The sequence below is a fragment of the Artemia franciscana genome, unplaced genomic scaffold, assembly GCF_032884065.1.
Source record: "Artemia franciscana unplaced genomic scaffold, ASM3288406v1 Scaffold_1399, whole genome shotgun sequence".
In the NCBI taxonomy this organism is placed as follows: domain Eukaryota; kingdom Metazoa; phylum Arthropoda; class Branchiopoda; order Anostraca; family Artemiidae; genus Artemia; species Artemia franciscana.
The window spans coordinates 25,696-97,784 of NW_027062812.1; the positions used below are offsets into that span (position 1 = coordinate 25,696).

The 72,089-nt window shown below is 32.8% G+C and overlaps 1 pseudogene; it reads right to left on the reverse strand.

Moving 5' to 3' along the window:
* Window positions 1–23,612: 23,612 nt before the first annotated feature.
* LOC136042512 (isoleucine--tRNA ligase, cytoplasmic-like) lies at window positions 23,613–57,673 on the reverse strand (annotated as a pseudogene).
* Window positions 57,674–72,089: the final 14,416 nt, after the last annotated feature.

A 72,089-nucleotide genomic window follows, 5' to 3' on the forward strand; every position in this document is an offset into this window, starting at 1 on the left:
TAACAGTGATATGAATTTTAATAATATGAAATACTTTAATACCTTCTATATCAAAAACAAAGTTTATATATGAAACTAACAACAAAATTTCCAAATTAGTGCAATAGTGCTTAATTAGGACGAAATCTTCAAAATCATGAGTATTCCTTCACAGTGATATGAATTTTAATAATACCAAATACCTTGATACCTTCTATATCAAATAGAAAGTTTATATATGAAACTAACAACATAATTTCCGAATTAGTGCAACAGTGCTTAATTAGGACGAAACCTTTAAAATCATGAGTATTCCTTCACAGTGATATGAATTTTAATAATACCAAATACCTTAATACCTTCTATATCAAATAGAAAGTTTATATATGAAACTAACAACATAATTTCCAAATTAGTGCAACAGTGCTTAATTAGGACGAAACCTTCAAAATCAAGAGTATTCCTTCACAGTGATATGAATTTTAATAATACCAAATACCTTAATACCTTCTATATCAAATAGAAAGTTTATATAATTTCCAAATTAGTGCAACAGTGCTTATTTAGGACGAAACCTTCAAAATCAAGAGTATTCGTCCACAGTGATATGAATTCTAGTAATACCAAATACCTTAATACCTTCTATATCAAATAAAAAGTTTATATATGAAACTAACAACATAATTTCCAAATTAGTGCAACAGTGCTTAATTAGGACGAAACCTTCAAAATCAAGAGTATTCCTTCACAGTGATATGAATTTTAATAATACCAAATACCTTAATACCTTCTATATCAAATAGAAAGTTTATATATGAAACTAACAACATAATTTCCAAATTAGTGCAACAGTGCTTAATTAGGACGAAACCTTCAAAATCATGAGTATTCCTTCACAGTGATATGAATTTTAATAATACCAAATACCTTAATACCTTCTATATCAAATAGAAAGTTTATATATGAAACTAACAACATAATTTCCAAATTAGTGCAACAGTGCTTAATTAGGACGAAACCTTCAAAATCATGAGTATTCCTTCACAGTGATATGAATTTTAATAATACCAAATACCTTAATACCTTCTATATCAAATAGAAAGTTTTATATGAAACTAACAACATAATTTCCAAATTAGTGCAACAGTGCTTAATTAGGACGAAACCTTCAAAATCAAGAGTATTCCTTCACAGTGATATGAATTTTAATAATACCAAATACCTTAATACCTTCTATATCAAATAGAAAGTTTATATATGAAACTAACAACATAATTTCCAAATTAGTGCAAAGTGCTTAATTAGGACGAAACCTTCAAAATCATGAGTATTCCTTCACAGTGATATGAATTTTAATAATACGAAATACCTTAATACCTTCTATATCAAATAGAAAGTTTATATATGAAACTAACAACATAATTTCCAAATTAGTGCAAAAGTGCTTGATTAGGACGAAACCTTCAAAATCATGAGTATTCCTTCAGAGTGATATGAATTTTAATCATATCAAATACCTTAATACCTTCTATATCAAATAGAAAGTTTATATATGAAACTAACAACATAATTTCCAAATTAGTGCAACAGTGCTTAATTAGGACGAAACCTTCAAAATCATGAGTATTCCTTCACAATGATATGAATTTTAATAATACAAATACCTTAATACCTTCTATATCAAATAGAAAGTTTATATATGAAACTAACAACATAATTTCCAAATTAGTGCAACAGTGCTTAATTAGGACGAAACCTTCAAAATCTGAGTATTCCTTCACAGTGATATGAATTTTAATAATACAAATACCTTAATACCTTCTATATCAAATAGAAAGTTTATATATGAAACTAACAACATAATTTCCAAATTAGTGCAACAGTGCTTAATTAGGACGAAACCTTCAAAATCAGAGTATTCCTTCACAGTGATATGAATTTTAATAATACCAAATACCTTAATACCTTCTATATCAAATAGAAAGTTTATATATGAAACTAACAACATAATTTCCAAATTAGTGCAACAGTGCTTAATTAGGACTAAACAAATAATATCAAATACCTTAATACCTTCTATATCAAATAGAAAGGTTATATATGAAACTAACAACATAATTTCCAAATTAGTGCAACAGTGCTTAATTAGGACGAAACCTTCAAAATCATGAGTATTCCTTCACAGTGATATGAATTTTAATAATACCAAATACCTTAATAACTTCTATATCAAATAGAAAGTTTATATATGAAACTAACAACATAATTTCCAAATTAGTGCCACAGTGCTTAATTAGGACGAAACCTTCAAAATCAAGAGTATTCCTTCACAGTGATATGAATTTTAATAATACCAAATACCTTAATACCTTCTATATCAAATAAAAGTTTATATATGAAACTAACAACATAATTTCCAAATTAGTGCAACAGTGCTTAATTAGGACGAAACCTACAAAATCATGAGTATTCCTTCACAGTGATATGAATTTTAATAATATCAAATACCTTAATACCTTCTATATCAAATAGAAAGTTTATATATGAAACTAACAACATAATTTCCAAATTAGTGCAACAGTGCTTAATTAGGACGAAACCTTCAAAATCAAGAGTATTCCTTCACAGTGATATGAATTTTAATAATACCAAATACCTTAATACCTTCTATATCAAATAGAAAGTTTATATATGAAACTAACAACATAATTTCCAAATTAGTGCAAAGTGCTTATTAGGACGAAACCTTCAAAATCATGAGTATTCCTTCACAGTGATATGAATTTTAATAATACAAATACCTTAATACTTCTATATCAAATAGAAAGTTTATATATGAAACTAACAACATAATTTCCAAATTAGTGCAAAGTGCTTAATTAGGACGAAAGTATTCCTTCTCATGAGTATTCCTTCACAGTGATATGAATTTTAATAATATGAAATACCTTAATACCTTCTATATCAAATAAAAGTTTATATATGAAACTAACAACATAATTTCCAAATTAGTGCAAAGTGCTTAATTAGGACGAAACCTTCAAAATCATGAGTATTCCTTCACAGTGATATGAATTTTAATAATACAAATACCTTAATACCTTCTATATCAAATAGAAAGTTTATATATGAAACTAACAACATAATTTCCAAATTAGTGCAACAGTGCTTAATTAGGACGACCTTCAAAATCAAGAGTATTCCTTCACAGTGATATGAATTTTAATAATACCAAATACCTTAATACCTTCTATATCAAATAGAAAGTTTATATATGAAACTAACAACATAATTTCCAAATTAGTGCAACAGTGCTTATTAGGACGAAACCTTCAAAATCATGAGTATTCCTTCACAGTGATATGAATTTTAATAATACCAAATACCTTAATACCTTCTATATCAAATAGAAAGTTTATATATGAAACTAACAACATAATTTCCAAATTAGTGCAACAGTGCTTAATTAGGACGAAACCTTTAAAATCATGAGTATTCCTTCACAGTGATATGAATTTTAATAATACGAAATACCTTAATACCTTCTATATCAAATAGAAAGTTTATATATGAAACTAACAACATAATTTCCAAATTAGTGCAACAGTGCTTAATTAGGACGAAACCTTCAAAATCATGAGTATTCCTTCACAGTGATATGAATTTTAATAATACCAAATACCTTAATACCTTCTATATCAAATAGAAAGTTATATATGAAACTAACAACATAATTTCCAAATTAGTGCAACAGTGCTTAATTAGGACGAAACCTTCAAAATCAAGAGTATTCCTTCACAGTGATATGAATTTTAATAATACAAATACCTTAATACCTTCTATATCAAATGGAAATTTATATATGAAACTAACAACATAATTTCCAAATTAGTGCAAAGTGCTTAATTAGGACGAAACCTTCAAAATCTAGAGTATTCCTTCACAGTGATATGAATTTTAATAATATCAAATACCTTAATACCTTCTATATCAAATAGAAAGTTTATATATGAAACTAACAACATAATTTCTAAATTAGTGCAACAGTGCTTAATTAGGACGAAACCTTTAAAATCATGAGTATTCCTTCACAGTGATATGAATTTTAATAATACCAAATACTTAATACTTCTATATCAAATAGAAAGTTTATATATGAAACTAACAACATAATTTCCAAATTAGTGCAAATGCTTAAACTAACAAATAAGTATCAAATACCTTAATACCTTCTATATCAAATAGAAAGTTTATATATGAAACTAACAACATAATTTCCAAATTAGTGCAACAGTGCTTAATTAGGACGAAACCTTCTCATGAGGAGTATTCCTTCACAGTGATATGAATTTTAATAATATGAAATACTTAATACCTTCTATATCAAAAGAAAGTTTATATATGAAACTAACAACATAATTTCCAAATTAGTGCAACAGTGCTTAATTAGGACGAAACCTTCAAAATCATGAAGATTCCTTCACAGTGATATGAATTTTAATAATACCAAATACCTTAATACCTTCTATATCAAATAGAAAGTTTATATATGAAACTAACAACATAATTTCCAAATTAGTGCAACAGTGCTTAATTAGGACGAAACCTTCAAAATCATGAGTATTCCTTCACAGTGATATGAATTTTAATAATACCAGAAATACCTTAATACCTTCTATATCAAATAGAAAGTTTATATATGAAACTAACAACATAATTTCCAAATTAGTGCAACAGTGCTTAATTAGGACGAAACCTACAAAATCATGAGTATTCCTTCACAGTGATATGAATTTTAATAATACCAAATACCTTAATACCTTCTATATCAAATAGAAAGTTTATATATGAAACTAACAACATAATTTCCAAATTAGTGCAACAGTGCTTAATTAGGACGAAACCTTTAAAATCATGAGTATTCCTTCACAGTGATATGAATTTTAATAATACGAAATACCTTAATACCTTCTATATCAAATAGAAAGTTTATATATGAAACTAACAACATAATTTCCAAATTAGTGCAACAGTGCTTAATTAGGACGAAACCTTCAAAATCATGAGTATTCCTTCACAGTGATATGAATTTTAATAATACCAAATACCTTAATACCTTCTATATCAAATAGAAAGTTTATATATGAAACTAACAACATAATTTCCAAATTAGTGCAACAGTGCTTAATTAGGACGAAACCTTCAAAATCAAGAGTATTCCTTCACAGTGATATGAATTTTAATAATACCAAATACCTTAATACCTTCTATATCAAATGAAATTTATATATGAAACTAACAACATAATTTCCAAATTAGTGCAAAGTGCTTATTAGGACGAAACCTTCAAAATCATGAGTATTCCTTCAGAGTGATATGAATTTTAATCATATCAAATACCTTAATACCTTCTATATCAAATAGAAAGTTTATATATGAAACTAACAACATAATTTCTAAATTAGTGCAACAGTGCTTAATTAGGACGAAACCTTTAAAATCATGAGTATTCCTTCACAGTGATATGAATTTTAATAATACCAAATACCTTAATATCTTCTATATCAAATAGAAAGTTTATATATGAAACTAACAACATAATAATATCAAATGAAACTAACAAATAATATCAAATACCTTAATACCTTCTATATCAAATAGAAAGGTTATATATGAAACTAACAACATAATTTCCAAATTAGTGCAACAGTGCTTAATTAGGACGAAACCTTCAAAATCAAGAGTATTCCTTCACAGTGATATGAATTTTAATAATACCAAATACCTTAATACCTTCTATATCAAATAGAAAGTTTATATATGAAACTAACAACATAATTTCCAAATTAGTGCAACAGTGCTTAATTAGAACGAAAACTTCAAAATCATAAGTATTCCTTTACAGTGATATGAATTTAATAATACGAAATACCTTAATACCTTCTATATTAAATAGAAAGTTTATATATGAAACTAACAACATAATTTCCAAATTAGTGCAACAATGCTTAATTAGGACGAAACCTTCAAAATCATGAGAGTATTCCTTCACAGTGATATGAATTTTAATAATATGAAATACCTTAATACCTTCTATATCAAATAGAAAGTTTATATATGAAACTAACAACATAATTTCCAAATTAGTGCAACAATGCTTAATTAGGACGAAACCTTCTCATGAAGTATTCCTTCACAGTGATATGAATTTTAATAATACCAAATACCTTAATACTTCTATATCAAATAGAAAGTTTATATATGAAACTAACGACAAAATTTCTGAATTAGTGCAACAGTGCTTAATTAGGACGAAACATTCAAAATCATGAGTATGCCTTCACAGTGATATGAATTTTAATAATAAGAAATACCTTAATACCTTCTATATCAAATAGAAAGTTTATATATGAAACTAACAACATAATTTCCAAATTAGTGCAACAGTGCTTAATTAGGACGAAACCTACAAAATCATGAGTATTCCTTCACAGTGATATGAATTTTAATAATATCAAATACCTTAATACCTTCTTATCAAGTAGAAAGTTTATATATGAAACTAACAACATAATTACCAAATTAGTGCAACAGTGCTTAATTAGGACGAAACCTTCAAAATCAAGAGTATTCCTTCACAGTGATATGAATTTAAATAATACCAAATACCTTAATACCTTCTATATCAAATAGAAAGTTTATATATGAAACTAACAACATAATTTCCAAATTAGTGCAACAGTGCTTAATTAGGACGAAACCTTCAAAATCATAAGTATTCCTTCACAGTGATATGAATTTTAATAATACGAAATACCTTAATACCTTCTATATCAAATAGAAAGTTTATATATGAAACTAACAACATAATTTCCAAATTAGTGCAACAGTGCTTAATTAGGACGAAACCTTCTCACTGTGAAGGAGTATGCCTTCACAGCGATATGAATTTTAATAATAAGAAATACCTTAATACCTTCTATATCAAATAGAAAGTTTATATATGAAACTAACAACATAATTTCCAAATTAGTGCAACAGTGCTTAATTAGGACGAAACCTACAAAATCATGAGTATTCCTTCACAGTGATATGAATTTTAATAATACAAATACCTTAATACCTTCTTATCAAATAGAAAGTTTATATATGAAACTAACAACATAATTTCCAAATTAGTGCAACAGTGCTTAATTAGGACGAAACCTTTAAAATCATGAGTATTCCTTCACAGTGATATGAATTTTAATAATACGAAATACCTTAATACCTTCTATATCAAATAGAAAGTTTATATATGAAACTAACAACATAATTTCCAAATTAGTGCAACAGTGCTTAATTAGGACAGCACCTTCAAAATCAAGATTTTTCCTTCACAGTGATATGAATTTTAATAATACCAAATACCTTAATACCTTCTATATCAAATAGAACGTTTATATATGAAACTAACAACATAATTTCCAAATTAGTGCAACAGTGCTTATTTAGGACGAAACCTTCAAAATCAAGAGTATTCCTTCACAGTGATATGAATTTTAATAATAACCAAATACCTTAATACCTTCTATATCAAATAGAAAGTTTATATATGAAACTAACAACATAATTTCCAAATTAGTGCAACAGTGCTTAATTAGGACGAAACCTTCAAAATCATAGAGTATTCCTTCACAGTGATATGAATTTTAATAATACCAAATACCTTAATACCTTCTATATCAAATAGAAAGTTTATATATGAAACTAACAACATAATTTCCAAATTAGTGCAACAGTGCTTAATTAGGACGAAACCTTCAAAATCATGAGTATTCCTTCACAGTGATATGAATTTTAATAATACGAAATACCTTAATACCTTCTATATCAAATAGAAAGTTTATATATGAAACTAACAACATAATTTCCAAATTAGTGCAACAGTGCTTAATTAGGACGAAACCTTCAAAATCAAGAGTATTCCTTCACAGTGATATGAATTTTAATAATACCAAATACCTTAATACCTTCTATATTAAATAGAAAGTTTATATATGAAACTAACAACATAATTTCCAAATTAGTGCAACAGTGCTTAATTAGGACGAAACCTTCAAAATCAAGAGTATTCCTTCACAGTGATATGAATTTTAATAATACCCCTTCTATATCAAATAGAAGTTTATATATGAAACTAACAACATAATTTCCAAATTAGTGCAACAGTGCTTAATTAGGACGAAACCTTCAAAATCTATAGTATTCCTTCACAGTGATATGAATTTTAATAATATCAAATACCTTAATACCTTCTATATCAAATAGAAAGTTTATATATGAAACTAACAACATAATTTCCAAATTAGTGCAACAGTGCTTAATTAGGACGAAACCTTCAAAATCAAGAGTATTCCTTCACAGTGATATGAATTTTAATAATACGAAATACCTTAATACCTTCTATATCAAATAGAAAGTTTATATATGAAACTAACAATATAATTTCCAAATTAGTGCAACAGTTCCTAATTAGGACAGCACCTTCAAAATCAAGAGTATTCCTTCAGAGTGATATGAATTTTAATAATACCAAATACCTTAATACCTTCTATATCAAATATTTAAGTTTATAGATGAAACTAACAACATAATTTCCAAATTAGTGCAACAGTGCTTATTAGGACGAAACCTTCAAAATCAAGAGTATTCCTTCACAGTGATATGAATTTTAATAATACGAAATACCTTAATACCTTCTATATCAAATAGAAAGTTTATATATGAAACTAACAACATAATTTCCAAATTAGTGCAACAGTGCTTAATTAGGACGAAACCTTCAAAATCATGAGTATTCCTTCACAGTGATATGAATTTTAATAATACCAAATACCTTAATACCTTCTATATCAAATAGTAAGTTTATATATGAAACTAACAACATAATTTCCAAATTAGTGCAACAGTGCTTAATTAGGACGAAACCTTCAAAATCATGAGTATTCCTTCACAGTGATATGAATTTTAATAATATGAAATACCTTAATACCTTCTATATCAAATAGAAAGTTTATATATGAAACTAACAACATAATTTCCAAATTAGTGCAACAGTGCTTAATTAGGACGAAACCTTCAAAATCATGAGTATTCCTTCACAGTGATATGAATTTTAATAATACCAAATACCTTAATACCTTCTATATCAAATAGAAAGTTTATATATGAAACTAACAACATAATTTCCAAATTAGTGCAACAGTGCTTAATTAGGACGAAACCTTCAAAATCAAGAGTATTCCTTCACAGTGATATGAATTTTAATAATACGAAATACCTTAATACCTTCTATATCAAATAGAAAGTTTATATATGAAACTAACAACATAATTTCCAAATTAGTGCAACAGTGCTTAATTAGGACGAAACCTTCAAAATCATGAGTATTCCTTCACAGTGATATGAATTTTAATAATATGAAATACCTTAATACCTTCTATATCAAATAGAAAGTTTATATATGAAACTAACAACATAATTTCCAAATTAGTGCAACAGTGCTTAATTAGGACGAAACCTTCAAAATCAAGAGTATTCCTTCACAGTGATGTGAATTTTAATAATACCAAATACCTTAATACCTTCTATATCAAATAGTAAGTTTATATATGAAACTAACAACATAATTTCCAAATTAGTGCAACAGTGCTTATTAGGACGAAACCTTCAAAATCAGAGTATTCCTTCACAGTGATATGAATTTTAATAATACGAAATACCTTAATACCTTCTATATCAAATAGAAAGTTTATATATGAAACTAACAACATAATTTCCAAATTAGTGCAACAGTGCTTAATTAGGACGAAAACTTTAAAATCATGAGTATTCCTTCACAGTGATATGAATTTTAATAATACGAAATACCTTAATACCTTCTATATCAAATAGAAAGTTTATATATGAAACTAACAACATAATTTCCAAATTAGTGCAACAGTGCTTAATTAGGACGAAACCTTTAAAATCATGAGTATTCCTTCACAGTGATATGAATTTTAATAATACCAAATACCTTAATACCTTCTATATCAAATAGAAAGTTTATATATGAAACTAACAACATAATTTCCAAATTAGTGCAACAGTGCTTAATTAGGACGAAACCTTCAAAATCATGAGTATTCCTTCACAGTGATATGAATTTTAATAATACGAAATACCTTAATACCTTCTATATCAAATAGAAAGTTTATATATGAAACTAACAACATAATTTCCAAATTAGTGCAACAGTTCTAATTAGGACGACCTTCAAAATCAAGAGTATTCCTTCACAGTGATATGAATTTTAATAATACCAAATACCTTAATACCTTCTATATCAAATAGTAAGTTTATATATGAAACTAACAACATAATTTCCAAATTAGTGCAACAGTGCTTATTTAGGACGAAACCTTCAAAATCAAGAGTATTCCTTCACAGTGATATGAATTTTAATAATACCCCTTCTATATCAAATAGTAAGTTTATATATGAAACTAACAACATAATTTCCAAATTAGTGCAACAGTGCTTATTTAGGACGAAACCTTCAAAATCAAGAGTATTCCTTCACAGTGATATGAATTTTAATAATACCAAATACCTTAATACCTTCTATATCAAATAGAAAGTTTATATATGAAACTAACAACATAATTTCCAAATTAGTGCAACAGTGCTTAATTAGGACGAAACCTTCAAAATCATGAGTATTCCTTCACAGTGATATGAATTTTAATAATACGAAATACCTTAATACCTTCTATATCAAATAGAAAGTTTATATATGAAACTAACAACATAATTTCCAAATTAGTGCAACAGTGCTTAATTAGGACGAAACCTTCAAAATCAAGAGTATTCCTTCACAGTGATATGAATTTTAATAATACGAAATACCTTAATACCTTCTATATAAAATAGAAAGTTTATATATGAAACTAACAACATAATTTCCAAATTAGTGCAACAGTGCTTAATTAGGACGAAACCTTTAAAATCATGAGTATTCCTTCACAGTGATATGAATTTTAATAATACCAAATACCTTAATACCTTCTATATCAAATAGAAAGTTTATATATGAAACTAACAACATAATTTCCAAATTAGTGCAACAGTGCTTAATTAGGACGAAACCTTCAAAATCATGAGTATTCCTTCACAGTGATATGAATTTTAATAATACCAAATACCTTAATACCTTCTATATCAAATAGAAAGTTTATATATGAAACTGTATGAAACTAACAACATAATTTCCAAATTAGTGCAACAGTGCTTAATTAGGACGAAACCTTCAAAATCAAGAGTATTCCTTCACAGTGATATGAATTTTAATAATACGAAATACCTTAATACCTTCTATATCAAATAGAAAGTTTATATATGAAACTAACAACATAATTTCCAATAGTGCAACAGTGCTTAATTAGGACGAAACCTTTAAAATCATGAGTATTCCTTACAGTGATATGAATTTTAATAATATGAAATACCTTAATACCTTCTATATCAAATAGAAAGTTTATATATGAAACTAACAACATAATTTCTGAACTAGTGCAACAGTGCTTAATTAGGACGAAACCTTCAAAATCAAGAGTATTCCTTCACAGTGATATGAATTTTAATAATACCAAATACCTTAATACCTTCTATATCAAATAGAAAGTTTATATATGAAACTGTATGAAACTAACAACATAATTTCCAAATTAGTGCAACAGTGCTTAATTAGGACGAAACCTTCAAAATCAAGAGTATTCCTTCACAGTGATATGAATTTTAATAATACGAAATACCTTAATACCTTCTATATCAAAATAGAAAGTTTATATATGAAACTAACAACATAATTTCCAAATTAGTGCAACAGTGCTTAATTAGGACGAAACCTTTAAAATCATGAGTATTCCTTCACAGTGATATGAATTTTAATAATATGAAATACCTTAATACCTTCTATATCAAATAGAAAGTTTATATATGAAACTAACAACATAATTTCCAAATTAGTGCAACAGTGCTTAATTAGGACGAAACCTTCAAAATCATGAGTATTCCTTCACAGTGATATGAATTTTAATAATACGAAATACCTTAATACCTTCTATATCAAATAGAAAGTTTATATATGAAACTAACAACATAATTTCTGAACTAGTGCAACAGTGCTTAATTAGGACGAAACCTTTAAAATCATGAGTATTCCTTCACAGTGATATGAATTTTAATAATACGAAATACTTTAATACCTTCTATATCAAATAGAAAGTTTATATATGAAACTAACAACATGATTTCCAAATTAGTGCAACAGTACTTAATTAGGACGAAACCTTTAAAATCATGAGTATTCCTTCACAGTGATATGAATTTTAATAATACCAAATACCTTAATACCTTCTATATCAAATAGAAAGTTTATATATGAAACTAACAACATGATTTCCAAATTAGTGCAACAGTACTTAATTAGGACGAAACCTTTAAAATCATGAGTATTCCTTCACAGTGATATGAATTTTAATAATACCAAATACCTTAATACCTTCTATATCAAATAGAAAGTTTATATATGAAACTAACAACATAATTTCCAAATTAGTGCAACAGTGCTTATTTAGGACGAAACCTTCAAAATCATGAGTATTCCTTCACAGTGATATGAATTTTAATAATACGAAATACCTTAATACCTTCTATATCAAATAGAAAGTTTATATATGAAACTAACAACATAATTTCTGAACTAGTGCAACAGTGCTTAATTAGGACGAAACCTTTAAAATCATGAGTATTCCTTCACAGTGATATGAATTTTAATAATACGAAATACTTTAATACCTTCTATATCAAATAGAAAGTTTATATATGAAACTAACAACATAATTTCCAAATTAGTGCAACAGTACTTAAGACGAAACCTTCAAAATCAAGAGTATTCCTTCACAGTGATATGAATTTTAATAATACAAAATACCTTAATACCTTCTTTATCAAATAGAAAGTTTATATATGAAACTAACAACATAATTTCTGAACTAGTGCAACAGTGCTTAATTAGGACGAAACCTTTAAAATCATGAGTATTCCTCCACAGTGATATGAATTTTAATAATACGAAATACTTTAATACCTTCTATATCAAATAGAAAGTTTATATATGAAACTAACAACATAATTTCCAAATTAGTGCAACAGTGCTTAATTAGGACGAAACCTTCAAAATCATGCGTATTCCTTCACAGTGATATGAATTTTAATAATACCAAATACCATGATACCTTCTATATCAAATAGAAAGTTTATATATGAAACTAACAACATAATTTCCGAATTAGTGCAACAGTGCTTAATTAGGACGAAACCTTTAAAATCATGAGTATTCCTTCACAGTGATATGAATTTTAATAATACGAAATACCTTAATACATTCTATATCAAATAGAAAGTTTATACATGAAACTAAAAACATAATTTCCAAATTAGTGCAACAGTGCTCAATTAGGACAGCACCTTCAAAATCAAGAGTATTCCTTCACAGTGATATGAATTTTAATAATACCAAATACCTTAATACCTTCTATATCAAATAGAAAGTTTATATATGAAACTGTATGAAACTAACAACATAATTTCCAAATTAGTGCAACGGTGCTTATTTAGGACGAAACCTTCAAAATCAAGAGTATTCCTTCACAGTGATATGAATTTTAATAATACCAAATTCCTTAATACGGAGTATAAGCAGTATTCCTTTACAGTGATTAAATACAAAAAAACAAGTTTTTTCAACTGAAAGTAAGGAGTGACATCAAAACTTAAAACGCACAGAAATTACTTCGTATATGAAAGAGGCTGCTTCCTCATCAACGCCCCGCTCTTTACGCTAAAGTTTTTTACTGTTTTAGAAAGAAGAATTGAGAAAAAGAGTCAAACTTTAGCGTAAAGAGCGGGGCGTTGATGAGGAAGCAGCCTCTTTCATATACGAAGTAATTTCTGTGCGTTTTAAGTTTTGATGTCACTCCTTACTTTCAGTTGAAAAAACTTGTTTTTTTGTATTTAATTTCTGAACGTTTTTGAATCAATGCATGTTTTGATTTTGGCTCTCCGGAGAGGAATAATCAAAACGAAATTTGAATATTTTTTTTTTGGGGGGGGGGGCTAAATGGCTTTCTCATAATTTTGATCGAATGATTTTGAGAAAAAAAGAGCGGGGGCGAAGCCTAGTTGCCCTCCGATTTTTTGGTTAATTAAAAAGGCAACTAGAACTTTTAATTTTTTACGAATCTTTTTATTGGTAAAAGATTTACGTAGCTTATAAATTAGCTTACGTAAAGAACTTTTGTATTCTCATGTTTTTATTACATATATGAGGGGATTCGCCCCATCGTCAGTACCTCGCTCTTTACACTAAAGCTTAAATTTTATCCCAATTCATTAAGAATGACCCCTGAATCACAAAAGCCGTAGAATAAATAGTTGAAATTACTAAAAATACTTTAGCGTAAAGAGCTAGGTATCATAAGGAGGTGAGTCCCTTATATGGGTAATAATTTCTGTTTGTTTTAAGTATTATTGCTGTTCCTTACTTCCAGCTGAAAAAGCTTTTTCACATTTATTTTTATTTTATTTTTTAAATAATGCTAGTAAATCCTGCTCTCCCTTCATGGAAGTTTTCTTTTCCCATGACAAATTCTCGATGGAAAGTTCCCCCAGCATATCCCCCTCTTCTCAACCCCTCCCCCAACCAAAAAAATCCTCCTGAAAACGCCTGTATACTTCCCAATAACCATTACTATATGTAAGCACAGGTCAAAGTTTGTAACTTGTTGCCCCTCCCACGGGGACTGTGGGGGAGTAAGTCGTCCCCAAAGACATAGTTATAAGGTTTTTCGACTACGCTGAATAAAATGGCTATCTCAGAATTTTGATCCGTTGACTTTGGGAAAATAATTAGCGTGGGAGGGGGCCTAGGTGCCCTCCAATTTTTTTGGTCACTTAAAAAGGGCACTAGAACTTTTCAATTCCGTTAGAATGAGCCCTCTTGCAACATTCTAGGACAACTGGGTCGATACGATCACCCCTGGGGAAAAAAAACAAAAAAACAAAAAAACAAAAAACAAATAAACACGCATCCGTGATCTGCCTTCTGGCAAAAAATGCAAAATTCCACATTTTCGTAGATAGGAGCTCGAAACTTCTACAATAGGGTTCTCTGATACGCTGAATCTGATGGTGTGATTTTCGTTAAGATTCTGTGACTTTTAGGGGGTGTTTCCCCTTATTTTCTAAAATAACGCAAATTTTCTCAGGCTCGTAACTTTTGATGGGTAAGACTAAACTTGATGAAACTTATATATTTAAAACCAGCATTAAAATGCGATTCTTTTGATATAGCTATTGGTATCAAAATTCCATTTTTTAGAGTTTTGGTTACTATTGAGCCGGGTCGCTCCTTACTACAGTTCGTTACCACGAACTGTTTGATATGAATTTTAATAATACCAAATACCTTAATAACTTCTATATCAAATAGAAAGTTTATATATGAAACTAACAACATAATTTCCAAATTAGTGCAACAGTGCTTAATTAGGACGAAACCTTCAAAATCATGAGTATTCCTTCACAGTGATATGAATTTTAATAATACCAAATACCTTAATACCTTCTATATCATATAGTAAGTTTATATATGAAACTAACAACATAATTTCCAAATTAGTGCAACAGTGCTTATTTAGGACGAAACCTTCAAAATCAAGAGTATTCCTTCACAGTGATATGAATTTTAATAATACGAAATACCTTAATACCTTCTATATCAAATAGAAAGTTTATATATGAAACTAACAACATAATTTCTGAACTAGTGCAAAGGTGCTTAATTAGGACGAAACCTTTAAAATCATGAGTATTCCTTCACAGTGATATGAATTTTAATAATACGAAATACCTTAATACCTTCTATATCAAATAGAAAGTATGTATGAAACTAACAACATAATTTCCAAATTAGTACAACAGTGCTTAATTAGGACAAAACCAATGAAAAAATCAAGAGTATTCCTTCACAGTGATATGAATTTTAATAATACCAAATACCTTAATACCTTCTATATCAAATAGAAAGTTTATATATGAAACTACCAACATAATTTCCAAATTAGTGCAACAGTGCTTAATTAGGACGAAACCTTAAAAATCATGCCTATATATATATATGAAATATATATATAAAAAAGGTCAGGTATATACCTTTCCTCAGGAACCTTTCCCAGATGGTCGAATCAGGGAAATGACTATTTTTAATTGAATCTGGTCTGGTTCCTGATACGCCTGCATAATTTTATCGTCCTAGCTTATCTGAAAGTGCCTAAACTAGCAAAACCGGGACAGACAGACTAACAGAATTTGCGATCGCTATATGACACTTGGTAAATACCAAGTGCCACAAAAACTCAAATAAAACTCATAAATTACGAAATCCTTATTTTCCGCGTCGGGAGGGAGGGACTATTTCCGGGAGGGTTAACACCGGGGAGGGTAAATACCGGCCACCCCCGGACAAATACATTAAAGTTATTAGTGCTATGCACGAGAATAACCTGTTGCGGTTAAGGTAGGAAACGAGGTTTATTGCTGGTTTCGTATTAAATCGGGAGTTAAACAGGGTTGTGTTCTATCCCTTTTATATGGGTCATTTTGATGGACTTTGACTCAAGGAGCACATGGAAGGTAATGGGAGAACACGAAATCAAATGAGGAAGAAAAACTTTCCTTAACTTAGATTATGCTGATGATTTAAGGATCCTAGTTGAAAATGTGAGAAAATGATTGAACTTTCAAAGGTTTTACAAGTTCAAGGTGCTCGAATAGGTTGGAAAATATATGTTAAGAATACTCGTTATATATATGTTAAGCTATATATGTTAATAATGTCGCTAGGGGTAGGAATAAGTGAAGATGAAATGGTGACGTTTGGTAACGAAAAGGTTCATCAAGCGGACAGCTTCACTTACCTTGTTAGTATTATTAGTAAAGACGGTGGGAGCAGTGAATATGTTAAGAGTAGAATAGCCAAGTCTCAGGGTATTTTTCACAGTTGAAAAAAGTTTGGAAGAATAGAAAGATAAGTCTGCGAACCAAGATAAGATTATTGGAAGCTACTGTGATGACAGTGGTAGAATATGGTTCTGAAGCATGTGCGCTCCAAAAAATGGAGGAAGATTTGCTATATGTTTTCCAGAGAAATTGCCAACGGATTGTTTTTGGTAGCAGTTTGACTGACTGTATTTCAAACAGTAGACTGTACAGAAAGTGGTTTAATCCTTTCTAGGGTTATAATAAGAGAATGGTTGAAATGGCTAGGGCAAATTCTGCGGATGAAGGATGAGAGATTGCCAAATATTGTCCTTTTCGGCCAACCATCTACGCCTAAATAAAAAACAAGTCGTCCAGGGTTGGAGTGGGAAGATTTCGTAAAGAAAGATTTAAGGGAAATGGAAATTTTCTGGGAGAGTGTGAAGAGGAAGGTTTTGAATAGATTAGGATGGAGGAGGAGCGTGCATAGCTGTTATAGCCTCGTATGTTTTAGTAGTAGCAGTAGTATGACCTAGGAGTGATCCAGCAAACTATCGGCCGATATATTTGACGCTAGTATTTAGAAAAATATTTGAATAGGCTGTACTTTCCAGTCTACTTTCCTTTTTAGAAGTCAAGCCCTTTTTTTATGATTTTCAGTTTTGCTTTAAAGCAAAACAATCTATTAAGCACGCTTGTACCATCACCACATAGGTTCACACTTGTGACCCACCAGACTCTACTCTAAAAATTATCTCATTACGGCATAAAATGAAATGCTTGAGCTTGGTTTGATTTTTTTTTGCCTGGAAGGGTTTACATAGATCTTATTTTTTGCTCTTCGTCTCAGGTTGACTTTAGGATCCCACAAGGCTCAGTTCAAGGCCCAGATCTGCTCTTAATTTAGTCAATGATCTTATTTTCATAGGTAGAAACAAAAAACCAACATTTCTTGTCGTCTGTCTCACCCTGATCTTTCCATGGCCACAAATGTAGAACGGAGTCTGAGATCCTTATTCTTTTGAATTTTTTTGTGTAAGAGAATAATTATGTGGTTCGATGCTACTTGCCTGGCATTAAATGTTGCTATGTCGAGCTTCCTGATTTTTTTTTTGCCAGTTTCTCAGGCTCACCTCCAACTTTCAGAAATTTATCTTTCAATGGTTCTTTCAGTGGACCTAGCGATCATTACGTTCGGGCCCTGGGCGATTCTCGTTATAGAATCTATCCTTCAGGCAAAATTCAGGCCAGATCTATGTGTGGTTAATGTCATATAAGGTCTAAGTTGGAATTTTGTGTTGTGTTTATTGGGCAAAGCACTTTGTCCCGGCTTGGTTTTTGGCGAATAGTCAGCTAGAAGCTGATTGATATTTTCCTTTTTAGCGTGTGTGTGTTTGATTTCCCTTTTTCTCCCTGGATTTTCGGTCAAACAGTGTAGCGGGAGGGAGGGGAGGTATTCGATGTCGGAAGTTTTGCCTTCTTTGTTGGATTAATAAATCTTATGAACTTGATTCACTGTTTAAGCAAGAATTCTTCTAAGAGGAATTAGTGGTTGGTTTCTGACACTGAAACTTCTACGGTATGAATCATATTTCGTCTTTGTCAGTCCTGCTAATAAGTTGTACACCCACTTTCTATCTCGATTACGAAGATAAAATATATGAGACTGTGCAAGAGGATCGGGTGCTTTACGAACAATGTACTATAAAAATTAATATCAGAATCAATACAGTAGCATTAAGTAAGACATTGAGTAAAGAATGATGTGTCTCCAACATGTTATTTTTTTCAGCCAGTTTACAAAGAATGGAGTTTTTGCACGCTCCGTTAAGGACCAAAAGTGATTGGCGAGCACCCAGCCCTGTCCCATGCTCTTTTTGCCCCTGACACCCCTCCCTTGGATTCATTTAGAAATTTTAAGATAGCTACTTCACTACGAATGACCTTAAAAAATCCATAAAGCTCAAAGAGTAACCTCCAAAAATTATGCAGTTGGCAAAATCTTTGCATTCTGGATCTACTACTAAATATTCACGAGAAGAATGGGCTAATCACATTATTTGGGCTCCCCACCCTTAGATCTTTGACGGTCATATCCTCTGGAGAAATATTTCATGAACCTTTCAATCAGCTTGAGTGAAATGACTATAATAACATTTAGACTTGATACAATAGGGGGAGATGGTTACGGGGAAAAGGTTACACATAAGTAGGCTTATTTTGCCCTAATCACCTTTGACCCTTGAAAAGGATAATAGAACACACAACTTCCATTCAAATGAGAACACACTCAATTTTCGAGGATCACCTATACGAAGTTACACAAGGCAAAAAGTAATTAAAAAGTTTTTTCATTGAAGATGCATCACTATTTCCTTAGTTAACGCTATTGCGTTGATTCTATCTGGTAAATATAATAGGCTAATTCTCTGAATATGCCTAGATTTTCCTTAAATGTCTGGTCTTGGGTACCTAAGCAATTCCCTCAACCTTTTACTTGATTTCACACATAAACTATGGTGCTGCGCTTAAAGCTACTTTACCCACCAACAATCAAAACTCATTCCCAGCAAAACAGAATCTAACCACTAAGTTTTGAAGTTAGTATATTGTACGGAATAATGCAGAACACAATGTATTTTTAATAAAGATAGAAAAAAAGGTAAGAGGGACATTAAGTGACTCGTAGATGGCACCCTTCAACAGCCAGGCCAATAAATTTCTGCTTTGAATTCAAGCTTTATTCTTTTCAAACAATATCTTTTGATTTCTGATGCTCATCTTCCACTTAACACTCATTCGAAGTGCGTGTAGCTGAAACCTAGTGCATTTGAACCCTTCTGTAACAGAATTTCGTGGAACTGAAACCTCGTGTAACTGAACCCTCGCACTACTGAGCCCCATTTAACTGCATCATCGTGAAACTCAACCCCATTTAACTAAACCCTCGCGCAGCTCAACCCACGTTCAACCGAATCCTCATGCAACTTAGCCCTGACTTAACTAAGCACTGGTACAACTCAATCTCCATCTAACTGAACCCTACTGCAACTCAATGCTCTCTCAACTCACTATCAATACAACTCAAACCCACTCAGCTCAGCCCTCATTCACCCTACTTATTTAAAACTCCCATTTAAATTAACTTCCATACAAGTCAATTCTCGTTTAACGATATCCTCATTGAAATCAGCACCCCGTTTAACCCAAACCTCTCTGACTGAAACCCCATTCAAATCAACCACATTCAGCTCAACCCTCTTCAAATATAAAATATGACAAGAAAATTCTATTTAACCCGCTTTGTCGGAGGTGGCGAGAGCTGATTCAAATAAAATGGTCTTTAATCTTTATTAATTAACTCTTTTGATTAAACCCCATTCAAATCAACCACATTCAGCTCAACCCTCTTCAAATATAAAATATGACAAGAAAATTCTATTTAACCCGCTTTGTCGGAGGTGGCGAAAGCTGATTCAAATAAAATGGTCTTTAATCTTTATTAATTAACTCTTTTGTCTTTTTATTTTATACCGTTCCGATTTAGAACTGTCTCCCCTCCAATATAACAACTATTTATCCTTCTTTTCTGTATATTTTAATATTAGCGAAACTTTTCGTGCTCAGGGCCTCAATACACTTGACGGTCATGTTCACAGCAATAACTATACCCTAGTACAGAGAAAACCAGCACATAGTTCAAGTTTGATAACTATTATCTAAACTCATCTTAAAAGTAAAAGTTTATTGCGGAAACAAAATTTATGGGAATTTTAAACTGAGATGGAAACGCTCCCTTTTTCAGTATCGTTTATCCAGTTTAAATAGGGCACTAATCAAACAGTTCGTGGTAACGAACTGTAGTAAGGAGCGACCCGGCTCAATAGTAACCAAAACTCTAAAAAATGGAATTTTGATACCAATAGCTATATCAAAAGAATCGCATTTTAATGCTGGTTTTAAATATATAAGTTTCATCAAGTTTAGTCTAACCCATCAAAAGTTACGAGCCTGAGAAAATTTGCGTTATTTTAGAAAATAGGGGGAAACACCCCCTAAAAGTCATAGAATCTTAACGAAAATCACACCATCAGATTCAGCGTATCAGAGAACCCTATTGTAGAAGTTTCGAGCTCCTATCTACAAAAATGTGGAATTTTGCATTTTTTGCCAGAAGGCAGATCACGGATGCGTGTTTATTTGTTTTTTTGTTTTTTTGTTTTTTTCCCAGGGGTGATCGTATCGACCCAGTTGTCCTAGAATGTTGCAAGAGGGCTCATTCTAACGGAAATGAAAAGTTCTAGTGCCCTTTTTAAGTGACCAAAAAAATTGGAGGGCACCTAGGCCCCCTCCCACGCTAATTATTTTCCCAAAGTCAACGGATCAAAATTCTGAGATAGCCATTTTATTCAGCGTAGTCGAAAAACCTTATAACTATGTCTTTGGGGACGATTTACTCCCCCACAGTCCCCGTGGGAGGGGCAACAAGTTACAAACTTTGACCTGTGCTTACATATAGTAATGGTTATTGGGAAGTATACAGGCGTTTTCAGGAGGATTTTTTTGGTTGGGGGGAGGGGTTGAGAAGAGGGAGATATGCTGGGGGAACTTTCCATCGAGAATTTTTCATGGGAAAAGAAAACTTCCATGAAGGGAGAGCAGGATTTACTAGCATTATTTAAAAAAAAAAATAAAAAAAAAAATGTGAAAAAGCTTTTTCAGCTTGAAGTAAGGAACAGCAATAAAACTTAAAACAAACAGAAATTATTACCCATATAAGGGGCTCACCTCCTTATGATACCTAGCTCTTTACGCTAAAGTATTTTTAGTTATTTCAACTATTTATTCTACGGCTTTTGTGATTCAGGGGTCATTCTTAATGAATTGGGATAAAATTTAAGCTTTAGTGTAAAGAGCGAGGTACTGACGATGGGGCGAATCCCCTCATATATGTAATAAAAACATGAGAATACAAAAGTTCTTTACGAAAGCTAATTTATAAGCTACGTAAATCTTTTACCAATAAAAAGATTCGTAAAAAATTAAAAGTTCTAGTTGCCTTTTTAATTAACCAAAAAATCGGAGGGCAACTAGGCTTCGCCCCCGCTCTTTTTTTCTCAAAATCATTCGATCAAAATTATGAGAAAGCTATTTAGCCCCCCCCCCCAAAAAAAAAAAAATATTCAAATTTCGTTTTGATTATTCCTCTGCGGAGAGCCAAAATCAAAACATGCATTGATTCAAAAACGTTCAGAAATTAAATACAAAAAAACAAGTTTTTTCAACTGAAAGTAAGGAGTGACATCAAAACTTAAAACGCACAGAAATTACTTCGTATATGAAAGAGGCTGCTTCCTCATCAACGCCCCGCTCTTTACGCTAAAGTTTGACTCTTTCTCTCTATTCTTCTTTCTAAAACAGTAAAAAACTTTAGCGTAAAGAGCGGGGCGTTGATGAGGAAGCAGCCTCTTTCATATACGAAGTAATTTCTGTGCGTTTTAAGTTTTGATGTCACTCCTTACTTTCAGTTGAAAAAACTTGTTTTTTTGTATTTAATATATCCCAGAGACATTTTTAAAGTCATTTAAACGCTAACTTACATTTATGGGCTATATATATTTTGGGTCTGACAATACCATCATAAAATGTCTTATGGCACCTAAACGTAATTTTAATGTCATTTCTGGAGTGGAACGGAAATCTCCCTCTTGAATTCTCCCTTTCGTAGGCACCTTTGCAAGTGAAAAAAATAAAGACTCATGAGAAACTACAGAGTGAAAATAATTTATTCAAATACAAAGCTAATTTTTTAATGGCAGATACTATTTATTTTCATTATTACGCTACAAAAATTATTGCTTCGTAGTTTATGCAACGTCTATCTACAAAACCAGCTAAAATAAGCTTACTCATGGCACTTTCCTCTGTTTTTTGGGAATTCTGAAAAAAAAACTAGCTTTTTATATGAAGACTGGCGTAGCTTAAGTTTTTTAGAGAATTGAAATAGTATAGTAAAAGTTATAAATATCATAGCTGGTGAAAGACAAATAAGCACCCGTCTCAAAATTTGATCCGATGCGAGTAGAAGTGCCAGAGTGAGAGAGGGAGGGGGCTGGTCGCCCACCAATCGCTTTCGGATCTTAAAAATACCCTTCTAAATTTCTATTAAGTGAGTATTTCTGATCGATGGGACATACATTACTCTTTAATATGTCATCTCTTTTGCGATAACACTGGAAACCCGTGGAGCAAATACAAAGAAAAGAAAAAAGGAAGGGAAATAAACTACTTTGCAGAACTAAACTATTCACAATCTAGTTAACAAAAATAATTAATCCGTTCCAAATTTTAGCGGAGAATATTACCAGCAACTAACACTACTACGGTTTGTCATAAATTATTAGCATATTGACTAGTTTAACAATAAAACAATTTTGTTTGTTTTCTGACAAACCAGATTTGAGGATTTTTTTTTTTTTTTTTTTACTAGAACATTCAAATCAATAATATCTATAGTACAAGAAATTTATTTTCTAAAGTGCTTCAGTTAAACAGATAACATAAACCCAGCAAAACCAACTTAGTTACCAGTCTTTCTGAAATGCTGCACAAGTGTCTTCAATTCTCTTGCAACTCCTTCATCCTTCACTTTTATCCGGAGAAATGTCCAGAAGCACAAGCAAATCTCCTTCCGAATTCGCTTCAAACCGGTTCGACATCTCTTTGGACGTATCGCCACTAAACGAATAAAATATACGAATTTCCTCTGTGGTTATTTTCTCACCCGCAAGAACCATCTCTTTGTCTCTTACAAACTTTTGCAACTGTTCATCCGTAAGCTCTTTAATCTTCTTTGAAACTGACTCACAGCTACCTTTCAGCCTAGCACCAAAAACTTTATGATCCGGCTCGGCCGTTAAACATACACCATACTTGGATTTGTCGGTGGTTAGAGTAAGAGACTTCACATTCAACTCGTCACAAACATATCTCTCCAGCCTTCGTATCTTTTCCAAAACAGATTGTTCTCTGTGAATCACAACAACCTCCCGAAGTGGAGTTTTCAATGGCAGGATTTTACGCTCACGAATAACACGTCCAAGCTCCAGAACACTTTGAAGCCGAGAGACCGATTCTTCTATATTTTTGTCAATGAATGAGATCCTAATAAAAAAACAAATAAAGATAAATAATTAGCATTTGATTACATTCATAATTATGACAAATACAAGCGTAAATACCAGATACAAATAAATGGTATGGTCTTCGTCTTAACAATAGCTTATTAAAAAGTATTATATTTGATTTGTTTTTTACAATTGTGGTACCTTGAGTTTATACTACTTTCTATCTGTCACTTTCTAGTATCTTTTGCTTATTTGTTCAAGCTTCCGCCAGAGAGAAAATCCAGAATTTTCTCTCCAGAATGTTTCTTCGTTAAGAACTTTCATAAACTTTTTGACATATGATGTGCAATCTCTTGTTCAACTTTTGTACAATTTATACAAAAAGTTTCTTATTATCAACAACCAAAACGAGAAAAAAATTCTATCATGTAAGGATGTAAGGATGATAAACTACGAGAACATAGAAGTAAAAACCCTAAATATTTGAAACAGACCAATCAGCATTAGTAGATGTCAACTGAAAAAAAAATCATTATTAATGCACTGATTTACTGTTCATTTTTAATATTCTATTAGTTTATACGGTACAGCACTATTATGAATAGGCAACACTGTTAATAATTGATAGCATCGGTAATGTCACTAACTTGACCATGCTCTTGACCTACTGCATAGGAGGTAGGTGAGTGGCACTATGACTTGACGAGAAAAATACCTAAGTAACTCTAGCTCAAGGACTACTGAACCTAATTTCTTGTATAATTAATTTAGAATAAAGATTGCCTTAAAAACTACAAATTAAATAAGTAGTAGAGTACATGGTCGAAAATTTGACCATTGCCAGAATTACTACGACTAAGATACTACTTGCCTGGAAAATAAAATTAGACTCTTTCCTGCTGATAACTGATACTCGGGCGACTCTTTTCGAATCTATTAAAACTACTACGAGAAATTTTTTCACCATCCTTAGTATTTGATTTATAATCAGTTTAAGTTTGGAATACTGGCAAAACCTGTGTTCTCCGACCTTTTTTCTATCAGTTGGAGTTTCTCCGTAATGAACAAGTTTTACATGTTGACCTTTCCAATTTTTTATCAGAGAAAAAACATGTTGGCCATGGAAAAATAATAACGGAATTTTTGGAATTATTAAAGAAAAAGTATTAATTCAAATGTGATCAAAACAGTTGACCAGTTTTTTTCAAGACAAAAATGAGAAACAAAAAGAGACAACACACTCTTAACACTTCAGTCTGATTATGGAAGAATCAATTTAAGAATTAATTGTATTCCAAAACAAATTTGTTCAAAAATAACAGCGAAATTAAAGCCTAAATAAGCGTAAATGAAATCATGTAATAAGTAAAAATTAAAAAAAAACAGAAACTAGAGTAAAGAGGAACGTATTTGTAAATATTATACAGAATTTGCTGCCAGTTGAAGCTTAACTGCACATATAATGTCGTTAAATGTTTCGGAAACAAATAAAATATAGACAAACTGGCGCAAATATTTAATCTCCTGCTTTGGATTTGTTTCTTCCCTATCAATGGCTTTCCGTAAAAATCGTAGATGAATCCAAAAAAAGGACTTAAAATATTATTTTGCCTTTACAACTAGTTGAACTTATCACTCTGTACATCTCTCACCGCTCAAGATTACCCATGGAATAGGATAGGGTTTAGAAAAATATATGCATTAACTTTGTAGACAGTTGAACCTTATCCCTTTTAATCGTTGACATCGTTAGAAGTTACAAACCACAATTTTATCTTATAGAGCCTAATTATGATTATGTAACTATCCCTAACTTTTCGTAATCATAATACTGCAGCTACTCTCTAGTGTAACAATTGCAAAATTATGTCATTATGTCTACAACTACTAGCAACTCACTGCTGCACCAAGCTGCCTGAGGCCAACACTTCTGCGCTATATTAGCCTTCCAGCTTGGCATCTCAACCTATTCAAAGCTTCCATCTTTACCCCCTCCAAAGAATTTCTAATTTATTTAAATCATCCCTTATAACCTCCCACAGAGCTCAAAACGTGCAATTTAGTTTAATTGATACTGTGTGTGTGTCAGATTAACGACTCTTCTTGACTACCAAGGTCCCTACGTCGGTCCTGTAGTACATTGCTGTAGCTTGATTCGATCTCTGGGTCCCGTATTACCAAGCTAAGGTCAAACCTGCTGCTCCACTACAGGACATTTAACTGATTCTATAAAGCTATCCGTCACGTTTCATAGTCATACTACTAAAGACGATGCTAAAAAACAAAAGAAAGGTCCATCAGTCAGCAAAAGCACATAATCCCATTCTCGAAGACGACTATGGTCTAACAATTGATTCTCAATTAAAATTCCCTCACTTGTCTTTGAATTCTTATGATTTCCCAATTCTTCTAATAAAATAAAATGGAAACAAATTCGTTTATAACCGCTTTACCAAGGAGATGACTCTAGCAAGAAGGTGGATGTAACAACTGTTCTTAAATGCACGTCACTCTCCTTGCTAAACATGAAGCCGAATTTTTCATACCCTCAGATGCATTGGAAGCAAATAATAGGTGCAGCAACTTCCACCAAGTAGCAAAGGATGCCGCCCCCTCATTACAAAGACGACGAACCCATAATAGCCAATTGTTACTTGTAAGTGGTCCTTTGCTGTAAAATGCGAAACAGATTTTTTTCTAATGCACAACACTGAAGTTGTTCATCCCTAAAAATTTTTAAAACCGTGTATACCATGAGTGAATTTTTGTACAAAACAAAAATGATGTCATGTACTTGGATCAACGTTGAAACCAAGGAAAAATATATCTATCTTGGTTCAAGTTTGATTTTATTGCCACAGGCCAACGTTCTAATATCGCTACTTAGAAAGGAGTAAAGGGAAAGCTCCAGTTTCTTTGGTGATGGTGCCATGTATCCGTCGCACACTTAAGCACTTTCTGATTTTAATATAACTTCGATCTGAAACTGGTGCCGGCCTGTTAGAACGGTTTTGCAGCCAAAAGCAGAAAGCTTGATGGAATGAAAGCTTAGCTACATAGCTTCAGATATTCTTCTCTAAAATGGACTACATAATTCCATTTCAACACACACACTGTAGTCTCTGGCTCAATTTCTAGCAAAAACCGTTCCTTTTTGGCCTCAGGCAAGAAATATATGAGGCTTTCCAACGTTTATTGAAATATTCGTCAATCCAACCTGAGGTCCACACTTTACGTAAATACCACAGACTTAGGCCCATACCATTTTGTAGCAATAATATGAAATCAGCGGACTAAAAAAAAAAGATAAGTCTGTGCTGCTCCCGCAACACAATTACAATGAATGAACAAATGAGACCCAAATTAACATGAATTATAATGGACAATTAGGTCAAACTAAAAACTAGAGTAACTTTTGCACCTTACTGATATAACTTTGGAACAGTTTTTTCTTCATGACAAAAAAAATAATATTAATAAAAAAATTCATCACCAGGAGTAAAACTCTGATCATCAGCAGTTTTACTGCTGATGATGACCACTGTGTATGTGTTCAAAATATCCAGTTAAAAATTTTATAGCTGTTTCACTGTCAATTAAAAGGTTTCATCCCTATTTTGAACTGTTTTACTTTCGTAAATCCCACTATTTCGGCAACTATAGACATAGCTCATTTTGGCCCCAAATCAGGCCTTATTTTATTTTGCATGAAGTTTCTAAAGACCTCCTTTCAGACCTTTAATCACTTAGACTGAGAATACTTACATAATTCTGAATTAAACAAGGAGCAACATGGCTACCATTGCTAACAAGTTGGGGTTGGGCGTGAAGACGTCACGGACCAAATTTGCATTACCCAACCTTATATGTGTTAATTCCTTGCGTGATTTTAAAAGATGCATATGTCTACCTTTTCTGCGAAAATGTATCTTTGAAGAATAGAGCCTCTGTAGTAAATCACTTCAAGTTTGGTCAATTATAGGCCTTGAAGCCCCTGTCCCTACGCTTTACTGGGCCTTTACTCCCGGAGGCACATTCGTTAAACCTTTATACCATTTTGGATAAAATAGCAAGCTAAAAATCTAAACGTGACAGTGGGTGTGTGTGGGGGGGGGGGGGCAACTAACGTGTCCAAGGACATGGGAGGAGGCACGTTATCGACCGTTAGCTTTCAATCCTTGAAAACAGAATCAGAACTTCAAGTGAGCTTCCTTCCTAGTTTTTACCGCCCTGTTAAATACGAGATGACTAGAAAAATAAGAGGATGTATCACTCTATACTATGTCAACGCTGTAGCGTCGGTTCTATCAATGGATATGAGGTTTTATACCTTCACCAAAAGGTACAAAATGAAAGAAAATTTGTTCACCTAGGCTCCGGCATCATCAGGTAGTGTACTGAAGCAGTCTGCTTGTTCCCTGGATAGCCTTTTATCATGGGTCGCAGTCTTTGGTAGAGCCATTCTGTGAAAAACGGCGTAAAAGGTGCCATCATTCTTGTCATCGTGAAGAGGACGCGAAACAAAACTTGTAAAGAGTTGACACAGTCTTCACTTTCAAATTCTCCCTAAAATATAACATTATTTAAAACTTTATACTCCCTCCTTGACCATCAAATTATTTTCCTATATACATACATATATATATATATCTATATATATAAAAATAAGTTGTCTGTGGATCTGTGGATCCTGGATCAGGTAACGTCATGTTTCGGCTGACGTCATGAAATTAGTTGCCATCATTTTTGCTTTGAAGGTGCTTAGTATATTGTAAAACACATTAATTTGGTTAATAATATACCATTTAAAACACCAAAATGAACATGCTGGAGTAGTCACTCGGTGAGAGAGGGTGTCAGAACGGAGAATGAAGGTCCCAGGTTCAAATCCTGGTTAGGCTAAAAAAGGTAAAAAACTAAAAACTAAAAAAAAAACTGAAAAAACTAAAAAAAGGCAAAAACTACAAAAAAAACTAAAAACTAATAAAAAAAATAAAAAAGCTAAAAAACTAAAAAAACTAAAAAAACTAAAAAAAGGTAAAAAACTAAAAAAACTAAAAACTAAAAAAAAAACTAAAAAAAAGGAAAAAACTGAAAAATAAGCTAAAATAAAGGTAAAAACCAATAAAAAACTAAAAAGAAAAAAAGGAAAAAACTAAAAAAAATTTTCATCTAAAAAACTAAAAAAAACTAAAAAAGGTAAAAACTAAAAGAACTAAAAAAGAAAAAAATAAATGACGACACTCAAAGAGAAAGCGACCAGGACAAAAGGAATGTTCGATTAGCAATCAACAAAGCACCGGGACACATGGAGTATAAATGACGACCAGGACATAAGTAAAAAAAAAAACTAACAAAACTAAAAAGAAGGTAACACAGGGAATATAAATGACGACCGGGACACAGGGACACAAATACAACGGGGACGCCGGGGGGCACAGGGGGATATAAATGACGACCGGGACACCGGGACAGGGAATGGTCGATTAGCAATCACCATCAACAAAGCTCAAGGGCAATCATTAGAATCATGAGGTATAGATCTGAATACGGATTGTTTTCCCATGGACCATTATATGTTGCATGTTCAAGAGTCGGTAAACCTGACAATCTATTTATATGCACAGACAATGGGACAGCAAAGAATGTTGTATATTCGCAAGTTTTACGTAGTTAAAAACATATATATATATATATATATATATATATATATATATATATATATATCTATCTATATTCACAGGTGGGACATAGGGACACAACTGCAATGGAGCGTAACTAATATGGCGCGTAACGACTTACGCGCGCGGGGGGGCTTGAGCCCCACCCCAACAGCTAGTATATATATATATATATATATATATATATATATATATATATATCGCTGTCAAATTGTCGCTGCATATAAATAGATTGTCAGGTTTACCGACCCTCGAACATGCAACGTACAATTGTCCATGGGAAAAACAATCAGTATTAAGATCTATACCACATTTTTTTAATGATTGACCTTGAGCTTTGTTAATGGTGATTGCAAATGCTAATCGAATTGGGAATTGCAATCTTTTAAATTGAAAAGGCAGATCCGTTGGAATCATGGGTATGCGAGGAATAAGAACAGCCTCACCCTCAAAAGGCCCTGTCAAGATTGTGGCCTCTATTAGGTTTTCCATTGTTTATTTTACGGCAAGTCGCGTGCCATTGCAAAGCTTTGGTGGGTTGATATTTCTTAAAAGTATTATTGGTACGCCTATTTTTAGTTATAGCACGTGTGGTGGAAACCCTGAAAGATCCACGGAATTTAAAAATTCAGATGGATAATTAACCGCTTCATTTGGTTCCAAAACTATGTCGACTGAATTGTAAAGGACTGCCTGGTCTCGAATCTTGGTCAAAACAATATTGCTGATTTCGTGGACGTCTATATTTTTGGGTGCAAGAATCGCTCTTTCACTTAGCCATTTATTATTTTTATAATTGTTTAGAATATTCGGAAATACTTTTTCGATCAATTCATTTTTGGACGTCACTAAATTACAGAAATCAGCAGGTAGTTGCATACGTCCTGAAATTGAGTCTACTGGGAGCTTTCCGTTTCCAATTGCCAGCAATTGATCTGAAAATGTTTGGCCAGAGTCATCGTTTTGCAATCGGACACGCATATTTGTAGTTAATTTTAATGTTTTTACGTGTGCCCATAAATTAGAATTTTTCAGGCAAGCATTCATTTCGTCTGCAGGGGTTGATCTCGGTATTATAGGTAATGTTTGCCTGAAATGTCCCGCAAGCAATATTAATGTGCTGCCAAAGGGTTTCGACTTCCCTCGCAAATCTTTCAAGCATTGATCCAGAGCCTCGAGCGATTTTTTGTGTGCCATTGTGCACTCATCCCAAATAATAAGTTTGCATTGCTGCAATACTTTACCCATCCCAGATGATTTGGAAATATTGCGCGTGGGAGTTTCTGTAGAATGCAAATTCAGAGGCAATTTCAAAGCGGAATGAGCAGTTCTTCCCCCAGGCAGCAATGTTGCGGCTATTCCGGACGACGCAATTGCCAACGCTATATAGTTTTTTGATCGAATTGATGCCAGAATCGGTTTTATCACAAACGTTTTACCAGTACCTCCTGGCGCATCCAAAAAGAAAATTTTCTCCAACGTTGTTATCGACACAATGCATTATCGTATCATAAATGTCTTTTTGTTCCGACGTTAACTAGGAAATGTTATTTTGTACATACGACAATAGATCACTCGTACCGTAACTTTGTTCACGATCCAATTCTACACATGTCGAAACAGCAGCGATACGGTTAGTTGAAGGCATTCCCAAATCCTGAAGAGGTTTGTTTGCCATACGTACGCACAAATCTTCTATAATAACTAAAGTGTAGTTATAAATTTCTGATGTAAAATCAAAAGTCATATCTGACGTCTCTAACTGTTTTCGATGGAGTATATCTTCGGACATTTTTGACTTATATTTTTCCCATAACTCTGTAGGAGCTGATGGAGAGCAAGTTGTTAAAATGATGCCAAACAATGCACGAATTTGACTTGGAGTTGACGTTTCGCACGCGTCATTGATGCAGTTATCCCAGTGTTGGTCATTCTCCAATAAATTCAGAGCTTGGCATGCACTACGGTAAGTGTCATGTATAGTACCGTTTATAGTTCTCAAATGCTCAAAGGATGTCGGACCGGGTACATTCACCAAAAGCAGGCGTAGAAAGAAGCATTCATGTTGATTGGGGTGAACGGTGTAGAGTCTTCCTATCGTGGTATCTTTGAAGATGGTAGGTTGGCCGTCGACTGACTTACCCTGTTTTCGACGTTCAAATACTTTATTTTTAGTATTCCACGTGTAATACGAAGGCACTTCAGTATATAGCAGTTTTTTTGCAAAAGAATCATTTTTGCAAAGCGAAAAGAAAGCGGTTAACTTTGTATCCGGTGGATTCAGGGCTGTTTGTTGCACGTTGGTTTCCGAGAAATAAACACGTTGACCATTCTGTAAATGTACCGCTAAGTGAACAACAGCTGAACTACGTTCATGTATCGGAAATGAAAGAATTCGCCAAACGCCTTCATTACTGCTTATGTATCTTCCAGCCTGATATTGCACGATCTCGTCGATATCTTTGATTTCGGGCTGCAAGCCAAAAACTGCCATGCCACTGCCTTTGTTGACGTATTTACATATGTATTTGATTGCCTTTACGGAGTTACAGTATTCAACGTTTATGTGTGCATTAAATGTTTTTGATAATAACGGGGAATATGGAACAACTCACTGGTTATCTACTTCGACGGTGGTACCGTTACGCTTCTTTATTATTGCTGTTTTACCGCCATCTTCAGTAGATCTTCTTCTATATTGTGGGTAACCATCATTGCCAGTAATTGTGTTGGATACTAAAAGTCGAGGATATTGCTTTGTGCACCTTCCTTTGGCCATGCATGGTGAATTCTCGTTCAGTGCACCGCAAGGTCCATGTATCATATTTTTTACAATAACATCATGTAACCCCTTATTGACATTTTCATCAGGTATTTCAGCGGAAATCACATCATCAATTTCGTTCGAAGTAATTTTTTTATGTAGCCAGATTAGTATATGTGTGTGTGGCAAACCTCGTTTTTGCCATTCCACTGAGTACACCCAGCATCGCACTGACCCAAACACTTCAAGTTTTACTATGTAGTTTATCAGTGATTTCAACTTTTGCCGGAAGACACGGGCCGTAATGTCATGTCTATGAACCGCCGATTGTCCTTGAAGTAAAAGCTGCTGTATCTCGTCCCAAGATTGATTACATGTAAATGTAATAAATAAATCTGGACGACCATAGAGACGAACATACGCAATAGCATCTTGAGCATATTCATGCATATGACGGGGACTGCCAGCATATGACGAAGGTAAAATTGTTAATCTTCCCACGTTTTTGGTATTACCGTCATTTACAACTGCATCTCGCAAATGAATGTATTGTTCAGAGCGGAGCTTGGTCTGATTCAGGCGGATATATAGCAAACATTCTTATTCAATTTTAGCATACATATCAACGACGTATTGGTGAAACAATTGACGGCATTTTAAAATATAATTTTCTTCATCCTGCCGAATCATTAGTCTATAGGAATAATAATGCAGAATGCCAGGCGATAACTTTCAGGTTGCTCTGATTCCTCGGCACGCTTTCTTTTCTTACTTTCTCTATCAGCAGCAAGCCTGATTTCTTGCTGTTCTTGTGATTCCTCGGCACGCCTTCTTTTTTCACTTTCTCTTTTAGCAGCAAATTTGGTTTCATGTTGCTCTGGTAGTTCCTCGGCATGCCTTCTTTTTTCACTTTCTCTTCTAGCAGCAAGTCTGGTTTCGCGTTGCTCTGGTAGTTCCTCGGCACGCTTTCTGTTCTTTCTTTCTCTATCAGCCTCAAGCCTGTTTCCTTGCTGTTCTTTTGATTCCTCGGCACGCTTTCTTTTCTTACTTTCTCTATCAGCCTCAAGCCGGTTTCCTTGCTGTTCTTTTGATTCCTCGGCACGCTTTCTTTTCTTACTTTCTCTATCAGCAGCAAGTTTTTTGGCATAGACTCTTTGAGCATCTTCCTCGGCTGTTGCCATTGTAAGTTCATCAATCATTTTAAAGTTAAACATTAATAGATTTCTACGTGAACGCATGTCTTAAATATCTTTAATGATGTCACCGTCATAACAAAAATGACGACAACCAACTTCATGACGTCAGTCAACACACAAACATGACGTCACCCGACAGACAGACACATCCACAGACAACTTATTAATATATATATAGATAGATAGAAGATATATATATATATATATATATATATATATATATATATATATATAATATATATATATATATATATATATATATATATATATATATATATATATATATATATATATATATATATATATATATAATATATATATATATATATATATATATATATATATATATATATAATATATATATATATATATATATATATATATATATATATATATATATATATATATATATATATATATATATATATATAACGTAGTTTTATACAACACTCTTTTGCATAGTCCTTGCTTAAAATTTAGTAACTTCATCTTTGATAATGACAGTAAGTTATAATTAAAGCACTTGGAGGGTTTAGTGTAATCAAAAAACCTTTGCTTTGTCATTGAAATAATGATAAACGGGGTCACGGAGAGAATAATCAAAAGCTTTTTTGCCAAGTCTAGCAGCAAAAAGACTTTCCTTGTGCTTCTAAGACCTCTCAATGACACTGTGAACAGCATCGGCTTCCTAAATTCCAGAGTGGCCAGGCTCAGAATTCATGATTGTTTTACCCTGGACGTGCCAATGCTTCCCCAGGATGTCTCGCATCATGTAGCTTATTATTTGATTACGATTTTGAAGCACACATGAATTTACCTATGTAACCAACTCTCTGATGTCAGGCTAGGAAGCAAAAACCTTAACAAGGATAGCACAAAAACCACTGGCAATATCATTTCCACTTCTACTAGCATTCTGACAAACAACTATAAACTTTCTTGAGTAGCTCTCCTGTCTTTCTTACCAAAAGGTAAGAATAGCAGTTAAGTTAAAGCAAGTGATTTTCCTTTTATAAAAAAAAAGACGAAACATCCCCTTTTGGCAAAGAAGAAACTTTTTCCATATTCAAACACAATGTGGGACCATCCGAAGCCCTGTCTTTATCTCCTCAGAGAGGTTTTGACCTCCTCAGATAATTTAATACCATTTTTGAAGCCGTATTTTTTTTCACATATACCGCATCTGTCAGTTTTAGGAACATGAAATGCAAGATTAAATTCAAAATTGAAACTTTTTCTGTATATATTTTCCATGAGAGGTAGCTTACCATCTTCCACACACTTAATTTCGTACAATGAATACATGATTGTTATATTGAGTGAAGGGTCAAGGAACTTTTTGTTTGTTTTGGCACGACGGTATTCAATAGTTGGGAAGCTTTCAATGTGCTTTCTTATGAATGCCAGATCATCTTCTTGACTTTTATTCATAGGTTTCTGTGGACCACTAACAGGATGTACTCCACACTTGATAACTTATGGGTGTGATGAATCTGCTTATCACTGATGTTTAGGGTAGCAAAATAAATTCCTTTGCAGACCTTCATAGCTTTATCATGAACTGACAGGTAATAGTGGAATGTACGTTTCCGCCGAGTCTGTATTTTTTGTCCCTTTTTTAGGTAAAGATTTAGTGGTTTTCAAATATTACATCCTTTTGGAATCTTTTGACAATGTCAAAAAGTTCTTAAAGACAGTTTGATGAACAGTCTCTGAGAAATGTTCAATACATCTGAAAGGACATGAATGAGCACAATTAAAGGCATTCACTTCCTTATAGTTCCAAGTAATTTTTTGGTTTACAGTGTTCACTTAAACATTTCCAGAATTTATTTCATCCACTTTTCCTTGTCATTTAATCTCTTTCTGCCTTTTTTGTACCATCATTTCTTTCCGTGGTTGGAAACTTTCTAGCGGCAGCTGTTTCACTGATTTCTGTGGTAGGATTTTCAGTATTATCGTCATGTTCCACTTGCGGGTCAAATACGTCGGGTTAAATCAGCAGCATTCGGCAAAACAGACCATGTGAATGCGTTTCGATAAAACCGTTTTAAAAAATATGCAATTCGACAAAGGAGTATTACAAAATACAGGCAGTTAGAGGCGTTTTACAGCAATGTATCAGAAATCAAATATCTCAAATATCAGAAATATTTTTTGTGAGTTATATCATGATCCACAAGAAGTAACAGTTTCGATGTTATGACGCTTCGCTTATTTGTCTTGCAAGAACAGAGAACGTATTGACAAAATTGACTAAGCCACCGCTGAATGAGTTTCAACTTGGAATCCAAATAAAAAAACTTTGTTTTCACCCTGCTAAATTAGTTTTATTTGATTCTCTAGAATATACTTGTTATTTATGAGTACTTGATTAAAACAGTGACGGGGAAATTGACAGGAAATAATATGCCAAATATCATGGTATTACACTTGATAAAACTTAGTTGTTTAGGAGCCGTGTTGAATATATATCAGCGATATCATCACGGAATATATTAATACTTCAAAAGCTCAAATATTTTGTCCCCCGTTGCAGTTTAAGGTCATTTTATTTTTCCGTAATACATCCGTATATTTCATATTGTTGTTCGATATGGCATGGACGCTTCTTTCACTAGTGGATCCAATTCGAGTTCTCCAAAATAAGGAAATATCTTCAAGTGATCCTGTGAACTTGGTTGATGGTGAGACTTAGGGATTTTTACCATCTACTATTTATGTTTGAATGCCATAATCAATAAGTTATCTTCAGGTTAGCTCTAATTACCACAATTATAATACTCGCGTTGAGAAAGAGCTTTCAGTTCCAATTCCCATCACTGCAAGATCTTAAGTTCTTCTTTGTTAATCTAGGAATAGTAATGGTAATGAAACTTATGAAATAAAGAAGTTTGAAAAAAATTTTAAATAAAGTTAAGGAAACATGTATTATAATTATGAGTCTTAATTGATTACTTGAATTTTTTATGGTTGTCTCGGGTGTGTGAAGAAGTATCGTAGAAATTTTGGATTTTTTTTTTTTTTTTCGGTGGTCATAGTAGCAGCTCGGCGATAAAAGATGTATGTATTGATTTGCATTATCGGCTTTGGTTGTGTAGTTAGTTCATACTTATAACGAACGTAATCAGATACTTTGGAATAAGACCTTTCACAAGGCCGTTCTTAAATTATTCTAGTGTTGTTAGAATATCCGATCAGAATATCTAGAATTTCCAAAATCAAATCGTACACATTAGGCTAAAATTAGGATTGAAGTCCAAAATTTAAACACACAAGCATGTACTTTACAGTTACTGAAGCGACTTGAGTCATTTTCAGGAGGTAAATAGGGAATTAAGGAAATTCGCGCTACTATAGGCTTTACAGTAAACACATACAAAATGTAGAATTCACATAAATTCATATAAGTATTTATAGGTACCATTAGAAAAGCGGATCAGCTAACTCAACTTTTTTATCTCTTTTTGTTTAGGCTTTTGTGTTAAAACCCTTGATTTTTATTAACATAAGCTCACCATCATCCCTCATAATAGCAGTCAACATCCTAGTTTTCTTCTTTGTTTTTTCTTTTTTAAAACAAGCTAATTCAAATGAATCTACTAATAAACATTGCCGATACTCGAGTACACATGCAAAAAAAAGAAAAAAAAAGAAATCTTTTGAAATATTTTGAATAGTTTCTTTATAATGCTTTGAAAGATCTAATGCAAGGAAACTGATGGTTAAATTCATGATGACAATAATTCCTGAAGATTTCGCCATTTTTTATAATTCCATGTTAAAATCATAAAAGAAAAAATGTATTTTTTTTTTTTTTTTTTACTGAAGAACAACTTATTCTATGGTCTTCAGAAGGTTTAGCGAGCAGTAGACCTACTCCTGTTTGTTGCAATTTCTGTTCATTCCCATTTTAACTTTAATATTTGTTTTCATTTCTGTTTGTTTTAAGATTCATTTATTCATCTCCAGCAGTATTTGTTATTTTTATGTCTAATTTGATTATTTATTTCCATTTCACACAATTTTGGATTTCAATACTTCATTCTTAGAAATTTTGTTTATTGGAATTATTATAGGAGTTATTATTTTTTTTTCTTTTTAAATGGCTCTTTACTTTTTTTTGAAAATGTTTTTTAAAACAATAAAAAGCAAAAAGCGAGCTTTTACCTTCATCCTGGGTCTGTTCATTTTAATGTACCAATTGCTCAGCTGGTCTACAAATTTAACAAGTCTTGGTACAACCGTGTACAGTCGATAGGCGCCCATTTCCTGTCGTACAAACTGAAGGAGAGACTCTGTAAATGACAGGATCCATCTGTCCATTATATTTTCTGGAGTTTGCATAGTATCTTCATCATACAGAAATTGTTGGCATTCTCTGCATTCAAAACGGCAAAGTTTTGAATAAAAAAACCTGTAAAGGCTCAAGTTTTATTTTTAAGGTATACAATAAAGAAAAAAGATGAAATCAGCAATACTTTTCGTAAAAGCTAATAAACAACGTAATGTAAACCGCAGCTTTAAAAGTCCACAAAATGTTAAATGAACATCGAAATAGAACCATTTAGCAAGTAAAAAGTGAATAATTGTTGTTGCAAGATCACCGTAAAAATAAATACAACAAATCAAAAATTATTAATAAAAACTGACATTAAATTTTCAAGACTCTTTTTGGTACTTAAATGGTATAGGGCCTATGTCAAGTTCTTCATCTAAGTAGAACCCGTTTCTCTACTAATCCTAATAAAACATCAGCACTTTAGAAACGAATATGGGCTATATATTAGGGGGGGGGGGTTAAAGTATAGCGGGTCTGCATGCAAAATGTATTAGGTAGAACTATTCTGCACTTTATAAAGTAAGAATGGTTTTCTGATTTCACACTGTCCAAATACTTTACCCCTAACCCCCTAATGTTCAAATACATAGCCCAAATTATATATTTCTCATCTATTTGGCCACTTGTCTTTGTTTTTCTCACATTAAGCTGAAAGAAACTAACGAAGAAACCGGTTCTGCAGTGCATCAATGGATGAAAAACTTACCATAGGCGATATATAATAAAAGTACCCTCTTTTTTTTACAGTTTTATCCAAATTTATTTGCTTTTATCATTTATAAAAACCAAAAAGTATTCAAAGAATATAATTTCACAGTAATGCTACAGATTTTGGTAAAATTTCCAAATTGAACTATGAAAGCCATGAATTTTTTTTTTTTTTTTTTTTTTTTTTTTTTTTTTTTTCCGAATAAAATTTCGTCCCCATTTACTGCTTAAATCTAGGATTGCGAATATTTTCACTTTGCAAGTTTTAATTTCTCGTAATTTCATAGACAACGTTGACTATAAATCTATCACAACAATTTTGAGTGCGTTCGAACGTGTCTTATCTGATTCATCCGCTGAACACTAACTTCCCCGGATGTAATATGTAACAGATAAGAGCATATGCTTATTCGAGAGCTTATTAACTGAAACTCTATGGACAACTAGGCAAATAACAACATTAGTTACGTTTGCTAAACTACAAAACAAAGCCTATTTACAAATTCTAAATGTGTGCCCAGGGTCGTATCCAGGGTTTCTTTTTTTTTGGGAGGGGGAGGGTACAAAAAGACATAAACAATTTTTATATATTTTTTTTGTTACGCTTTTACGAGTCGGATGAACACTTTAGGGGGGAGGGAAGGTTCAAACCCCCTTTCTCCTCCTTTGGATACGGCTTTGGGTGTGCCGAATTTCACAATTACTGTCCGTTCTTCTCTGCATATAATTTTACCAAGTTTTTCCATTTTTGAAAAGACTGATATTTCGTTTACATTTGACTACTAATCCAGTCCGACCGTTTTAAGTAGCAATATCCCTAATCTCTGAAATCATTTACCCCCAGTGAAACGCTAAGGATAAGTCATGGGACTGGTCGCATTAGTAATCTTGGGATGCTCGAACACTATTTATGTTTTCCAGATAATATGTTAGAGAGAATTGTGGAGTAGCATAGTCTTAAGCGAACTTTACCCGCCTGGCCGTAACACAATATTAAAAAATTGACGTGTCTGAAATTATCTAGTTATATTTGAAATTAAAAAAACACTTCGAGCAATATTATTTATATTTCCTTTTTCTGAAGTAAAATCTGAACTCGGCACATTAACATTTGTCGAAAATTACGTTTAAAATTCCAGACTTCAAAATATCTACAATCACATTATCTACAAAATATCGATAAAGGATGGATGCTTTTTTCAACGGATTCAGAAACTGTACAACTTATAGGTAAGTTTAAAACGATAGTAAAACTAACCAGACACAGGGACATAGGTAGGTTTTTCAGCCCTCAGAGCAAGGTCAGTTTCTCCCCTCTCCTCAATTTAACAGCGTATGTGGGCTTATCCTTCATAAAACATATTTAAATGCTGGCCTAAGAGAACTACACCCAGACATAAGTGAGCGCCCTTGTCCCCCCCACACAGCCACACTAGTGCCCAGATTAATAACTAAAACTAGACTCGGAACCTGATTAATAGGATGATTCAGCTTCTTGAATGAACCTGATAGATTCAGCTTCTTGAATAAACCTTCTTTAAGCTACGTTAACTAGCAATGATTCAGAGAAAAGGCTTATTCTTCACTTCAATAAAAGTCATCACAGTTGCAGCTTCATAAAATTATCGAGCTTCCCCCCCCCATCCAAGATATGTTTCCATATACAAAGTCCCCCGTTCCGTCAGATTTCTCTGAGCCATATTTTATTTAGGCGTATCTAAAACAAATTATAACTTTTTTATGTTTGGGCACTGAAATTCTGGCAACAGAGACCTAAAAAAGTTCGATAATGAAACTGAAATTTGTAATATTTTAGTGAAATTAAGTGGGTTAAATTTTTCTATTCAAACAGGTTCCAACTCCAATAAAATGGGCCTGTATCGAAATTCATAACTTTTTTTTTTATAACTCGTTGACTTGATGTATTATTATACAGGTGTCCCGAGTTATGGCAAGTGTCAAAAGAAGCAATTACGTGATATTACCATTTTCTTATTATTATCATATTTTATAAACTATGGATTAATAATGAATTAAATGGAAACATTTTTTTTTCTCATATACAACCATCATCTTATACATGCATTTGATAGCTCAAATATTAATGCTAATCGCCACGACTAGCCATACAGTTACACCAAAAGTTCCTCAAAAGCTTTCTAGTTGCCGGTCCTAGTTTTACTAGCTGATTGTTGTTTTCTCAACTAAATTTACATTTTGCTCGCTTACTATAAATAATTTCAACGCAAATACAAGAATTTCAAAAGATAAAACAAAATATTTGAAATATTTATGACCTGAATTACAGTACTAGTTGTATAGCCTAGTTATAAACATTAACACCAATGCCGCTGTGGTTGTGAGACCATGAGGATGGTTTGGGGGTTTGAGAGGGAGAGGGGTTTATTTGCACAATTAAACCCCAGTGGCTCATTTTATGTTGTATTACAAAACATATTATTAGCACTATTATATAATAATCTAAAAAGAGCACAAAAAAACACTGTAGCACTTTGTTAGAGCATGCACTAGTTTTAGTTTTGTTTCGTAAGACTCTCTATCTTGTTTTTTGGGGGCAAAATTTTACAGTGAGTAGGGTTATACGATAGCATTTCGCCAAACCCTAAGATAAGGTCACCCTACTAGAGTTCTAGTGGAGTTCAAGGGCTGCGAGGGCAGTATTGACCGCAAATATTCAATCATGCAACTATACAGAACTTCAGGTTTTTACTTCTTCTTCTTCTTAGGTAAGCTTCGTCTGATGTCAGGTATTTATATTTTGTCATAATTACAATTATAGTATGGTAAACTAATTACACAATTACCTTTAAATTTTGCCAATGTTTCCCCACTAATTCCAAATTGCGAGGGCTGCGAGAATAAAATTGGCCGAAAATACGCAACTATCTGGTTTTTGTCTTCTTTAGATCAACTTTTTCTGATAACAGTTTTTATAATTTTTCATAATTACACTTGTAGTATGGTAAAATAATGACATAATTATCTTTGAATTTTGCCTAATAACAAATTTCCAAATTACATAGTTACACCGCAACCCATCAGGAAGATTTTTCTATGAAATTCTTCCGATGTTGAGAGCTGGTTTCATCATTCGACATACAATAATTCCATTTGGCAACACAATTGTATTCGGCAATAAAGTTGTCAGATGTTGTATATCGTTTCAGCATTATGCCTGTATGTCGCTTCAGCAATCGAAATTCCAACAATAAAGTAGGAATTTCATTCTAATAACTGCACGTTTATATCATGAGAAACAAAAATTTGTAAGCACACTGAAGAACACTTTCGACGCGTAGCTGAGTAATTATTATTTATTATCTTTATTCGATTTGCTTTATTCTAATGCATATTGAACATTAATTTGATGTTCAGTGTTAACAAGATAAACCACTTTGTTTTGTTTTCTTCTTTGGTGTGCTCAAAGTTTTAGTGAAGAGAAAAAAGGCGATTTCTGTTTTTCGTTTAGCGTAATAGTTTCAGTGCCTAAGTTTGCCAGCAGGCATGTGCACTGCATTGTATACCTTTAGTACAAACTAAAAGTGTTCCACTCTGCTTTAAACTTCTATATATTATTAAAATGACTCCTCCTTACTCATTTTTAATTGGGAGATGTATCCGATTCATATTCTTTTAGATTTACTTTTGGAAATTGTTGGCTTTTTTTTCTATCGCAATCCAAATGTATTTTGGTAAATATTTTTCATTATATTTTAAACCAATTTTTATTTCGGATTCTATGAATTACAGTGTCTACAAATCTATTTTTGGCTTGTTTCAGCATTATTCAACCTTTCACAACTATTGCTTTGACATAATTCGTATTTTTTATTAAAGTTTCAGTAGCTCTAAATCATAAGCAGCGCAATGGCACTGCCTAAGTAAAGAGCGATGTAGGCACAACGTATTATTATTTTCACCAAGGCACTTCGTATAGAAGGAGTTGTCGCAGAAACTTCGAAAGGAGCTCATTTGATTGAAAACTGAAACTTCTAGTACCTTTTCCGAGAGATAAAAGTGATTGGAGGTTAAAATCCCCTCTCATGCCCTTCAATTCCCTCAGAACATCTAATTAAAAATTTTAGACAGCCATTATGTTCAGCATAACCGAAAGGTCCAGTAACAATGTCTCTTGAAATTCCAACATCCCCCCCCCCCACACACACACAACCCTCGGGGAAGGGACTGTAAGTTATGCAATTCGCCCACTGTTTACATAGTCTTTGTTATTGAGAGAGGTGGTCGTGTTTGACATTTAGTGTCCAAAAAGACAGAAGGTATTAAGGTGAACATTTCAGAGAGTGTTGAGGAAATGTTGACCTAAATTAAAGCACATTATATGTATACGGGGTGTCAAAAAGGCGCAACCCAGGAATGACTGAGGACATTAATTTGGGACTTCAAAGAAATGATAAGGGGATGATCAATTGACCAAAAAGGCAATATTTGCACGCAGCTACTACTACTACAACAACTGCTTCTGTAGCGGGTACTGCCAAGGCTGAGGGTATTGAAGTAAATATCTAAGAAAATATTGAGGGGAAAGTTGAACTAAATCAAAACATACTATGTGCATACAGATTGTCGAAAAGGCGTATCAGTAATGTCTTTGGAACGGATCTTACTACTACTACTACTACTATTGCCACTACTGGTGAAGATGCTGAAGTAGAAATTTGAGGAAATATTGAAGGGGAATTTAACTAAATCAGAAAACATCATGTCCATTCCGATTGTCAAAAGGGCGTATCAGCAATATCTTTGGAACGATTTGCCGTATCAAGCTGGAACTTACAGGACATCACGAGGGGGATATTCAACTGGCCAAAAAGTAACATGTGCATACTACTACTCCTATTAATACTGCTGCTACTACTGTTCGTACTACTACTACTAATAATACACTATTACTGCTACTACTGCTCCAGCTACTACCACTACTATAATACTGGTACTATTAAGGCTAAGGCTATGCAGGTTAAAATTTGAGATAATATAAAGGGGATATTTGAACTAAATGAAAACTAACTATGCCCATGCATATTGTCAAAAGGGCGTATCTCAAAAATTAATTAGGAATTTAAGTAGGAACTTTCAGGGAATGCTTAAAGGGGAAGACCAATTGGCCAAAAGGCAATATATGTACGCTACAAAGGGGAAGGCCAATTGACCAAAAGGCAATATATGTACGCTACTTCAACTGCTACTGACGCTAACAGTATTAAGATGGAAATTTCAGAAAGTGTTGAGGAAGAACTTTAACTAAATTAAAGCAGACTATGGAATGAAATGTTATCAAAGGGGTTATAGGCAATATCCTACCATTGGCTTACTATATTAAGTTGAACTTTCCAGGACTTGATGAGGAGGATGTTGAATTGACCAAAAGGCAAATGTTAAAACTACTGCTGCTACAAGGGCTAGTGCTATTACTATTAATACCACTACTGGTCCTACAACTGCTACTACTAGCACTCCAACTACTACTGCTGTGACTGCTATTAAAACTATGACTAAATGTATGAAAGTAAAGAATCTCAAGATACACCTAAAATGTAGCAAAATAGACTTTAAATGTTTCTGCTTTTTAACTTTAATAAAGACAAAATTATTAAGACTTTAAGAAATAAATATCAGCATATGTACGTTAAACTGTGACCCATATTCATTTCTTCTTTTGTTAAATAATCTTGTTGTGATATGTTATTTTTTGTTTAGTTTTTTTTTTTTGATATTATGAGAAACAGGAACACTCAGCTCAAAATAAGGATTGTTTTCAGTGAAGTGTAAATTATGTTCTGTTCTTCAGAAGACATAGGCGAGTCGGCCCCACTCATTTAAGTTTCTGTTCGTTTTGAGTTTGACGCGACTATTTATTTTAATATCTCTTCGTTTTATGTTTTCTTTATTTATTAATGGTTATTTTTAGTAGTTTGAAGCTTGGGAAATCGTTTGACTTTATTTCTGCTCATTTTTGGTTCAATTTAGCTCTTTATAATTTTTCTTTGAAAAACTTATTTAATGGAAAAGGCATTTATTACAATAATAGAGGAAAAATTTTTTTAAAGTCTATTTGATTTTGCCTGGAAGCCTTAGTAAGTTACTCCCTGACTGATAGCCAGGTGCTAAACAGTGGTATATTCAGTGGAAATTCCCTAACAGTAAATCCTGGACAGACTCTATCAACAGGGAAGCATCAAAACACTACATTCAACAAAAAAGTACATCCTAACACAGCTATTGAATATTTAAAAATCATAAGTATATTTGAAGCCCCTCCCCCCTCACCCCAATTTTAACCGTACTGGCTTTGTTTTCCATATCAGACGTTTGTCGGTAATTAATACATGTTTCAAAGATTTTTGTTTTACATTTTATTCAACTTTAAAGCCTACAAAATAAAAACTACAGCATAAGGAGCAGTCCATAATAAGACTGCATTGCACATATATAATTAAGAAAATACCATCCAAAAGTATGAAAAAAGAAGAAATCCTTACTTGTAGGCATTCAACCAAGGAAGCAAAACATTTTTGACAATTTCTTTAACACCATCTTCTTTGAACTTGAGGTTTTCTCCTCTAACGACAGGACTGTCAATCAGATATAAGCGAAGGGCGTCGGCTCCATATTTCTTAACAACCTCAAATACAATAAAAATAATTTCAAACCTAAATTTTCAAGATTATCGTACTTACTAGAGCATAATAAACCATAGCAGCCGGCTAGAAAATAATTAAGAAGAGCTGAGTCGGAGAATTAGTCAAAGAAAGAGTTTGACTCTTAGTGACCGTAAAACAATTTATCATACTTGTCATCAAGTCGCCATCAATCCATGGCTAATTGAAAAAAATCCAGGACAGATAGTCTGAGTGAGCGGCACAGCTGGCTCTTAGTGACCGTAAAACAATTTGTTCCGCACAAACTCGTAGATATTTTGAAAAAAAAAAACAAAAAAAAGAAAAACCAAAAATGGCCAATGGTGACGCTGTGGCCAAAACTAAAAAAAGGACTGATAGTCTAAGATTTGTCCCTGGCTGTTTTTTTGGGGTATTAACCTTTAATAAGATGAAAGAGGGAGAAAGGTGAAAACTTCAAGAAATTGGGTTAAGCAGCTTTCACACTACTTACGTAATTTCCTATGCTAGGGGCTAAGGTTACGTTAAGTGAAGCATTTTCTTTCACACTTCAACAGGTTCTTTCACTCTAGGCTAACATAGAACTCACTAAAACTATTATATACATCATCTAAAATTGTCACAAGCATGGCAAGTAAACTATCCCAAAATTAAAAATGTAGAGTGTATCTTCAAGCTCTAACTAGGCGTGAACGGCTGTCTAGAAAGTTTATTATTTATTTTCAAGATTTATTAATTGTTCACTCAGGTTCCGTTCTATTTCGGCTACATTGACTTTTCATAACGTAACATAAAGTTGCCCGTAATATAATATTCAAAGCAAACCCCGAGTCTGCTTGGCACTGCCTGCGTTACCAACTGAATTTGTTCTGTGAGATAAAAAAAAAACATAAAGTAAAAGCTTAAATTGTGCTAGTGTGAAAGGTTTTACGGCCAAGTGCTGTCTTTAAGTTTGAAGCTTCAGTCCCAAAAACTTAATCAAGTAAAGTTAATCAATTTAATTTTTGAATGGCTCCTCTGAGTAATAACGTTGAATAAATGGTAAAAATAACATAAAGGAAACAGTAAAAGGAAAAAGTATAACGAACTTCCACTCCTACATTATTTGGTTCGGTTAATCAGTTAACAGTATAGAATGGGATGTGAACATAGTAGTTAAAATACCAAAACGCTATCTTTTTAGTTTTTAAGGAACATTTTCTTTCTAGTAATAAACACAAAATTAAAACGATTATACAACCAATTTTAATCAACAGGCTTGCAATTGAAGCAGCCACAAAATAAGCGTTATCTTTCGCATAACCTTATGTAACTATTCTATTGAACTCGGATCTTTTGATACTGGTTGTAGGCCCCAAAAGTCATCGATAATAATTAAGAATAGAAAGCTGATGACCATCTTTTAATGTACCTCTCGAGTAACTTTACCAGAGTTGAAAATAGACAAATGAAATATAGAATTAACTGATCTATACTTATCTAATATTACATAATGATTACTAATGAGCATTTATTTCATTATTACTGAATAAGAATCTAAAAATAATTCTACTCATAAAATAAGCTTTTCCAATTTTATTCGCTCTCCTGAAATTAGACGCAAATTTCCACATATGGGTTGTTCCAAATATTCTAGTCGAACACCACTTACCTTGACCAAATCCCCTCCGGTCAGGCATTAAATCACAAGTTCAGTTTTGGTTTCCGGAACAGTACAGGGTTACTCAAAGTAGCTCAGAGTTTATATTAGAACCCAACCGATATTATTGTATTATGATTATCCAGGACGTATACGTCAGTGTATACGTCACTGGACATATCCGTGTATTGAATCTGCATTTCTTAACCGACTGCAGATTCAACAGCCGTGTGAATGAGTCAATCCGCAAAGGCTGCGCTGCCATGCAATTGCTTTTTACAATGAAAAGTATTGGTTTCGAGGGGAAGTCAACACAACTAGACTACATGACCTACGTTCTCCCTGTGCTAGAATACGCGTAACCTGTTTGGGGCCCAAGCGTACAGTTAAGCTCCGGGCTAAGCTAAGATATTGAGGCCATACAAATACATGCTTATAAAACTATGATGTGAAAAAGCTATAGTTCCTACGAAAAGGCCCTTGAATTACTGGGACTTGAGTCACTCCACACTCACCTCACAAATCTTATAATCAAATTCAGACAATATATACTAAGAAGCCTAAAACACAGGTATATGCTCCCTATTTCCAAAGTTGGAACCAGTTTACTGCCGCACAGTGCGGCATCAGTATCCTTTTGTTTCGGGTCTGTTTAACAGCAAAAAGGGAATTTGTAGTTCGTATTTATACAATTTTTATGTACCTTGTAACCAGCTCAGTTTCAGGGCTTCTAAGTGTTATTTTGAGTGTGTCAATAAATTTATCTATTTCTATGAAAAAACAGGAAGAGTGGGAAATCATAAGTTTCACTGGTAAATCCTAGCAATAATCACAGCTAAAAAAAGTAAAAAAAAAAAAAAATTATATATGAGGCTTTTATCAGACCCTTTCAATGGAAAGTAAAATTTCAAAAGCATATTGGTCAAGTGGCAGAGACAGGGGGGCTCCTCCCCCTCTTGTGGGTGACTTTTCCATCGATATTTATAACTACCAGTTAAGTATAAGCAAAATTACAATGTCACTACCATTTCAGAAGGTGAATAATTATTACACATTGCTAGTTACCTAGGATACAGCAGAAGTTTATTATGTTAAATAGCAGTACAAGTGACTTATCGGAAACTTCTATAGTTGCAGTACTACATGAATGAAACTTTCAGTACTAATAAGCACAATGGAATGTGCTTTCAAAGCCCTGCATTCTCTCATGAGTCTGACTAACAAAAAAGACGAAAAGAAAAATTGACAGAAATTTTTAGCTTGTTCAAGGTTCTAGAATATTTTCTGACGTTTCTTTAGAAAACGCTGTTGAAATTACCTCTTGTCGAATTTATAGTAATCGTAGTTTTTGTTTTATTTGTTAATTTTAGGAACATTTGCGATGTTTCCCAATTTTTCTGCTTGGAAGGTAAGTTTTAGAAACCATTAATTTAATTAATTTCTGTCCGTTATTTAATTGACAGTCATATTATGTTTAAATTGTAGGAATATCAGGAAAGTTTTTCAGCTTTTCTGTTTAAGAATAAAAATATTGAATTTAAATTTAAATTTTAGGGCAAATTTTTCATATTCATTACCCAATACAAAGGTAAAAAAGGAAAATGCATAAAAATACTTAAGGTTCGTTATGCAAGTTTTTAGCATTTTATTTTTATTGCTGTCTAACAATTTTAATGTTTGACAATTTTATATCATTCGAAAAAAAAATTGAAATCTGCATCTATTGGTATAAGATTGAAAAATACGTCCAGAATTGACTAAAATTCGTTAAAAAAAAGAAGAAAATTATCCCTTTTTTATAACAAGTTTATATTGCTTTCTTCAGATTCCATTTGTATTTCAGGTTTTACACTTTGCTTGTTCTATCGACAGCATTGTTCAAGAGACCCCCATTAAAGAACCTGATTGTAAACGGGTTAGTTCTTGCCTCAGATGGGCAAAAATTGTCTAAAAGCAAGAAAAACTACCCAAATCCTATGAAAGTGAGTCAAATTTTTTATTATTTTTTTTTATACCTAGGTTCTATTATACAAAGTTTTTTAATGTTTTACCCTTATTTTCTTCTTGGAAACTAGATTATTGTTTTGATAAGATTGTTAAATAAATAAATAAATAAATATATTCGCAAATTTGATGGCAGGCCGTTAAGCCTCTACAAAATGTTGCCTTAAAAACCATGTCCTAAATATACCTCATTTTCAACGAATGCAAATGATATTATCTCATAAGGATGTATTAAGGTTCTGTAGTTTGAAATTTTGGATCAAAATAGGGGTTACACTGACTTAAAACTTGCGTAACAGCAATAAGTAACAATATGGAAAAGGCATTTATTACAATAATAGAGGAAAAGTTTTTTTAAAGTCTATTTGATTTTGCCTGGCAGCCTTAGTAAGTTAGTCCCTGACTGATAGCCAGGTGCTAAACAGTGGTATATTCAGTGGAAATTCCCTAACAGTAAATCCTGGACAGACTCTATCAACAGGGAAGCATCAAAACACTACATTCAACAAAAAAGTACATCCTAACACAGCTATTGAATATTTAAAAATCATAAGTATATTTGAAGCCCCTCCCCCCTCACCCCAATTTTAACCGTACTGGCTTTGTTTTCCATATCAGACGTTTGTCGGTAATTAATACATGTTTCAAAGATTTTTGTTTTACATTTTATTCAACTTTAAAGCCTACAAAATAAAAACTACAGCATAAGGAGCAGTCCATAATAAGACTGCATTGCACATATATAATTAAGAAAATACCATCTAAAAGTATGAAAAAAAGAAGAAATCCTTACTTGTAGGCATTCAACCAAGGAAGCAAAACATTTTTGACAATTTCTTTAACACCATCTTCTGAATAGCTGTGTTAGCCATTTTGGTGAAATAGGGGTGTGGGAGGAGGGTTAGCTGCCCTCTAATCGTTTTGGTCACTCAAAACGGGCATTATAACTTTTAAATCGGTTCTAATAAGCCCTCTGCCGATATTCTAGAGCCACTGGTTCGATACGACCATCCCTGAAAAAAAAACTAATAAACATGCATCCGTGATTTATTTTAGGCAAAAAACGGAAAATTCCACATTTTTGAAGATGGGGATTTGAAACCTCTACAGTAGGGTTCGAGGATACACTGAATCCGATGGTGTCATTAGGATTCCTTGACTTTAGGGATCATTTCTGCCTTTTTTTTTTTTTTTTTTTTTTTTTTTTTTTTTAATTGGACAAATTTTCTCAGGCTTTTAGTCTTTGATGGGTAAACTAAAACAATGAATCTTATATATTTGGAATCAGGATAAGAAGACAAATCTTTTAATATAACTATTAACATCAAAATTCAGTTGTTTAGAATTTCGGTGACTATAGAGCAGCGTTGCTCCTTACTTACACTTGGTTACCATGAACTGTTTGATTCAATGACAGCTGGTTTGGAGGAATTAAAAATGTAGATGGCAAACAATGAAGGAAAAATTCAAAGACTGTTAGCCCAGTTTATTTGCAACTATCCTCTTCCGACACGGCTAGCCCTTACTTCCCTCCGAAATTTGCTGGCCTTCTACCTTATTCCTTTCAACCATACCCAGAAGTTTTACAACACAGGGTCTTTAGACGAATTTATTATTATTAAAGTGCCCTTTTGTGATGTCACCTCGGAGAAAACGCATAAGAAATGTTTCAGGGTATAATTCGGCAAAGTTAATACTGGTTAACCTACTTCTTGGTACTGTTTCAAAACTTTTTATCTTAACTTTGGTCAATTCTTTCTGTTTATGTTTCATCCATTTCTACTAAAATGAATCCCTCAGTTGCAATCGAACTTCAAGGCGGTTAGAAACTCAGATTAAATAGTCACAAGAAAACATCAAAGCGAACAGCAGCTTATAGCTTTATTCTCTATTTCGTTCGAGAGCACACAAAGAGGTTACCCATAAAGCCCTCAAATGTACTTGAGAGTGGAACTTTAAAATGAATATCAGCTTTGGTAGACCAAAGGGAGAAATGAAAAGCAAAAAAAAAGTAGAAAAGATTGCCAAGCTACAAGACTATGACCAAAGCGAGGGTTGCTATACAGCTTGGGTAAATTTTAGCTTTTTCGCCCGATATGATTTAACAATCTGACACATTTCCAATAGCATCAGTTCATAACCGTCATAGATAAACACAAGGTATCTCGAGATATCCTACAAAATATAAAACGGAACTTGTTGAAATAATCTTTGGTAAGCTTACCATCCTCGAGTCTGGTCAATACCTGCTGCAATAAAATCAGCTGAAAAACAGCTTTCGAATTCGTCTTTTCCCTCAAAGGGGTAATGAGCTTGGGCATAAGGCATAGATCCCGACTCAAACCAACAATCAAAGACTTCAGAGATGCGCTTCAATGGAGGCATGCCAGGGCGTTTTGACGGAATTGTAATGTGATCAATGCTACAACAATATTAATATGCATTACAAGAAATAGCACTGTTTAAGCACAAGTTATGAAGACAAGTCGGTTAATGAAGTCTGCCAAGCTGCGTTTTAATCTTTTAGGAGAAAAAAAAATAGGTATTTTGAAAAGGAAATTTTATCGTTTAGAAATAAGTCTATGTTGGTACAGATTTCTCTTCATACGACGTTTCACAGTTTAACAGATTCACAAGCGAAGTTAATAGAAAAGAGAAAAGCAGATGTGAATCGCAGGTCATTACACAATTGCCGGCAATCTTTTGCCGGTATTTGCCAATACACATAGAAGTCTTGCTCCCTAAACGATTGTTTTATTGTCCATATACAGAATAACAAAACAAGCCTTTGACTATGTCGGCCCATTACACTATGTCTGTGTTTTCACAGCTATATAAAAGCATTTTAGCTAACTGTTTAAAAAAAAGAAGCTAATTTCAAAGGTCGAACTTGAAGAAATAAGAAAATTACGTTTTGTGTCACCAACTACAATCTCATTCTAGGGACACAAAATGAATACACTTAAAAAGCATACTAGCTACAGAAACTGTAACTTTAACTAACCATAATGCACTAATTGGTAAACTATCAAATAAACTTCAAATTAATCCTATGGTTAATTATGGTTAGCAATAATGACGGTGAGTTTTAACAAGTGGAAATTTGTTTATGATTTAACAGCCTCATAAACACAGCAGACAGATTTCAAGAATGAAATCATTAAAAAGATATCAGATGAAGCTTAATGATGTCATGACGGTCAATTCATCCAGGTTAATAACTTTAACAACAAAATTTTGCGAAACTCGGTCATTTTTTTCACTTAGCCCATAGTACTATTAGACTGTTCAGCAATAAATTACCAAGCAATTTCATATGGGATTGGAAAATTACTTATTTTCTACAAAGTGTAAGTGCCTCAGCTCCTACCTTAGACTCCTTAATAAGCTCTTAGACTACCAGTATTTGCTTGTTTGAGAAGCCTACTTCCCCTTTTAGCATCATATACTTGAATATGCCTGTCTTTTTGGCATCCTGGCTGCACCAAGAAATTTGTCAGAAAGAATAGAGGAACCTCAAAATATCCCTAAGAAGTCCTTCAACGATTGAAGCAATTTTGATTCCTACAGACATCACTCTTTTTGTGTTAAAATCTCGAACTAAATGAAATTATAAGGTATAGTTATAAACATTGCCATCATTACAGCGGCTCAGGACCAGAAAAGTAACTTTAAAGATTTGTTTATCAAAGTTTATTAACTAAGATTGAATGCCCTGCAGGCGTTTTGTGGCCTTGCAAGACCAAATAAGAATTACCAGGCTATTCGCTAGATGGAGTATGGTAACTTTTCGGAAAATCTTAGACAAAAAAAGGAAAGAAAAAAAGAGGCAAAACTAGATGAACTTTGTTCACTCTGACTCTTGTTATGAAGGCAAATCTGATATTTTACCGCCATTTAGCAGCTCCAACTACATTCAGGTCATTGCACAACTTACACAAGGACTTCGAGGATACACAAGTTGCACAAGGATTTCACCTATTTGAATTAACAGCAATTTGTCATACAAAGTAACTGAATTAATCATACGCATAGCTGAAAAAAATAATCTTTTTAAGCATTTTTGCCCTTTAATAATGGATGAAATTTTTTTTCGGTGTAACTCTTATTCTTTTACCAAGCAAAATATTCAAACAAATATACACTATTATGTGTAGACACTAACTTTCGTAGGTTTATTTGAAATTTCCCACAAGTCTTCTGCAATTCCTTGAACTGTGTGGACTTTAAAGTCAGCAAAGTTGTACCAGGTAAACAGTTTATCAACTATTGTAGACAGCTTTATTAACTTTATTGACGCCATGGGAGCCCTGCACTAGACCTAAATTATAAAAACGCTGACCTTCAGCTTTGGGGCGTCATTACATAACAATATCAAAAAAGAACTTGGCCTACTTTATTACTGAGCCTAAATATAATTTTTTAAAAGTTTGTAAAACATATGAAGAATGTCAAGTCATCGGAAAAGATAAACCATACCGATTACTAAGCCTAGTCTTTAGTACCAAATACCAACAATTTCCTCCCCCACCCCCAAGCACTATAATTGGTTTCAAACCCATAACGGTATCAAATGCAGAAAGTAGAATTTAGAGTAATCACAACACCAAATTCGTCCCTCCTTAAAATTATCAAAGCAACTCGAAAATAGATAAAAATGATATCGATAATTTGATCTGAGAATAGAATAAAGAAAAGTAAACAACTTCGACCTTTCTCTATGGAGATCTTTGATCTCAGAAGTCAAACCAGCCAATTCTTGGAGTTCAGCTCTTGATCCAACGCAGACGATTTCTTTACCATCCTCGGAAACCCAAAGCGGTATAGGAGTTCCCCAGTAACGGTTTCTGCTGATGGCCCAGTCTCTAGCATCACGTAACCAGTTTGCAAATCGCTTCTCTTTGACAAATTCAGGAACCCTACAGAAAAATGGAAAAGTAGAAAAAATTATTAACATAGTTAATTCACTTTTTACAAAAATTACACTCATCGACGTAGATGCGCCGTTTACATCTTTCAATATAAACAAAATAGAAAGCTAAAATTCCTTAACTAACAGCATAAGTATTAAAACCAATAAATTGAAAGCAAGGCAAATGCCTATACATAAAAACCCATCAAGTCTCTCTTCTAAATTCATTAGGATCAAATACTTTCTGACTGTAACAACAGTCCTCTCAAGCGTTAAAAAAATACTGTAAAACAGTATTCTCAAACGCAGCCAAGCGTCCTAACGTCTTCGGGTTTTCAGAACAATTCATATACAGTTTAATTTTGGAAAGTCCAGTGCCCAATATTATTATAAAATAGTTCACCTTTAGCTTTGAAATAATAGGCGCTAAAGTAACTTTGATTAAAAAAAAGAAAAAGAAAGAAGAAATTTGTCCTCCGGTCGCGTTTTCAAATGCCCATGAAAAATTTTTGGACGAATTGATTAGGGATTCTGACAGAAAACAACAAGTAAGATTCTGAAAATCTTGGCAAAACAGGCAGCCCTGGTAAGACAGGTGAAGTAGATAAGTAGGGAATTTGGTCAATTCTTCTTATACTATATACGGGGTGTTTGTGTTTTGTTGAAGTATGGGCGAATAGAAGATTTTTCTGTAATTCCAAAATAGATCGCACCGGCAAATACGTAAGATTTTTTTTCGTAAGGGGGGAAGGATAAACAAAAAACAGAGGCCTAGTAATAATAAAGATTTGAGATTTGAATCAGATGTGTCCACAAACATTAAAAAATTAGATTTGAGGGAGGGGGGCAGTCCCGGCTCAAAGTCTCCGTCCTTGTGCGTGTCCATAAGATCAAACCGGATTTATGCAGGGGAATCAGTTTGGACACCCTTTCAAGACAAAACCTATTAATTTCGACGCTTTTGGAGTGACGTTTGTCTACTGGTAACAGGCTTTGTTTTCAGTCATTAATGATGCCGAAGTCTTGTTGGGAGTCGATTTTGAAAATCTTGTCGTTCAGCGTAAAAGATATCTAGATAATCTCGTATCTAGCTATACGCAGATATTTACTTTTTTTACTTTGTGAAATGAAATTTGTTTTGCCCAAGGGCTTTTAGATAGAAATGTCAACTCAAAATAAGCGCACTATGGCCCTCCTGTTCCAACGGCTTATGGATATAAGTTTCAAACCAGTTGGTCAAGGTTGTCAATTCGAACCAGTTGGTCAGTTGGATTAGAGCTAAGTGACTTATGAAGGTAAGTTTCAAACTGGTCAGAGACAAAAAGTTTTTCGGCCCATTTTCAGGGAAATTAATCGAGAAAACGAGACATTAAACCAACTCTTTTGTATCTTGATTTTAAAAAAGTGCTTGCTCCCCCCCCCTGTCTACCCTTTATGAATTTATGGCCGAATCATTTTGGGCAGTCTAACACCCTCCCCTCCCCAAAAAAATATGTGGTCCTTTTGGTTTTGGGAGAGATCTCTGGAAGTTTCAAGTCGATTGGGCAGCTAAACCACACATACCCGCTCTTTTCCGACTTTGAACCTTAATTGTAAACAACGGGCAATTTGCATAATTCAGAACCTTTGCCGTAAGACCTGCTTGGGTCGTGTTTACCCCGAAGGTATGTTTATTTTATATTTAATTTTTCTTGAAAACTGGATATCAGAAAATTCTGATCCGACATCAGAGAGGGTTACACGGGTGCTTAGGGCATGGAAGAGCACCTACTACAAGAAATTCTCATCCGACATCAGAGAAGGTTACATGGGTGCTTTCTGGCATGGAAGGGCCCCTACTATCATTTTCGCTTACTATCACTTACGATCCGATTACTGGTTGTCCTTCTTTTACTTATGACCCTCAGAGGACAATTGAAATTTCAATTTCTAGTAAGAAAAAAAGCCCTCTCCAAATTTCAGCGACCCCGTCTTCAACACCAAAAGGTTGGAAAAAGATAACACAAGGGAAGCATTTCGCTCGTTACAAAAAAAAACGCTAGTGTGTTTTTGATTCTGACAACTGATTGTGGAGTAAACTATTTTAAACTGTGCATTTATTTTTTACGCAAGTACTGAAACTTAACGTGTTGTTTAGAATCCTTATTAAAAATACAGAATTACGTTCTTATATTTCACGCCTAATCATGTTTGTGCAGGATTTTGACAAATACTTTTTAGTCAAAGTCTGTTTTTTTCTTCCAGTACATCTGTGTGGTCTCAGGCATCTTGATATTGTAATAGGTTGTTAGTAGTAGCAGTACGAACAGAATATGATTACCAACAGTTGCTAGTAGCCCCTATTAACACTAAACATAGGACAAATTTAAACACATTCCTAAAAAAGGTAATTAACGACCTAAGAAATCAATTTTGGCACCAACGTAGATATAAACATCTAAATTAATTTTTAACCAAGATTATCATAGGAAGGAGCAAAGCAAACACAGGATACACGCGGTGACAGAAGTGACAAGGCAGCAGCGAAAGAATTCTTGCTACGGAAGTTAAAGTATAAATTCTAGCAGCAGGATTTTGAAAATTTATTTTGTCAAGAAAATTTTGGTAGCAATTTTTGCTGCAGGAACTTTTTCACATTTCTACAAAGATTAGCCCAAGCGTTTACCACCAAGTCAGCAGTAAGACAAAATTGAGATATGTATAGTTACTATTGTTTCCAAGGAAACACTAAGACTACATTTCTTTTTCTCGCGTATAAGTAGATTTTAAGACCAGTTAAAACTAAAACCCTAAATGGAGCCAACGCACTGGAAGCTTCAATTTTGCAATCTCGCCATCATTTTTTTTAAGCAGCTTCTCTGACACAGAACCAAGCTTACAAATATAGTTTTATACTATGTATTGATCACAACTGCTTTTAGCTTCAGTCACTCAGTCAAAAGCCTGCTTTGCAAAACTTGAAATAACTCAAGTATCCGAGAATAAATTGTAAAAACAGTTGAAAACTTATCAACTTCGTGAGACAAAATACTTAATAATTTTTACAAGTGGCCTTTTTTTTTTATTGGGGTGGGGGGTCAGATATCACATGATCACGACGAGGAAGGAGAGAGAGAAAGAAAATGAGAGAGAGAGAGAGAGAGAGAGAGAGAGAGAGAGAGAGAGAGGGAAAAGAAACAGGGGGTGAGAGTGAGAACAAGAGAGCGCAAGAAAATATGGAGAAAAAGGAGGGTGAAGATAGAGAAGAAGGCAGGAGGGAGAGATAGTGGAGAGAGAAAGAAAGGAGGGAGACTTACCAATAGGTTTGCTTGTTGTTTTCTAGAAGTTGCTCCTGTAAAAATTCCACTTTGACAAACCAAGATGGGACTGCTTTATAGATAAGCGGCGTTTGGGATCTCCAGCAAAACGGATAGCTATGTTTCACCTGTGCATCTTGTATAAGTCGTCCCTTTTCTTTTAAAGCCTTTATAATATTTTTATCAGCATCCTAAAGGAAAAAAACAAGTGAATCAATAACAGAAATCAAAAGTTTAAGCATATAAGACAACATTCAAAATTAAGGGGTGTACCCGTTGATGGAATAGGAGGAATTGATATATCAAAATTCTATATAATTGTTTCTTTTTCTTCTGCTAGACCTTTGTGTTGGGTTATAATCAAGCTGAACAGATTCTGTAATTCTTAATAAGGTTGTAACCAGTGCTGTCACTTACTTGAAGTACTTTTACTTGAAGTACTACTTAAGTAAAATTTTCCATTACTTGTACTTGTACTTAAGCAAAAACTCTAGGGTGTACTTATTACTTGATATTTAAGTAAGATTACGAAATACTTATTACTTAAGGTACTTTTAATGTACTTGTTTTTCAAATAATTTTCAAATACTTTTGTGTGCGTGTGCTTTGGCAATGTACAAAAAAAACACTGCGTAATAGACACATCTATCATCAAAAACCGTTTTTCACGGTTTTTGATTATGAAAAAATAAGTTTTTCATATAATTCAGTGAAACTTGCGAATGGAATGATGGATATCAATGAAAATTGAGAAAGATGCCCAAAACCATGAGACGCATCAAGTTTTGAGATGAAAACCCTAGCGCAAATAAAACGAGGGTGAGTGGTTTTTAAGTTCTGAAAATTGAGGTTTTTGTTTAATTTAGTATAACTTGCAAATGGAGCAACGGAGCCAAATGAAAGCTAGACCAAAGATGCCTAAGATTAGGGATTATACCGAATTCTGATATCAAAAACCTATTTCAAACAGGGCGAGGGTGGCGCTCTCAAGTTTTAAGAAAGTTGACTTTGCCTTCAATTTAGTAGGGCCTATAACTTATGGATGGAGTGACGAATCTGAAGTCAGGTTCGTCTGAATATCTGAATTTGCATGAATGACTTTGACACACTACCATCGCATTGGATCCCACTAGAATTCACCAGACCTGTTGTTCTTGTTCTATAGAATTTTTTATTTTCAGGCAGGTCATCCCACCGCATACACTGAGTTTATAGCTACAAATTCAAGAAAATCAGGGAAGCGAAAACAAAGTGAAATTCGGGAAAATGTATCAGATGAAACTGAAAATGAAACTGTAAAAGGGGAATTCTTTGGAAAGAAGCTAAGATGCGCGAAAGAACAAGCTAACCAGTTGATCAGGGACTATGTTGTGACGGATATGCGACCATTAAGCACTGTGAATAGTGAAGCTTTCAAAAGCATGATTTTAGGCCTCAGTCCGTATGTTGGCCCAATAATGTCTAGAGAGACGGTAGCAAAAAAGATCGACCAATTGCTGTTCGATACAAAGAAAAGAATTACTGAGATTTTGGAGAAAACCGATTACGTCACAATGACTTGCGATATCTGGTCTAGCAGCAATCGGAGTTTCATGGGTGTTACTGCTCATGTCTTAGATGATAACAAACATTTTTTGCCAATGATTCTTGCTGTTAGAAGATTTACAGGTTCACATACGTTTGACAGAATAACTGAAATGATCTTCAGCATTTTTCGAGAGTACGGTTTGGATACCAATTTAGAAAAAGTGAGAGCTATTGTGACGGACAATGCATCAAATTTTGTGAAAGCATTCAAACAAAATGCAAAGCTTACCATTGAGCCACAGATTGAAGAAGGTGAGTGTCACCATCAGTCAACATAAGTGAATTTGCTACCACAACTTTTTCCCTTGTATGTGAAGATAGTGGCATTGTGAATCACGCTTTAGCTTCTGACAATAAACCAGGAACGGAAACTATGAGTGACAACAGTGACCAAGCTCATTAGTTTCCAGGTGAAGGGTCTAAGTACGAGCTGGAGATGTATTTGCCACAGCATTTTCGCTGTTGCAGCCACACACTGAACCTATTGGCAACAACTGATGCAAAGCACGCGTTAGAAAAAGACCTTAACTCCAGGAGAGCACTGTTAAACGTCAGAGCAAAGTGTCAGTCAGTGTGGAATTCATTAAGCCACAGCTCAAAGAATAACGATCTTGTCATGGATGTTTTTGAGAAAAAGTTGATTCGCCCTAATAGTACAAGATGGAACTCTGAAAAGAATTCCTGAATGCCAACAAGCTGGAAACTGACCACAGTTTGCGACGTACTAAAGAAACCAAGATTTAAGCAAAATGAGATAGACTTTCTAATCGAATATGTCTCTGTACTGGAACCTATAGCAATAGCCCTTGACATGCTCCAGGTAGAAGACAAAGCTTTCTTCGGGATAATTTTCCCTACCGTTCGGTCACTAGAAAGAAAGCTGCAAAAGCTCCAGCTATCTGTCAAGTATACAAAGGCACTGCTTGGGACCCTGTTAGAAGGACTTAAGCAAAGGTTTCCATTCCTCGGTGGACCTCCATCTCTTTATGCTGACTACCACCTGGCCGCCAGCTCTCATCCCTATTTTAAAGATAAATTTGTAAGAGATGAAGACAAGGAGACTATTGTGAGAATGCTTGTGAACGAGGCAAAGGCATTAGGAAATAAACAGAGTACCAGCAAAGACATAGTTGGATTCGAGTTACTGAGATCTCCACAGAATTTCTTTGAAATGTCTGACGAAAAGGAAGCCCCCATTCAGTCGGATGAAATGAAAACGACAAGAGTTGAAGTACTGCGTTATCTAAGTGACTCTAGACAAGATGTGTCAGTTTTGAGACACTATCCTATGGTGGAGTTGGTTTTTCGGAAGTTCAACTACGTACCACCTAGATCAGCGCCAGTGGAGCGTCTTTTTTCGAAGGGGGGAGTGATTCTCTGTCCAAGGCGTAGCTCCTTGGCAGATCACAGGTTCGAAAGCCTGGTTCTTCTCAAAGCTAATAGGAGCCTAAAAATTTGAATGTTATGTGCCAACTTTTTATTCCTTCTGCATTAAAATTCTTCAGTGTTAAAGATTTCTCAGATGACAGAGGGGCTATTGTGGTATTGGCCTCTTATGTTCGTTTATACAAATAGGTGGGGTTAAACGTGAAGAAGAGCTCCTGATTCGCTCGGCTCAAGTATTAACCACGGGGTTGTGTTTAGTTTCTGAAGAACAGATACATGAACTAAAGAAATAGAGACTTTCAATAAAGACCTGGCACTACTAGAAAACAGGGGATTACCTGGGATGTGTCAATAAAATTAGACTGTCTTAGTCAGAAAAGATTCAGTAAGTAGATTCCCAATTTCTAAAATAAGGCTTATTATCTTACACACAGTTTACCCATAATCCGGAAAATCAGAAGCAAAAAATACCCCTTTTTCAGAATTGAAAAGCTGTAGTGAAGCTGTTAAATTTTTTAGTCTGGGTCTCATAATTTCATGATTTTTAATTCTACCCATGGCTTGCCCAAAGCGTAGAAATAATCTTTTTCCAAAATGAGCCATACTGAAGCCAACCTTCAACCGAATATTCCATCCCCAGAGAAAAACTACTTTTTTATTCCTTTTTTCTCGGGAGATTTTCGACTTAATTTGATGGTTTTTGCCACTGCGTGGTGTGAAAACTGCTCCTAGAAATAGATAAGTTGCATTTCTGCAGTTTGACCAACCGTATGGAATGCGTCTGAATCAGTGGGCTTGCTGCAGGCCAGTGATTTACCAATATACATTTGCAGGGAGTTTTACTTACCATCTGAATTGACTACGCAGCATGCGGCTTGCTTGATTGAAAACCAGACATGTAGCATATAGATGCCATACATTTTCATTGCGCGTCTGAAATGTAACTTGAAAACTCGAGGCAGTTTCCTTGCAAAGGTGCCGAGGGTGATAAATGTCACCGAAGTAGTAGTAGTAGTAGGCAGGTTCAATAGCAAAACTTGACAGCTACCGATGATTTGCGTTTCTTTAGAACATATTCAAAATTGAGCTACACTTGTAAATATAAATCAAACTATAAACATTGACTCTTATTGCACATATCGACGAAGACCGAGACGAAAGAATTATCATATCAGTTTGTTCTTGCTTTAACGGGAGCTAGCTTATTTGCTTTCTCGTTCTTGATGGTAGAGGTTGATAAAGTAGAACGTCACGGTGCTAAGAATTAGAAAGCAAGAACTTTCCGAAACTCATTATCAGTGTTTCATACAAAGCTATTACACTCGAAAACTAAAACTTTTGACATAGGAAAAGAGCCTTTAATCACATTCTTTACCATTTGCAATCATAAAATAGTCTAATATCTTCATTTTTTCAACATACGTAGCTATTACCCTCAAAAACGTAAACTTTTGAAATAGGAAAAGAGCCTTTAATCACATTTTTTACCATGTGCAATCATAAAATTGTCTAATATCTTCATTTTTTCCACAGACAAAGCTATTACCCTCGAAAACTAAAACTTTTGACATAGGAAAAGAGCCTTTAATCACATTCTTTACCATTTGCAATCATAAAATAGTCTAATATCTTAATTTTTTCAAAAAACTTAGCTATTACCCTCGAAAACTAAAACTTTTGAAATAGGAAAAGAGCCTTTAATCACATTCTTTACCATTTGCAATCATAAAATAGTCTAATATCTTCATTGTTTCAACATACGTAGCAATTACCCTCAAAAACGTAAACTTTTGAAATAGGAAAAGAGCCTTTAATCACATTTTTTACCATGTGCAATCATAAAATTGTCTAATATCTTCATTTTTTCCACAGACAAAGCTATTACCCTCGAAAACTAAAACTTTTGACATAGGAAAAGAGCCTTTAATCACATTCTTTACCATTTGCAATCATAAAATAGTCTAATATCTTAATTTTTTCAAAAAACTTAGCTATTACCCCCGAAAACTAAAACTTTTGAAATAGGAAAAGAGCCTTTTATCACATTTTTTACCATTTGCAATCATAAAATAGTCTAATATCTTCATTTTTTTTATAATACGTAGCTATTACCCTCGAAAAATAAAACTTTTGAAATAGGAAAAGAGCCTTTAATCACATTCTTTACCATGTGCAATCATAAAATTGTCTAATATCTTCATTTTTTCCACAGACAAAGCGATTACCCTCGAAAACTAAAACTTTTGACATAGGAAATGAGCCTTTAATCACATTCTTTACCATATGCAATCATAAAATAGTCTAATATCTTCATTTTTTCAACTTACGTAGCTATTACCCTCGAAAACTAAAACTTTTGAAATAGGAAAAGAGCCTTTAATCACATTCTTTACCATTTGCAATCATAAAATAGTCTAATATCCTCATTTTTTCAACATACGTAGTTATTACCCTCGAAAACTAAAACTTTTGAAATAGGAAAAGAGCCTTTAATCACATTCTTTACCATGTGCAATCATAAAATTGTCTAATATCTTCATTTTTTCAATATACGTAGCTATTACCCTCGAAAACTAAAACTTTTGACATAGGAAAAGAGCCTTTAATCACATTCTTTACCATGTGCAATCATAAAATAGTCTAATATCTTCATTTTTTCCACAGACAAAGCTATTACCCTCGAAAACTAAAACTTTTGACATAGGAAAAGAGCCTTTAATCACATTTTTTACCATGTGCAATCATAAAATAATCTAATATCTTCATTTTTTCAACATACGTAGCTATTACCCTCGAAAACTAAAACTTTTGAAATAGGAAAAGAGCCTTTAATCACATTTTTTACCATTTGCAATCATAAAATAGTCTAATATCTTCATTTTTTCAACATACGTAGCTATTACCCTCGAAAACTAAAACTTTTGAAGTAGGAAAAGAGCCTTTAATCACATTCTTTACCATGTGCAATCATAAAATTGTCTAATATCTTCATTTTTTCAACATACGTAGCTATTACCCTCGAAAACTAAAACTTTTGACTTAGGAAAAGAGCCTTTAATCACATTCTTTACCATGTTCAATCATAAAATAGTCTCATATCTTCATTTTTTCAACATACGTAGCTATTACCCTCGAAAACTAAAACTTTTGAAATAGGAAAAGAGCCTTTAATCACATTCTTTACCATTTGCAATCATAAAATAGTCTAATATCTTCATTTTTTCAACATACGTAGCTATTACCCTCGAAAACTAAAACTTTTGAAATAGGAAAAGAGCCTTTAATCAAATTCTTTACCATGTGCAATCATAAAATTGTCTAATATCTTCATTTTTTCCACAAACAAAGCTATTACCCTCGAAAACTAAAACTTTTGACATAGGAAAAGAGCCTTTAATCACATTCTTTACCATTTGCAATCATAAAATAGTCTAATATCTTCATTTTTTCAACATACGTAGCTATTACCCTCAAAAACGAAAACTTTTGAAATAGGAAAAGAGCCTTTAATCACATTTTTTACCATGTGCAATCATAAAATAGTCTAATATCTTCATTTTTTCCACAGACAAAGCTATTACCCTCGAAAACTAAAACTTTTGACATAGGAAAAGAGCCTTTAATCACATTTTTTACCATTTGCAATCATAAAATAGTCTACTATCTTAATTTTTTCAAAATACTTAGCTATTACCCTCGAAAACTAAAACTTTTGAAATAGGAAAAGAGCCTTTAATCACATTCTTTACCATGTGCAATCATAAAATTGTCTAATATCTTCATTTTTCCACAAACAAAGCTATTACCCTCGAAAACTAAAACTTTTGACATAGGAAAAGAGCCTTTAATCACATTCTTTACCATTTGCAATCATAAAATAGTCTAATATCTTCATTTTTTCAACATACGTAGCTATTACCCTCGAAAACTAAAACTTTTGAAATAGGAAAAGAGCCTTTAATCACATTCTTTACCATGTGCAATCATAAAATTGTCTAATATCTTCATTTTTTCCACAGACAAAGCTATTACCCTCGAAAACTAAAACTTTTGAAATAGGAAAAGAGCCTTTAATCACATTCTTTACCATGTGCAATCATAAAATAGTCTAATATCTTCATTTTTTCAACATACGTAGCTATTACCCTCGAAAACTAAAACTTTTGACATAGGAAAAGAGCCTTTAATCACATTCTTTACCATTTGCAATCATAAAATAGTCTAATATCTTCATTTTTTCAACATGCGTAGCTATTACCCTCGAAAACTAAAACTTTTGAAATAGGAAAAGAGCCTTTAATCACATTCTTTACCATGTGCAATCATAAAATTGTCTAATATCTTCATTTTTTCAACATACGTAGCTATTACCCTCGAAAACTAAAACTTTTGAAATAGGAAAAGAGCCTTTAATCACATTCTTACCATATGCAATCATAAATTGGCTAATATCTTCATTTTTTCAACATACGTAGCTATTACCCTCGAAAACTAAAACTTTTGAAATAGGAAAAGAGCCTTTAATCACATTCTTTACCATGTGCAATCATAAAATAGTCTAATATCTTCATTTTTTCCACAGACCTAGCTATTACCCTCGAAAACTAAAACTTTTGAAATAGGAAAAGAGCCTTTAATCACATTCTTTACCATTTGCAATCATAAAAAAGTCTAATATCTTCATTTTTTGAACATACGTAGCTATTACCCCCGAAAACTAAAACTTTTGAAATAGGAAAAGAGCCTTTAATCACATTCTTTACATGTGCAATCATAAAATAGTCTAATATCTTCATTTTTTCCACAGACAAAGCTATCACCCTCGAAAACTAAAACTTTTGACATAGGAAAAGAGCCTTTAATCACAATCTTTACCATGTGCAATCATACAATTGTCTTATATCTTCATTTTTTCAACATACGTAGCTATTACCCTCGAAAACTAAAACTTTTGACATAGGAAAAGAGCCTTTAATCACATTGTTTACCATTTGCAATCATAAAATAGTCTAATATCTTCATTTTTTCAACATACGTAGCTATTACCCTCGAAAACTAAAACTTTTGAAATAGGAAAAGAGCCTTTAATCACATTCTTTACCATGTGCAATCATAAAATTGTCTAATATCTTCATTTTTTCCACAGACAAAGCTATTACCCTCGAAAACTAAAACTTTTGACACAGGAAAAGAGCCTTTAATCACATTCTTTACCATTTGCAATCATAAAATAGTCTAATATCTTCATTTTTTCAACATACGTAGCTATTACCCTCGAAAACTAAAACTTTTGAAATAGGAAAAGAGCCTTTAATCACATTTCTTTACCATGTGCAATCATAAAATTGTCTAATATCTTCATTTTTTCCACAGACAAAGCTATTACCCTCGAAAACTAAAACTTTTGACATAGGAAAAGAGCCTTTAATCACATTCTTTACCATTTGCAATCATAAAATAGTCTAATATCTTCATTTTTTCAACATACATAGCTATTACCCTCGAAAACTAAAACTTTTGAAATAGGAAAAGAGCCTTTAATCACATTCTTTACCATGTGCAATCATAAAATTGTCTAATATCTTCATTTTTTCCACAGACAAAGCTATTACCCTCGAAAACTAAAACTTTTGAAATAGGAAAAGAGCCTTTAATCACATTCTTTACCATTTGCAATCATAAAATAATCTAATATCTTCATTTTTTCACATACGTAGCTATTACCCTCGAAAACTAAAACTTTTGAAATAGGAAAAGAGCCTTTAATCACATTCTTTACCATTGCAATCATAAAATAGTCTAATATCTTCATTTTTTCAACATACGTAGCTATTACCCTCGAAAACTAAAACTTTTGAAATAGGAAAAGAGCCTTTAATCACATTCTTTACCATGTGCAATCATAAAATTGTCTAATATCTTCATTTTTTCAACATACGTAGCTATTACCCTCGAAAACTAAAACTTTTGAAATAGGAAAAGAGCCTTTAATCACATTCTTTACCATGTGCAATCATAAAATAGTATAATATCTTCATTTTTTCCACAGACTAGCTATTACCCTCGAAAACTAAAACTTTTGAAATAGGAAAAGAGCCTTTAATCACATTCTTTACCATTTGCAATCATAAAATAGTCTAATATCTTCATTTTTTCAACATACGTAGCTATTACCCTCGAAAACTAAAACTTTTGAAATAGGAAAAGAGCCTTTAATCACATTCTTTACCATGTGCAATCATAAAATAGTCTAATATCTTCATTTTTTCAACATACGTAGCTATTACCCTCGAAAACTAAAACTTTTGAAATAGGAAAAGAGCCTTTAATCACATTCTTTACCATGTGCAATCATAAAATTGTCTAATATCTTCATTTTTTCAACATACGTAGCTATTACCCTCGAAAACTAAAACTTTTGAAATAGGAAAAGAGCCTTTAATCACATTCTTTACCATTTGCAATCATAAAATAGTCTAATATCTTCATTTTTTCAACATGCGTAGCTATTACCCTCGAAAACTAAAACTTTTGAAATAGAAAAAGAGCCTTTAATCACATTCTTTACCATGTGCAATCATAAAATTGTCTAATATCTTCATTTTTTCAACATACGTAGCTATTACCCTCGAAAACTAAAACTTTTGAAATAGGAAAAGAGCCTTTAATCACATTCTTATCCATGTGCAATCATAAAATTGGCTAATATCTTCATTTTTTCAACATACGTAGCTATTACCCTCGAAAACTAAAACTTTTGAAATAGGAAAAGAGCCTTTAATCACATTCTTTACCATGTGCAATCATAAAATAGTCTAATATCTTCATTTTTTCCATAGACCTAGCTATTACCCTCGAAAACTAAAACTTTTGAAATAGGAAAAGAGCCTTTAATCACATTCTTTACCATTGCAATCATAAAATAGTCTAATATCTTCATTTTTTGACACATACGTAGCTATTACCCCGAAAACTAAAACTTTTGAAATAGGAAAAGAGCCTTTAATCACATTCTTTACCATTTGCAATCATAAAATAGTCTAATATCTTCATTTTTTCCAACATACGTAGCTATTACCCTCGAAAACTAAAACTTTTGAAATAGGAAAAGAGCCTTTAATCACATTCTTTACCATGTGCAATCATAAAATAGTCTAATATCTTCATTTTTTCACAGACAAAGCTATTACCCTCGAAAACTAAAACTTTTGACATAGGAAAAGAGCCTTTAATCACATTCTTTACCATGTGCAATCATAAAATTGTCTAATATCTTCATTTTTTCAACATACGTAGCTATTACCCTCGAAAACTAAAACTTTTGAAATAGGAAAAGAGCCTTTAATCACATTCTTTACCATGTGCAATCATAAAATTGTCTAATATCTTCATTTTTTCAACAGACAAAGCTATTACCCTCGAAAACTAAAACTTTTGACAAGGAAAAGAGCCTTTAATCACATTCTTTACCATTTGCAATCATAAAATAGTCTAATATCTTCATTTTTTCAACATACGTAGCTATTACCCTCGAAAACTAAAACTTTTGAAATAGGAAAAGAGCCTTTAATCACATTCTTTACCATGTGCAATCATAAAATTGTCTAATATCTTCATTTTTTTAACATACGTAGCTATTACCCTCGAAAACTAAAACTTTTGAAATAGGAAAAGAGCCTTTAATCACATTCTTTACCATGTGCAATCATAAAATAGTCTAATATCTTCATTTTTTCACATACGTAGCTATTACCCTCGAAAACTAAAACTTTTGAAATAGGAAAAGAGCCTTTAATCACATTCTTTACCATGTGCAATCATAAAATAGTCTAATATCTTCATTTTTTCAACATACGTAGCTATTACCCTCGAAAACTAAAACTTTTGAAATAGGAAAAGAGCCTTTAATCACATTCTTTACCATGTGCAATCATAAAATAGTCTAATATCTTCATTTTTTCACATACGTAGCTATTACCCTCGAAAACTAAAACTTTTGAAATAGGAAAAGAGCCTTTAATCACATTCTTTACCATGTGCAATCATAAAATTGTCTAATATCTTCATTTTTTCCACAGACAGCTATTACCCTCGAAAACTAAAACTTTTGAAATAGGAAAAGAGCCTTTAATCACATTCTTTACCATTTGCAATCATAAAATAGTCTAATATCTTCATTTTTTCAACATGCGTAGCTATTACCCTCGAAAACTAAAACTTTTGAAATAGAAAAGAGCCTTTAATCACATTCTTTACCATGTGCAATCATAAAATTGTCTAATATCTTCATTTTTTCAACATACGTAGCTATTACCCTCGAAAACTAAAACTTTTGAAATAGGAAAAGAGCCTTTAATCACATTCTTTACCATGTGCAATCATAAAATTGGCTAATATCTTCATTTTTTCAACATACGTAGCTATTACCCTCGAAAACTAAAACTTTTGAAATAGGAAAAGAGCCTTTAATCACATTCTTTACCATGTGCAATCATAAAATAGTCTAATATCTTCATTTTTTCATAGTAGCTATTACCCTCGAAAACTAAAACTTTTGAAATAGGAAAAGAGCCTTTAATCACATTCTTTACCATGTGCAATCATAAAATAGTCTAATATCTTCATTTTTTCACATACGTAGCTATTACCCTCGAAAACTAAAACTTTTGAAATAGGAAAAGAGCCTTTAATCACATTCTTTACCATGTGCAATCATAAAATAGTCTAATATCTTCATTTTTTCCACAGACAAAGCTATTACCCTCGAAAACTAAAACTTTTGACATAGGAAAAGAGCCTTTAATCACATTCTTTACCATGTGCAATCATAAAATTGTCTAATATCTTCATTTTTTCAACATACGTAGCTATTACCCTCGAAAACTAAAACTTTTGAAATAGGAAAAGAGCCTTTAATCACATTCTTTACCATTTGCAATCATAAAATAGTCTAATATCTTCATTTTTTCAACATACGTAGCTATTACCCTCGAAAACTAAAACTTTTGAAATAGGAAAAGAGCCTTTAATCACATTCTTTACCATGTGCAATCATAAAATTGTCTAATATCTTCATTTTTTCCACAGACGTAGCTATTACCCTCGAAAACTAAAACTTTTGAAATAGGAAAAGAGCCTTTAATCACATTCTTTACCATGTGCAATCATAAAATTGTCTAATATCTTCATTTTTTCCACAGACAAAGCTATTACCCTCGAAAACTAAAACTTTTGACATAGGAAAAGAGCCTTTAATCACATTCTTTACCATTTGCAATCATAAAATTAGTCTAATATCTTCATTTTTTCAACATACGTAGCTATTACCCTCGAAAACTAAAACTTTTGAAATAGGAAAAGAGCCTTTAATCACATTCTTTACCATGTGCAATCATAAAATAGTCTAATATCTTCATTTTTTCAACATACGTAGCTATTACCCTCGAAAACTAAAACTTTTGAAATAGGAAAAGAGCCTTTAATCACATTCTTTACCATGTGCAATCATAAAATTGTCTAATATCTTCATTTTTTCAACATACGTAGCTATTACCCTCGAAAACTAAAACTTTTGAAATAGGAAAAGAGCCTTTAATCACATTCTTTACCATGTGCAATCATAAAATAGTCTAATATCTTCATTTTTTCAACATACGTAGCTATTACCCTCGAAAACTAAAACTTTTGAAATAGGAAAAGAGCCTTTAATCACATTCTTTACCATGTGCAATCATAAAATTGTCTAATATCTTCATTTTTTCCATACAGAGCTATTACCCTCGAAAACTAAAACTTTTGAAATAGGAAAAGAGCCTTTAATCACATTCTTTACCATGTGCAATCATAAAATAGTCTAATATCTTCATTTTTTCCACAGACGTAGCTATTACCCTCGAAAACTAAAACTTTTGAAATAGGAAAAGAGCCTTTAATCACATTCTTTACCATGTGCAATCATAAAATTGTCTAATATCTTCATTTTTTCAACATACGTAGCTATTACCCTCGAAAACTAAAACTTTTGAAATAGGAAAAGAGCCTTTAATCACATTCTTTACCATGTGCAATCATAAAATAGTCTAATATCTTCATTTTTTCAACATACGTAGCTATTACCCTCGAAAACTAAAACTTTTGAAATAGGAAAAGAGCCTTTAATCACATTCTTTACCATGTGCAATCATAAAATTGTCTAATATCTTCATTTTTTCAACATACGTAGCTATTACCCTCGAAAACTAAAACTTTTGAATAGGAAAAGAGCCTTTAATCACATTCTTTACCATTTGCAATCATAAAATAGTCTAATATCTTCATTTTTTCAACATACGTAGCTATTACCCTCGAAAACTAAAACTTTTGAAATAGGAAAAGAGCCTTTAATCACATTCTTTACCATGTGCAATCATAAAATAGTCTAATATCTTCATTTTTTCCACAGACGTAGCTATTACCCTCGAAAACTAAAACTTTTGAAATAGGAAAAGAGCCTTTAATCACATTCTTTACCATGTGCAATCATAAAATTGTCTAATATCTTCATTTTTTCAACATACGTAGCTATTACCCTCGAAAACTAAAACTTTTGAAATAGGAAAAGAGCCTTTAATCACATTCTTTACCATTTGCAATCATAAAATAGTCTAATATCTTCATTTTTTCACATACGTAGCTATTACCCTCGAAAACTAAAACTTTTGAAATAGGAAAAGAGCCTTTAATCACATTCTTTACCATGTGCAATCATAAAATTGTCTAATATCTTCATTTTTTCCACAGACAAAGCTATTACCCTCGAAAACTAAAACTTTTGAAATAGGAAAAGAGCCTTTAATCACATTCTTTACCATTTGCAATCATAAAATAGTCTAATATCTTCATTTTTTCAACATACGTAGCTATTACCCTCGAAAACTAAAACTTTTGAAATAGGAAAAGAGCCTTTAATCACATTCTTTACCATGTGCAATCATAAAATTGTCTAATATCTTCATTTTTTCACATACAGCTATTACCCTCGAAAACTAAAACTTTTGAAATAGGAAAAGAGCCTTTAATCACATTCTTTACCATGTGCAATCATAAAATAGTCTAATATCTTCATTTTTTCAACATACGTAGCTATTACCCTCGAAAACTAAAACTTTTGAAATAGGAAAAGAGCCTTTAATCACATTCTTTACCATGTGCAATCATAAAATAGTCTAATATCTTCATTTTTTCAACATACGTAGCTATTACCCTCGAAAACTAAAACTTTTGAAATAGGAAAAGAGCCTTTAATCACATTCTTTACCATTGCAATCATAAAATAGTCTAATATCTTCATTTTTTCAACATACGTAGCTATTACCCTCGAAAACTAAAACTTTTGAAATAGGAAAAGAGCCTTTAATCACATTCTTTACCATGTGCAATCATAAAATTGTCTAATATCTTCATTTTTTCAACATACGTAGCTATTACCCTCGAAAACTAAAACTTTTGAAATAGGAAAAGAGCCTTTAATCACATTCTTTACCATGTGCAATCATAAAATAGTCTAATATCTTCATTTTTTCAACATACGTAGCTATTACCCTCGAAAACTAAAACTTTTGAAATAGGAAAAGAGCCTTTAATCACATTCTTTACCATGTGCAATCATAAAATAGTCTAATATCTTCATTTTTTCAACATACGTAG